Source organism: Euphorbia lathyris, chromosome 2 (genome assembly GCF_963576675.1).
Source record: "Euphorbia lathyris chromosome 2, ddEupLath1.1, whole genome shotgun sequence".
In the NCBI taxonomy this organism is placed as follows: domain Eukaryota; kingdom Viridiplantae; phylum Streptophyta; class Magnoliopsida; order Malpighiales; family Euphorbiaceae; genus Euphorbia; species Euphorbia lathyris.
The window spans coordinates 10,868,579-10,940,667 of NC_088911.1; the positions used below are offsets into that span (position 1 = coordinate 10,868,579).

The following is a 72,089-nucleotide window of genomic DNA, read 5'->3' on the forward strand; positions in this document are numbered from 1 at the left end:
GCCTAGAATCTACTGCCGGAGAAAAACAAGTAACGACGATGGGAAAGTTCTGAATCCTATCTGAATGAGTTCGATTGCTATTACGCACCGAGTTACGCAACTCAGCTAAGTCGCAACTGACAGTACCTTCAGAAGAATCAGAATTTTCCGAAGAAGAAGAAGTCCAGCTAACTACGGTTTCGGAAGAAGTGGTCAAATTAAAAAGTTCAAATGTAGACTCGGAGGATGAAGAAGAACTCCTAAACATTCAGAAAAATAGAATGAAAAGATTCACTTACATGGGAGTTAAAGCTTTGAGGATTCTGAGCTCCGAGAGAATCTGGGCAAAAAACTCGAAGGAAAATGGAAGAGGAATGCAAGTGGAGTGGAAAGAGAAAGAGAGGAAGGAAGAAGACGTTTTCTCTTTCCTCGAGCGGCGCGCCTACGACACGTGTCACCCATCGATTGGCATCGAATAGAGTGACCATCAATGCAAGTCATCATGACGGTGTGCGAAGAAGCTCAAAAGCCCTAAAGGACTTTAAAGGAACTTTAGGGGGGCTTCTGATAACATTGGGATATTATCCAAAGGATCAAAGGAGATATTCGCCTAGAATGGCCACGTATTGATCACCTGATACAGGAATGTTATGGCGTATCAAGCAAAGGAGATCCGACAGGCGGATCACCAAGACTTCGCCACAAGAGATCCGTAGTCAAACCTATGTGGCGAACCGCTATAAAGGCCATTAATGAGCTATTAATAAGCTAACGGGCATACTTAAAGGAAACCAGTAACCGCCATTAATGAAGCATTAATGGAGACTTTCTAGTTACTAAAGGTTACAACTTCATGACTATATATAGCTTGCATCTCAAGCTATCAAGGTACACGTTCACACAATCCTAGAAACCCTACTTTGTCAATTCAGTTTGCTCTTTCATACTTTATACTGACTTTGGCATCGGAGCTTCCCCTCGTCGAACCCAACGACGCCCCCACAGGGACAAAAGCTAATCGGAAATTCTCCATAAGTCATCACGCATATAAAGCTATCCAGATCTAAGTTGAACCAGTCTTGTCCATTGTGCTGTCCTAGCTGCATAAATGCGATCCCACCCTTCAACGCTACGTTCATGGTGCCCCTTCCACCATTCTAGTACATGAGGGACTGGAAAATTAGGAGATAAATTTAAGTGAATATAGCGGTGACAGTGCGTACCCAAATGAGCTATGCAGATCTCTCGTTCTGGTCTTGTAGCAGTGGAAGGGGCATACACTGGTAAAATAGTACCACAAAAACTAGAGTTATTTCCATCCAGGTATCCGAAAAACATTACAACAGCATTGTACAATGTAGCAATCACAAACATGTCATCATAAGCGAGCATCCAATGCTCCTGCGAACAAGCTCCATCATCCCAACTGATTCTATTAATTGCTGCATCAACACCGTCAATTAACACAGATTCATACCGAGAACGGTTAGCAATTACTTCATTCCTAAGGTGATGCCTGACTGATTGCCACTTCTCTTCGGTGCCAACAATGTAGGAAGAAACAACACGGAAGCCACAATTTCCATCACCGACTACGTCGCAATATGTTTCAACGTACGGCTTAATGATCCCGATTACTTTGTCAGAATGAACGAAATCATTAACTTCATACGTATTTCCATCTGCATTGAATCAAAATAAGATATTGTAAACCGCGCATAACTTATGTTAAGTGTAAATGAATTAGATATTGCAAAACTGTATTACATGAGGATAAAAAATTATGAACAGATGATGAAGAGCTTTTCCTACCACTTCTACCACGGCTCCCAGACGAACTACTAGAACGAGCACGTCCACGCCGAGTTTCGTTGTACTCCCAGGCACTAGGTATACGTTTTGTAGATTTACCCGACTTCAGTCATCCTCGAACGTTAATTTTCACATCAGGTTCGGTGTAATGTGCTTGATCAGGGTGTAGTTGATCATGTATAAGTATTGAAATGTTTCGCAGCAAGGCTGGGTCACCTTTAGATACCTGGTCGACTAAGGATTTAAAATATCTCTGATCCTCTGTCTGATCATGACACCCTTCAGTTTCATGAGTCTGACCATAATTAATCAAAAGTGTTCTCCAGAACACATGAACCCTCTCAACACTGATCATATCGCTAGACTCATAAGCTTGTTTGATCTCGCATGCACATGGTATCTGATGAGAGGTTCTCAATACACATCCACAACGCGCATTCACTTCATGGCTCAAACTTCTCATGCGAGCTAACTCAACATTGATCAGTTGCATGCAGTAGTGTGAGACTTTGCATACCAGGTGGTTAAAGGGGAATCCGGAGTAAGAGACTCCTTTACGAAGCCTGGACTGCTCAAGCATGTACCTAATAAGAACATAAACATACTATCAGTTGACTGAGATTTACAAATACATGATAAGAATACAAACATCTTCCAATAGAACCTATTGAAAATACCTGATATGAGATGCCTGGGCTTCTATCTGCTTATGAACCTTTTGCCATACCGTATCCAGCGATCCTGTGGATGTATTGAGCCATTGCTTTAGACTCGCATGTTCGCTCTCCACACGACAAGTGGTTGTGTTGCCAAAATGTAAGAAATTTTTCGTCCATGCAACAACTGCAAAGGTTGGGTGTCACATGAGGTAATGTCAGGGTAGTTATACATTGGATTGAGCATTTATCACTCCCGATTAATGGGATATACGTCCATGGATCACTTGTGGAAGACTCGACTCTAAATCCTTGCAAGGTGATAGCTTAAGACTTGAAATGCAGATTTCACTTAACCTATCTATTTGAGTTGACTCGGCCTGTACAAGAAAAACGAACGTCTCGCTATATGTGACTTGACATCATCCATAGTCATAAGATTCAGTTCAAGGATGTAGTTGATAAAGGATCGAATTATACTGTAACTAATACGGAAAGGTTAACGACAGAATCAACCTGTCTTCTTAACGGACTCTGGGGGAATGATTACAGACTTGCCAATAACATACTCAGTACATCATTCCGTTATGCAAAGATTAAATATAATTCTTGAAGAAATTAATTTAATAGTTGCATACGGCCAGAAGTAGTAAGAACCTAATGGATCACACATAAGACTTGGAACCAAAAGAGAGATGGATGTTGTTAATTGATGGAAGCCCAATTGAGCCCAGTAAGGCCCATTTATTTAAGGGGGGGCGAAATTTATATGTAATTGGTAAGGAATTATTTTAATTCCATTAATCCTAATTTGATTAGGAATATGAATTAAATTAATTAAGAGATAATTAAGTTAGGAGTTTTAATTAGATTAATATACTCCTATTATTATCCAATAAGGTTATTTATTATTATCCTAGATATATTAGATATATAGTGAGATAATAATTAGGAATTCTATTCCGAATTGAATTCCTATTAAGTAACATATTCCTATCTAACTAGGGTTTAGATACAAGAGATTATATATACCCCCTTACTACATGAATTTAAACGAAGCTCTTACCCTCCCCTCTATGTGATTTTCGAAACCTACATCTAGAGAGAGAAAGAGAATTTGACTCCCCTAGTTCGTGGACGAGAATTAATACGGCTTTCATCGTTTGATTAATTTCATTCATCTTCTTTTCTCTTTGATCTTGTGTTGATTAATTAGAGATGCAATCTATTTTGGTTGCATCTCATACGGTTGATTCTAACTTAATCTCACTGTGTTTTACTTTGTGCTTGGGAACTCGAAGAAGAGTTGTGGGCACTTCATTAACAACGGTAGATTGTTCATCATAAGGTATTTCTTCTTATCCCTCTTTATATGAAATAACGATTAACGGATCCTATGGTTAAAAGGAATTAGGCTAAAATTTTTATATTTCCGCTGCTATACCTTAGCCTAATTTCCAACAGTGGTATCAGAGCCATCGTTAAATCCGTTATTTCATATATGAAAATTTAGAAGTTTTTCAATAGGATTGAATAAATATTTATGGTTAGGTTAATTGATAAATAAGTTTTGATTAATTAATCCTAAGGATAAATAAGTTTTAATTAATTGTTAATTAAAATTGATTATGCATATGTTCCTAATTATTTCGGTTGATAATCATTATAACAGAATCTATTAGTTTTATAGTTAGGTTAATAAAATCAGTTTTATTAAATCTAATGATAAAACGGAAACCTATTGTAGTTTTTCCTATTTCTGAAAATCGTTTTTAAAATCGTTTTAAAATCTGATATATATATATATTTATAAATAATAAAAAAAAAAAATATAACGCGACAGCGGGCCGAGTCGCGCCTCGCGGCGCGACTGGCCGCTGTCGCGCGCGGCTGCTGCCTCGCGGCAGCAGCTGCGTGCGGCGCTGCCGCAAGGCAGCGGCGTCCCGCGCGCCTTAAGGGCCGCTGCCAATCGGCAGCGGCCCACTCTCGGGCCTGGCCCGATTCCCAATTGATTTTAAATGGTTTAAAATCGTTTTATATTTAAATATATATATATTTCAGAAATTGATAGTTTTCTGTTTTGATTATCGAATGAAAATTTGTTTAAAAGTTTGTTCTACCAATTTGTAAATCAAAATGTTAAATGAATTAAAATCTAAATAATTGGAACATGCATAATTAAAGTTTTGTATAGTTATATTAACCTAAAAGTTTAATATAAAAGGATACGAAACTATTAGAAGTAAAATTGGATGAAAGTTAATTTGATAAGTTAATGTGATTAACATAAATATTACATAAGATAGTTATGTAATCAACCAATTAAATTTATTTAATTGAGTCTATGCATGTTTGGAGTTATGGACATATTTGGACCATCTCTTTAGTCTTTTGGTATTTTTGAAATAGGGCCTGCGAGTCCTGCCTATCTACTATCTATTGTAATTTCTCCTCTCATCTAATTCCTTTCAATTCAGTTGAAGTTTTCTTTAGTAGTATAGAAATTAATATGTAATTTCAAGGCGCCATGGAGAAGACGGAGGACCTAAAGAGAAATATGTAATAGTTAGTATTTCCTTAGGTTTGCCCTTTTATTCCGTCTCTAGCTCGACGGAATAATTTAGATGATATGTCCATAACGCCAATGTATGTGAATGTATGTGTCTGATGTATGCTAAAGCAAATCAAGACTAAGTTAGATTATGAGACCTAAAATAAAATCCCTCATTAAAAAGTTAAGTAAATAAGCAAGTTATTAAAATCGGTTGCCCCTCCCTAATATTATAATTCAGTCGGCAGTACTGGGGGCCTTTGGGTTGTTGAGTAAACTCAAGCTCGGGGTCTTATGGTAACACCTGAATTATCGAAAATCGTTCTTTCATGAATATGGGGTAATACTTAAATTAGATTATGATAATTGGATGAGTAAACTCATGTTGTCATAAACTAATGGGCAAGATGGTTGGGATTAATATGAATAGCATATTAGTTACTAATGTGGTTAGTAACCCAATAACCTAGGAATCACATTAGAGATGTGATTGATCATATGAATCTACCTAATGAATGAGACTAGCTTGTTGAGTAAACTCAAGGCGAAATCTCAGGAGTTAGGATCCTAGCTCACTAAAGGATTTGTGAAATTCTTCGAATTAATATGGAGGGCTATTAATTTGGCAAAATAGTGGGAGCAATCTAAAATAAACTAAAAGGCCTATAATTTTAGATTGATATACTTTAAGCAAATGAATGACATATGTTTACTCTTTCTCACTTTCAGGTTTAATTAAACGCACACTCTTAAAATCATGACTAAAACCAATCTGCAAAACATTCTTACCGATAACAAGTTGAATGGTTCAAACTTCACCGACTGGTTTCGTAACCTCAAAATTATTTTGAAGTTCGATAAGATAGGGTATGTACTTGATACATCGATACCCCCTATCCCTACTGATGATGCTCCCATTGAGGAAATTGATGCTTACCGGAAGCATAAGGCTGATGATGATCATGTCAGATGCATCATAATTGCATCGATGACACCGAAATTACAAAGGCAACATGAGGAAATGGATGCCTATTCCATCATCGTACACCTAAAGGAATTGTTTGGGAAACAAACCAGGTGCGAATGCTACGAGATATCCAAGTTGCTGTATCGTAGTAGGATGTAAAAGGGCACATCTGTCATGACACAATGTGTCAAGATGATTGGCTACATTACCAAACTTTCTAGTATTGGATTTGCGATGGATAACGAATTAAGTGTAGACTTAATTCTTCAATCCCTCCCAGAAAGTTATTCACAGTTCATTATGAACTATTAGATGAATGACTTGCAAACCTCTCTTGAAGAGCTTGCAAATATGCTCAAGTCGGTTGAGCCCAATATAAAGAAAGACAAAGCCATACCGGCTCTTGTCATTGAGGGATCAAAGAAGAGGAAAGGGAATTATCCCAATCCTAAATATCCCAAGAAAGGTAAGAAAGCCGTGCCCAACAAAGCAAAGGGAAAGGAAGTGAAGAAGCCCAAAGGAGAGTGCCACTTCTGTGGTAAAGACGGGCATTGGAAGAGGAACTGTAAGGAGTACCTAGCCTCCCTCAAGAAGGGAAACGGCGGTGCTTCAACATCTGGTGTGTTTTATATTGAAATAAATACAGTTTCACTGTCTGAATCTTGGGTACTTGATACCGGATGTGGATCTCATATTTGTACAAATATGCAGGAGCCAAAACAGACTAAGGAACTAAAGAAAGGAAGCATAAACTTGCGAGTGGGAAATGGAGCAAGAGTTGCCGCCATCGCAATTGGAGATTATGTTTTATCTTTGCCCTCTAGGCTTGTAATAGAATTAAGGAATTGTTTATACGTTCCTGAAATGTCTCGTAACATTATTTCTATTAGCCGTCTTGTTGACGACGGTTTTCATATTTCAATAAAGAACAATAGTTGCAATTTTTATAAAGATTCGATCTTTTATTTTTCAGGAATATCACAAAATGGGATTTATGTGTTGGATGACAAAACTCCTGTTTTTGCAATTGATACCAAAAGACATAAGATAGATAATTCAACTTACTTGTGGCATTGTCGTCTAGGCCATATAAACAAGAGACGCATGCTAAAGCTACATTCAGATGGGCTTATAGATCCAATCGATCATGAATAATTGGAAACATGCGAATCATGTTTAAAAGGTAAAATGACAAAGACACCCTTTAGCAATAAAGGTGAGCGTGTATCAGACACTCTAGGACTTATTCATTCAGATGTATGCGGTCCTATGTCAGTCCAAGCAAGAGGTGGATTCAGATACTTCATAAGCTTCATAGATGACCATACCCGATATGGTTACGTCTACTTGATGAAGCACAAATCAGAAGCTTTTGAGAAATTCAAATGCTTCAAGAATGAAGTGGAAAATCAATTAGAAAGGAAAATAAAGACGCTTCGATCTGATCGAGGTGGCGAATATCTTTCAGATGATTTTCTGAATTATCTAACTGAATGTGGGATATGCTCAAAATGGACACCTCCCTATACACCACAACACAATGGTGTATCCGAGAGGAGAAACCGTACCCTACTAGATATGGTACGATCCATGATGAGCATGGCCTTACTTCCAAAGACGTTCTGGGGCTATGCCTTAGAAACTGCCCTCTTCACCCTAAATCGAGTACCAACTAAATCCGCTAGTTCCACACCATATTAATTGTTCGTTGGTAGGAAACCCGTGTTCTCATTCATGAGAGTATGGGGTTGTTCAGCGTTTGTCAAATGCATTGCGTCCGACAAACTAGATTCTAAATCTGATAAATGTTTCTTCATTGGATACCCTAAGGAAACTATGAGATATTACTTCTATCATCCAGATGATCAGAAAGTAATCATATCCAAGCATGCCACCTTCTTATAGAAAGAGTTTCTTGAAGAAACACAAAAGGGAAGCATGATTGAACTTGACGAAGTTCAAGAAGAAGAGACACCAACTGAAACGACAGAGGCGGTTGAGGTACCCGAAGGAGTCCCATTAGATGAGACTCTAGTGCCACCTATTCGTAGATCACAAAGAGTTCGTGAACTCCCAGTTAGATATGGTTTTCTAGTGGGAGATGATAATGAGGTTCCCGTGTTAGACGACGAACCCGAAAACTACGAAGAGGCTCTTACTAGTCCAGATTCTAAAGCATGGCTTGAGGCCATGGATTCTGAAATGGATTCCATGTATACTAACCAAGTGTGGACTTTGGTTGATCCACCCGAAGGGATAATTCCCATTGGGTGCAGGTGGATCTTCAAAAGGAAGACAGACATGGATGGAAAGGTTAGCACCTACAAAGCTAGGTTAGTAGCGAAAGGATATCGTCAGAAGCAAGGAATTGATTATGATGAAACTTTCTCTCCTGTGGCTATGTCCAAATCAATCAGAATCATGCTTGCGATTGCTGCTCATTTTGATTATGAGATTTGGCAAATGGATGTGAAAACAGCTTTCCTGAACGGAAACCTGCTTGAGGATGTATATATGATGCAGCCTGAAGGTTTTATATCGAAGGATGCAAATAAAGTTTGCAAACTTCAGAGATCCATTTATGGACTCAAGCAAGCGTCTAGAAGCTGGAATAAGCGTTTTGACGAAACCATAAAACAATTTGGTTTCGAACAAAATTGCGAAGAAGCTTGCATTTACAAGAAAGCAAGTGGGAGCTCTATAGCATTTCTCATACTATATGTGGACGATATATTATTAATGGGAAATGACATTGCTCTACTACAGTCAGTGAAAGTATGGTTATCTGGTAACTTCTCAATGAAAGACCTTGGTGAAGCAACCTATATACTTGGTATAAAGATCTACAGAGATAGATCACGTAGACTGCTTGGTCTTTCACAAGCTACATACATTGAAAAGGTGCTAAATCGGTTTAGCATGCTTGAATCGAAACGAGGTAACTTACCCATGCTACATGGAGTAAAGTTAAACAATCATCAATGTCCTAAAATCGATGATGATAAAAGACGCATGCCTGTAGTCCCGTACGCCAGCGCAATCGGTTCGATTATGTATGCTATGCTATGCACTAGACCGGACGTAGTGTTCGCGTTATCAGTAACGAGTCGTTACCAAGGTAATCCGGGAGACAAGCATTGGATTGCTGTCAAGAACATTCTTAAGTACTTGAGAAGAACTAAAGATATGTTCCTAGTGTACGGAGAAGGTGATCTGAAAATAGAAGGATTTTCAGATGCAAGTCATCTCACAGATGAGAATGATTTTAAATCCCAATCAGGATACCTGTTTATCTTGAATGGGGGCGCGGTCAGTTGGAAGAGTTCCAAGCAGGGAAGCGTAGCTTTCTCTACGACCAAGTCAGAGTACATCGCTGCTGCGGAAGCAGCAAAGGAAGCAGTTTGGATTAGAAAGTTCATTACAGAACTAGGTGTGGTGCTTGACATTGTCAATCCCATTACTCTGTACTGTGATAACAATGAAGCCATTGCGCAAGCAAAGGAACCACGGTCTCATAATGCATCCAAGCACTACCTAAAGCGATACCACATCATTAGAGAGATTGTGGCTAGAGGAGATGTGAGAATAGAAAGAGTACCTACAGAGGACAACGTTGCAGATCCGTTGACAAAGCCTTTAACCCAGAAAGTACATGATCGTCATCTAACTTCTACTGGGATAAGTTTTAGAAACAATTGGCTTTAGTCCAAGTGGGAGTATGTTGGGGTTTGGTGTCCTATAGATAATTGTTCTAGGATACAAACTTAATGTAAATGAATTTTTCTTTATATCATTTGTTTTAATGAGATATATGTTTTATAACTATATATAGGCAATCCATTTTAAGCACTAAATAAAGTCTAATAAAAGGAAATCCGTAAGTTTGTTTAAAGTGATTATAAAGTGTTCATACAAGCATGAAGTGAGACAAAACTTTATAATAAACTAATAAACTTAAAACCACCCCAAGTCAAGTGATATGTTTAGGATTGATATATCATTGTTGAGACTTGTATGTAACAATGTCTTCTGTCCGACAGAAAGCTGATCTCACAAGCTTCATATATATAGATATCTGGACAGTTATACAAATCCGATGAAACGTTGTTCATTAGGATTGGGGATCCGATTTGAGATAACAGGATGGGTAGATTCATCCTTGTCACCTGTTCATATCATTGGTATTAATAGGTATAACTAATCCTCAGACTCAAAGGAATGTTAATTGGTCATCCTGCGGTCCCACGATCCTTAACAGAGATGACTCTGGGGTGTGAACTGCAAAGGTTGGGTGTCACAGGAGGTAATGTCAGGGTAGTTATACATTGGATTGAGCATTTATCACTCCCGATTAATGGGAGATACGTCCATGGATCACTTGTGGAAGACTCGACTCTAAATCCTTGCCAAATGCGGATTTCACTTAACCTATCTATTTGAGTTGACTCGGCCTGTACAAGAAAAACGAACGTCTCGCTATATGTGACTTGACATCATCCATAGTCATAAGATTCAGTTCAAGGATGTAGTTGATAAAGGATCGAATTATACTGTAACTAATACGGAAAGGTTAACGACAGAATCAACCTGTCTTCTTAACGGACTCTGGGGGAATGATTACAGACTTGCCAATAACATACTCAGTACATCATTCCGTTATGCAAAGATTAAATATAATTCTTGAAGAAATTAATTTAATAGTTGCATACGGCCAGAAGTAGTAAGAACCTAATGGATCACACATAAGACTTGGAACCAAAAGAGAGATGGATGTTGTTAATTGATGGAAGCCCAATTGAGCCCAGTAAGGCCCATTTATTTAAGGGGGGGCGAAATTTATATGTAATTGGTAAGGAATTATTTTAATTCCATTAATCCTAATTTGATTAGGAATATGAATTAAATTAATTAAGAGATAATTAAGTTAGGAGTTTTAATTAGATTAATATACTCCTATTATTATCCAATAAGGTTATTTATTATTATCCTAGATATATTAGATATATAGTGAGATAATAATTAGGAATTCTATTCCGAATTGAATTCCTATTAAGTAACCTATTCCTATCTAACTAGGGTTTAGATACAAGAGATTATATATACCCCTTACTACATGAATTTCGACGAAGCTCTTACCCTCCCCTCTATGTGATTTTCGAAACCTACATCTAGAGAGAGAAAGAGAATTTGACCCCCCTAGTTCGTGGATGAGAATTAATACGGCTTTCATCGTTTGATTAATTTCATTCATCTTCTTTTCTCTTTGATCTTGTGTTGATTAATTAGAGGCAATCTATTTTGGTTGCATCTCATACGGTTGATTCTAACTTAATCTCACTGTGTTTTACTTTGTGCTTGGGAACTCGGAGAAGAGTTGTGGGCACTTCATTAACAACGGTAGATTGTTCATCATAAAGTATTTCTTCTTATCCCTCTTTATATGAAATAACGATTAACAGATCCTATGGTTAAAAGGAAGTAGGCTAAATTTTTTATATTTCCGATGCTATACCTTAGCCTAATTTCCAACAACAATAAACTTCTCCTTATGCACCAACCACGTCTCCTCAACGTACGAGATAAGAGTTTGATACCTGCTCATCGAATCATGCATCTTGCCCAGATTTTCCTCGTACTCCGCAATGGATAAAGATTCAATTAATGTTCTCCATTTTCCATTCTTGAATTTACCGGCAATTGATTTGTCTGCCATGATTCTGTACGCCCGATCTTCTACATCCTTGTTTATATGCCAGGTGCATAACAAATGTGCTGTATGTGGAAAAACATCCAGAATCGGTTTCAACAACCCCAACTCCCTATCACTGACGATAACAGTCGGATTGAGATCAAACCCAATCAAAACCCTCAGCCGCTGCAGGACCCAACGGTAACTTCCTTCAGTCTCATCTTTAATGATGGCATATGCGATCTTGAAATTGTTATTGCAAGGCGTCATCCCAACAATTTCAACAAATGGCATTTTGTACTTGTTGGTTTTGTACGTGGAATCAATGCCGATGTACCAGTGATAAGTCCTGAATAAATCTACTGATTCTGGATGTGCCATAAACATATGTGTAATGACGCTGGAATCACCCTCAGTTTGCGTATAATGAGTATACTTGTTCTCGAGAGCGATATGATAGAACTGACTAGCCAAGTCTCTACCTTCAAACCCATCATTCCTCATCTTATCTCTATAGTTGTAGGCGTGTTTAATTGTTGGGTGGTCTTCAGGATGCTTTTCTTTAACGGCTGCTAAAATAGCACAAGGCTTTGCTTGAACCGAACTCATATCACGAACGATTAATTTAGATGCGATACTGAGTCCGCTCATTTGCCGACTTCCTTCTGGATACACACGTAACGAATGATTGTGCTGACCAGTTAATCTAGCCTTAGCCTTTATCCCCCAACCAGTAAGGTCTGGCCGTTGATAGGCTTTAATCTCAAATTTACACCTGCACGCTTTAGTTTTCGTTTTTCGTATTAACCCTGCGTCATCTGTTTTCCCTCTGTAGCATTCACCCCGTGAACATCTCAATTGCTTTTGCTTTCCACCATTTTTATGCGAAGATATTGTAATCTCAAACCCAATTCGAATAGCTACCTGTTTTGCCCAAGTAACAGCATCTTCACACGAAGCGAAAACGGTGTCCGTTATAAAACGAGAACTGTAATCAATGCCGTCCGGTTGCCAATCTTCTAACGGTTCCTGAATATATAAAAAATGCATAATATGTATTAACAATACGCACAAAAATGTTAAAAAATGACATTCGGTTGCATAATAGGTATTAACAATACATGTAAAAATTTAAAAATATAAATTTAGGGCTTAGTCGGGTTAAAAATTACGAGTCCGAGCTTGTTTGGGCCTCGTATAGGCTAAACGGACAGGCTGCCCGGTTAAAATGCCAAAAATTGGTCAAATTATGCCTAAATGGGCAGCCTGCCCGTTCCACCGTACGTGGGAACGGGCAGGTCACGCCGCTCGTCCGACGACGGAACGAGCGACATGCGCTGCTCGTTCCGCAGGCCGAACGGGCAGTTCGTCCGTTCGGCCGTGCGGACGAGCAGCATCGGACGCCCGTTTAGGCCAATGCAATTAAAAAAAATTAAAAAATTAAAAAACAAAATTTTAATTTAAATTTATATCGTAGGATTACCTCGTGTACGAAATCATGGTCTTCGGGAATGCTCGGGTCCATTTTCGTCCAATTAGAGTTTTTAGGTTTGGGAGAGAAAGAGAGGAAAAAAAATTTTTGGTTTTTGAGTTTAAATTATGAGGGCATAATTGTCAAAATAGTGCGGTGGTTGGAAAAAATATTGCGGTATATAGCAATACCCTTCTTTTATTATCGTATCATCAATAAACCCATGTCACTCTCAATCATCATCTTTCAAATTTGTTTGGACCTTCCTTATCCCCTCAACATTGCATCATTTTGTCGCTCTTCAATTCTTTTAATCGGTGCATCAAGCGCTCTTTAACTTACATGACCAAACTACCCTAATCGATTTTCTCTCCTTTTATAAAATTTAATATAATTGTATATTTAAAATAAAATAAAATTATACCAATCATTTTTAGATGCTTTTTCATTGATATATAAATAGCACTGCATTGTCAACTCCAAACAATACTACTACTTGCTCTTACACAATCAAACTAAAATGCAGGCCAAGCCATTCCTCAACATTCCGGCGAAATTTCCAATATCTCCGGCACAACTACCGCCGCTGCACCATATTCAATCACCGGCGAAGCTAAAACCGCCGAAAGCTATATCGATTTCCGCTCCCGATATCTCCCCTCTTATACCCTTAGAAAACACAGACGATCAAACCGCTGCGTTTTGGGACTATCAATTCCTATTTGTTTCCCAGCGTTCCGAAACCGTCGAACCAATCACACTTCGAGTCGTGGACGGCGCAGTCCCGCCGGACTTTCCTTCCGGCACGTATTATCTAACCGGACCGGGTCTTTTCACGGACGATCATGGCTCCACCGTCCATCCATTGGACGGTCATGGATACCTCAGGGCTTTCAGCGTTGACGGAGATAACGGGGACGTTAAGTTCATGGCTAAGTACGTGAAAACCGAGGCTCAGGTGGAGGAGCACGATACAGAAACTGACACGTGGCGGTTTACGTATCGGGGACCGTTTTCGGTGCTGAAAGGGGGTAAGAAACTTGGGAATACGAAAGTGATGAAAAACGTTGCTAATACTAGCGTTTTGAGGTGGGGAGGAAAGTTACTCTGTATGTGGGAAGGAGGGATACCGTATGAGATTGAATCTGAGACGTTGGATACGATTGGGAGGTATGATATGATGGACGGACGTGATTTAGTGGTAAATGATGAAAACAAGAATGGTGGTGATATATGGGATTTTGCTGCAAGTTTATTGAAGCCTATGTTATATGGTAAGTAACATATTATTAAAATTTGGAAAATACAAATGTTTACTTTGTTTTAGAAAAATAAATAAATAAATATATTTTTGATAAAGGCATATATATCTCCATCAAAAAAGAAAAATACAACATAAAAATAAATAAATCCCATAAAAAACTAGGGTACAACCATTGGCGGAGCTAGAAATCCCGACACTAAATTTAACCTTGCAGCTTGACAGTAATTTTCTAAAATCCAGACCGTCAGAACTAGACAAATTGTTAATTTCTTAAGAAATTATAACATTTTTATCTTTTTATTTTAAGTTTTAAATTTCTTATAATTTTTATAAAATTTTATGTTTTTTGAGTCTAAAGTAAATAAGTTGTTTTAGGAGAAAATAATCGCAGTCAGGATCTGTACAACTCAAATCAAGTTAGCTGCTTTAAAATATTAAAATTATACTACAAAGCATTAATATAAATCAATATTAGGAACGACACTACCTTAATCAAGAGTAGTGTCAGTGTCCGAGAGGAGCTAAACCTCCCAAGCTTGAGCTGGCTCTACCACTGGCTAGAGCCGAGATAAAATCCTCAAAAGAAAATAAATTTTCAATTCACAAAAGCCGATACATTTCAGTCTATTTTTTATAATTTATCCGATTTCTCGGTTCGAGACTCATCAGACACTTTTAGGTAGATTCTTTTCGAATTAAAGTTTTTTTACATATGCTAGGATCCGAACTCGAAATCTAATTTAAGCCACAATTAATTTCCCATTTTTAAAAACACAATAAATTGTACAGATTCAGCAATTTGTCAATATGTAGGCAGAATCATACCAACACCACTCTATGGTATCAAACTTGTCATCATTTTGTTTATTAGTGACCTAATTAATTAATATAATATTTGTCGCATTTCGGAACATAGAGATCACCCAACCACTAATTCAAATATTTAGACATGTTTATTTAATTATTGCTAATTACTGTTTTATAGTGAAACATGAGTATATTTAATTAATTATTTATATATAATTTTACATCTTAGAAATATATATGCACTTTTAATCATAATTATGAACTTTAAACTCTAAATTATATATGATGTGTCATTATATTATTAATCCAGTGCAGGAGAGCATCTCCAATAGAGGTGCCTAAAAGAGTGCCAAAACTTACTAAAATATAGTATTTTATTGTCTCTTTCATCCACATCATTTTTGACAACTTTTCCTTAAAAAATGCTCCAATAGAGGTTGTTTGAAAAGTTGCCACTATAATCCTACAAATTATTATTTTATTATAAATAAAATGTTCCAGATTTTATTATTTCTATGAAAGTATATTAAAAAATAATTAAACAAGCTTGCCAAGAGGTTGCCAAAAATTTGGCAACTTTCCTTGGCACCCACAATCACTTCAATAGTGTACACCCTTTAAAAATTGCCAAACCCGATGCCACATCAGCTGACACTCTTTTGGGCACCCTCTATTGGAGATGCTCTGAAGGTTATAATAATCGTGTGCGTGTTATGTTATTTATCGAGTTAGTATCAATACTTACCCAATTCAAAAAGTTGATATTTAAAATCTAATGTAATAATGATGAGATTATGTTATAATTACAGAGGTATTTAAAATGTCACCAAAGAGATTGCTATCCCATTACAAGCTGGATCATCAAAGGAGCCGGCTTCTTACTATGTCCTGCAATGCTGAAGACATGCTTTTACCTCGCAGTCACTTTACATTTTACGGTAATTAATTAAATATTGAATTGTGACCAATGTTTTTGGGTTAATTTTGAATAAATGTACAGATACCGATCTGTAGTTTTTTTTATTACAAACCGAACCATGTGATTTATAAAATTTTCATTTTTTTTTGTTGATTTTGTGAAATTTGGCCAATAACGATCTTAAAGTGAAAATTTTCAAGAATTAAATGTTTTTTTAAACAAATTTAATTCTTCAACTTTTTAAGTTTGAGAAAACTAATGTTTGAAAAATAAAAAATATAGTTTCATATTAAATATGATACTAAATAACTTTAATTTTTGAAAATTTTCATTTTGAGATTGTTTTCGGTCAAATTTTATAAAGTTAATAAAAAATGAAAATTTTGCAAACCACATATTCGGTTTGTAACCAAAAAAAAATATATATATACTGATTTATAAAAACGTGAAACCACAGTATTTATTTAAAATTAACCCAATATTTTTTTACTGCTTATTTTTACTGTTTGTTTGTTTATTTAATTAATTATTTATTAATTTTCAGAATATGACAAAGATTTCAAGTTGGTGCAGACACAAGAATTCAATATTCCAGATCATCTTATGATCCATGACTGGGCGTTTACAGATACTCACTATATTATATTTTCCAATCGCATCAAACTTGATATCATGGGTAATTATTTTGTAATTCAAATACCATATTTCACCATTTTCAAATTCACCATCATCAATTTTTTTTTATTTTTTTTTTACTTTTTCCTGTGTCCAATTGATGAATATTTTATTTTATTTTATAAATATAAAAATTTGAAAAAAAAATGAATATTAATGAGATTTTCGTTGATCCCGGATCAACTAGTCCCACATCAATCATAAAATGACACCTCTAAATAGTACTAACTGTCAGATATTAATATGAAGTGGACCTTTAACTATCCGCTTGAACTTTTAATTCAATCGGTTCCATGATATGACATGGTATCAGAGCCTTTTGAATCAATTTTCGAGTCCTTACAATCTCATTAAACAGTGAAATTAAAAACACATGACGAAATATATCTGTGTTGTACACATATTTACGTGTAAGGGTGTCAGATATTAATAAAATAAAAAATACTAATGGCTTTAATATTTACTAACTAGAAGAGAATTTCTGACATTTTTCTTCATCCACTATTAATGTTCTAAAAATGATTACTTTTTTATTTTTATTTAAAAAAAACATCTTGAATTCTTTACTTTCCCCCCCCCAATTTTCTTGATTAAATATTTGATATTTTAATTTGACATATTGATTTTTTATCAATTATAATTGCTTCTATTAAGTCTTTAATTTTCAATAAAATTATCTATGAACATAAAAATTAATTAAAAGGTATATTTTATTTGTATTTAAAATTAAACTTTAACCGTTTGAAAGTAATTTTTTATGCGTATGCTTAAAATGATTATATAAAAATGGTATCAATTACATTTTGAGTTTTAGAAGTACAATATACTGTTTATATGAATTTTATGTTGATTACTAATTTTTTTTTACTAGGTATAAGCTTAATATATGTGGTTATAATTGATTTTAATGTACGACAAAAAAATATATTTTGTATTTTTTACATATTCATCTTTAAATGTGAATGTAAAAAGATAAAATGGGTAAAAATTAACAGATTGAAGTCATGGTTGGTTTAGCTGTTGTTGTTACGATATTTTTCAATTTTAACTAAACGTTTTATATTTATTATTCCAGGATCAATTGGAGCAGTTTGTGGGATATCTCCAATGATATCGGCCTTATCGGTGAACCCAAGCAAGGCAACATCTCCGATATATTTGTTACCTCGGTTTCCCGATAAGTCCCCTAGCTGCCGAGATTGGAGAGTACCGATAGAAGTTCCGTCACAAATGTGGCTTCTCCATGTAGGCAATGCCTTTGAGAGTGTAGATGACAATGGAAAATTGGATATTCAAGTTCATGCTTGTGCTTGCTCCTATCAATGGTTCAACTTTCAAAAAATGTTTGGTAATTAATTCCTCAAGTTTTAAACTTTTTATGGTTATAAATTGTATTCGTTCATTAAACATATAGTTTGAGGTTAAAATAGATAATTATGTCACATGAGTCGTGTTAGATGAATTATCTTTAAAAACCATGTTGATGTATTAGAAATTGACACCCTAAATTGATAATAGTGTTACAAAAACGATTAGCAAATTGAAAGCCAAAGCATAAAACAAATAGAGAGAACACCAAAATTTAACGAGGTTCGATCAATATTGCTTACGTCTTCGGACACTACTCAATAATATTTCACTAGGGAAATATTACAATACATGAAGGAAGAAAAAAACAATTAAGCTTTAGAATGGAAAGAAGCAAGTTGTGAGATGCTTTAAACCTAAAGCTTAAACCCAATTAAACTTTACTAAATGAAACTTTTCCAACATGGGATAGCAAACAATATATACATCTTCTTTTCTTCTTTTTCCCTTTAGACTAAGGTGTTGTTTGAGAAAACTGAAAATTAAGTACTGAAAAAATAAATACTGAACATATTGAATTATGCAACTTTTATAAACATATTAGTTGATCATGTTTGATAAAAAAAACTTAAAATGTTAAGTTAACTATTTTGACCTATTAAAATAAGTGATTTTTAACTTAGTTAACTAATTTAAGTGATGGAGAAACAACTGTTATCAAACACACTTAAATTAAATAAGTGTTTAATATTTTAATTTAAATGATTAAGTGGTTTATCAAGCAATGTCTAATTAAAAGAAACATTTTTCTATAAATAGAATATGTTTGGACTTGGATTGAGTATTTTTAAATATAAATCCAGTGTGAGTGCACCTTGATCGAATTATTTTATTACTTTATTTATAAGTTTCATTAAGTAATGTAATGTTTTTACAAAGTAATTACTATTATTTTGTGTATTTTTAATTAGTACGAAATTAATTAAAACTGAATATACCAAATGGTGATAAACATAATGTATAAACGAAGTAGGATATGTGCGATCATACCAGCACTAATATACCATATCTTATCAAAACTCCGAAGTTAAATGTGTTTGGACAAGAATAATACTAAGATGAGTGATCTCTTGAGAAGTCCTCATATTGCACCCTAAACGTTAAAAAAAAAAGATGTAGGATTAAAACAAAATAAAAATAGAAAGCATCAAAAATAAAAATTATAACAAATTCAAAAATCATTTAAAACTATCTACAAATTTAAGAGACAATTTGTAGTGGAATTGGACCTCTCTATGCTTAGTTGAATATATATCGATAAAATATGTTGAAATAATTTCAACCAATAAGTACAAAATGAAGAAATTAAATTTATATTCTCTAAAAAAGAATTGAAATTTATTTTATTCTATATTTTTCTTTAATAGAATAAGTCTATTTATTTATTTTTCAAAAAATAAATAAAAAGCATTTTTTTATGTAATTTAAATATAAAAATGAAATGGACAGGGTATGATTGGCAAAGTGGGAGACTAGATCCTTCTATTATGAACATGAAAGAAGGAGAAGACAAGTTGTTGCCTCACTTAGTTGAGGTAATTATATTTATCTTATTGAATTTCTATTTTCTTTTTTTATGAAAAATGCAATTTAAATTTTGGATTTTTATGCCATGTCAATGAAGTATTTTATTATGGGAGATAGTAATAAAATACTCAATAAAATCTGATATCTCGAATACGTTATCTTTCTCTTTTACTTTTATAAAAGAGTCCCGTATACTCATCTTTATGATCCATATAATATATTATTTTAATTAATTAATGATTATTTTTTGTGAAAAGGATAGGAAAGAAGATAAAAGTCCTGTTTAGTAAAGAGCGTTTTGGGATAAAAAGTAGATCTGGCAATTGTCGTGTTCGAGTCGTGTTCGTGTCGTGTCATTTCGGGTTCGTGTCAAAAAGAGTAAACCCAAACCCAACCCAAAAACTTTCGTGTCAAAGTCGTGTTAACTTATTCGGGTTAGTGTCGATTTCGTGTCGTGTTTTCGTGTTACATGTAATGCATATATATTAATAATAACTCTTAAAAATATAAGAAGATATGGTACTGTTTTTAAACATTTTATATCATTTTTAGATTAGTATGTTAACAATAATTATCAAAAAGTTCGATAATATCATGTTAGAGGGTCATGTAATGTGTTTATACCAATTTAAGAAATTCAAATCAATATTTGCAATTAATAATTATAATTTTATTATCTTTATTAATAAAATGACATAAAAAACACGAGAGAATATAACAATAATTTTCAATATCCGTATCATTTCGTGTCGTTTTCGGGTTCACATATCAACACTAACCCAACCCAAAAATTAGCGTGTCAATTTCGTGTCAACCCAAAAATGACCTATTACCTATTAAGCTCAACACTAACACTAAAAATCTGTGTCGTGTTCGTGTCGTGTAATCGGGTCGTGTGTCATTTTGCCACCTCTAATAAAAAGAGCAGTTTTGACCAACTTTAGAGGTTTGACCACTGAAACCGCTAATTGGAGTGTTTGGTGGAGAGAGTTTTGGGATGAAAACGCTAATTTAGAAAAAGCTCTTAAAAGGAGCTTTTTCAATTAGCGTTTTGCAATATTAAAATTAATGGACTTCTTTAACCCTAATAGATAGACTCCCTCTTCTCCTGCGCCAAAATTAATGCCTTTATTCGTCTTTTTGCACAAACCGCTATTATCAATCAGCTAATTTTTACCAAACAGGTCTACACAAACAGCTAATCAAATCAGCTAGTCAAATCAGCTAACAACTAACAGCTAATGTAATCAGCTAACAGCTAACAGCTAATTCCCAAACAGGGCCAAGAGATTCGGAACAACATATTTTCTTCTATAGAATACTTTATTCAGCGGTTTGTATTAAATTCGAGAATTCATTCTTTTAACTTCTAGTCTGATCCAAGTTTGATATGAATATAGCATAAGCTAAAATGAGTTTGGATAAGTTAATTAAGCGTTAAATTCGCTTATGTTTGGCCCAAGTACGATCCATGCAGTTCATTATGTTTGAGTCAGAACCCTCTTCTTTTTTATTTTACGAATTATGAGAATAAGTTTTTCCTACTTCTAATTGATATGGTATATTAGTCTTTTACACTAAATAAACCTATTCATAAGCCCTCACATTCGGTTGTCCCACTTTTAAACCCACATATAATCAAGGCTAGCTATGGGAGTGTGTAAGAAGTGCGGCTGCACACATTCTCCAAGTTATAGAAGCACTATAAAATTTCTTATGATACTAAAAGAGCCAAAAATATTATTGAGATATTTTATCAATTACACATGCAAAAATGAGTTTTCAAAGTTAATATATTTAAATCATATTTACGATCAACCATGTCACTTAAGATTAAATGGATTAAATGAATTAGTTTTATTATCTATTGAATCCAATTTATTTGAAGATTTTGGTTATAAGAATTTAATCAGTAATTTTACTTTAAAAATATAAGAATAACTATTTTTACTTTATCTTTTTTTTTTTGTAATTAAATGGTTTAATATCTTTCAAGCCTTTTTAAGTTGTCTCAATACTGTAACTGACCTCTCGAATTTAGACTTGTGACAACTAACCCTTCAACTTGCTTATTTGAAACAAATAACCCTTAAATAGATATTTCGGGAGTTTTTTTACCCTTTAGTTAATGTATCAGTAGATTAGTTAGATATAACAACCGATATTTTAAAATCTTTTATTTCTGGTGTAATATTATGTTGAATGGTTTTTTGGGTTTAGGAGTTATTTGTTCTAAATAAGCAACTCGAGGAATTATTTATTCCAATTTGACAATTTGAGGGGTTATTTGTTCCAAATAAACAAGTTCAGAAGATTAGAAGATTAGTTGTCACAAGTCTAAATTCGAAAGATCAATCATATTATTGGAACAACTTGAGGAGACTGGTAAGATACTAAGCCTAATTAAATTCTAAAATATTATGTTTTTCGCTTTATTAAGCAGAGATTCCACTTAAGTTTTGTATCGGTACTTGAAATCTCAAGATTGACCCTAAATATAATTGGTCGGATTTTGACATGAAAAATGATATTAGACCGAGATTAATATCTAAATCGTATCATTATGTCAGAAATTAACAAATTTATCTATTGCAGATATCTATCAAATTAGATGGTGATGGGAGCTGCCAAAAATGCATTGTAGAGCCGCTAAATCAATGGACAAAACCAGCAGATTTCCCGATTATTAATCCAGAATTTTCCGGCGATGAAAATACATACGTTTACGCAGCAACTTCTACTGGGAATCGCCGGACATTGCCACATTTTCCGTTTGATACGGTGGTGAAAATGAATTTATCAAACATGTCTACACAGACATGGTCGGTCGGTGCTCGGAGATTTATTGGTGAGCCTATTTTTGTTTCCAAACATGGCCAAGAAGATGATGGTTATCTTCTCGTTGTTGAGGTGAGAAATCAAATTTTATAAATTTTGGGTAAATAATTTTAGCTAAATTAAGAAAAAAAACTCTATAATTTTATAGGTTTATTGAGGACGCAATTTTGTGGTTTAAAAACTTAAAAATGGAATTCTAAAATTGATGAAGTTTGGAGTTAAAGAATTTGTGAATCAAATTTCAAGTCAAACAATAACTGTGATTTAATTAATTTGTAAAGTCAGACTTTATATATGGGTAATTTGCAAAGTCGATTAATTGCTTTAAATCGTGCTATTTTTGGTAAAATAGTTAGTACAATTATTTTTGACAGAATGATTGAATTTAGAAACTTTTTGATTTGGGTAAATTATACTCATGACCCTTTAGTTTTGTCATTACTTCCAGTGGCGAATTCAGGATTTGAGAGGGGGGGGGGGGGGGCAAATTCTACGTAAAAAAATTTAGACAAAAAATGTAAAATTGTTCAATTTTTTATGACAAAAAATACAAAATTGTTCAATTTTTGGTGATGAAAAATACAAAATCGTTCAATTATCATGCATTATTTTCATGATTTTTTTTTGATAAAAAACGTAAATTATAATGTTTCTGACTCGTAATCATCCATTTCCGGGATTCTCGGGTTGTTACGCATCAAATATCCCTAACGTTTTGGGTCAGGTGCAATTTTATCCCTAACGTTGATAAATTGGATCAATTTCAGACACTATTATAAAATACAGTCATTTTTTTCTTTATTTTGCACCAATTTTACCTCTAATGTTGATAAATTGGATCAATTTCAGACACTATTATTCATGACCGAGAAGACAGTTTGATGAATTATTTCTCAAATTGACCCAATTTATGAACGTTAAGGGTAAAATTTTAGACTAAATTTTTTTATTTTTTATTTTAATGGGGGGGGGGGGGGGGGGGGGGGATGTCCCCTTTGACCCCCTACATCCGCTCCTGATTACTTCATTATGGCTTCCGAACTTCAATCTGGACATTATGGTCTAAAGACTTTGTACTTTAGTAACGTAATGAACTCTTTTACCATTAATCAAGATGATCCCTCCAATAGCAGGCCACTCTTACTATAGAACTGATGAAAATAATATTTTAAACAACTTTGAATTCTTGATTTTTTTAGTTTTAAGATTATATAAGTATCATTTAGTTAGGATAGAGAACATGATTGTTTAAACAGAAAAATTCTGAAAATTGTAATTTGAAAAATAAAAATAAAAATCATATTTTTTCAAAACTTAATTTTCAGTTTTATTAAACAACACATTACTTTTCGAAGTAAAAATAAAAACGAACTATAAAAATGAGAACCAAACAGACACTCAAACCGCAAAATATTTCCATATTGTAGATAATGTAAGGTTTGGTCTTTTATTTATATACATTGAGTCTCTCTTATTTTTTTTGTTGTACATTAAACTCTAGTCTTTTATTTGGATACATTGAACTTCTCTTATTTTTTTTTACCGTATTAAGTCATTGTTTGTTAAATTGATTAGTTGTAAATGTCTAATACAGTTAAAAAGTGTTATTAATTTATATATATTTAAAATTATATTTTTTTTATAGCTGGAAATAAAGTTTTTACAATTTGATTAATTATATGAAAATGATAAAAAAAAAAAAATGAATTTGGTTGGTTTTCTTGCAGTATGCAGTGGCAATACAGAGATGCTACCTTGTGATATTGAATCCAAAGAGGATAGGAGAAGCTGATGCAGTTTTAGCAAGATTAGAGGTCCCTAAGAACTTCAATTTTCCACTTGGTTTTCATGGTTTTTGGGCCTCAGATGATTTACATATATCGGAGCGGAGAGGTGGGGTTTGAACACTCACTGATTGTCGAAAAACGTCAATAATATTTAAAAAATATTGATTTCTCACCTATAAATCACAAGAAAGTACTCATGTCAATGAATTTTGGATGGCAAAAAGCATCATTAGACTCCTGATCTTTCATTTTTTGGTTCATTAAGCTCTTGATGACCAAATTAGTAAATTGTGAATATGTAATTCTATTAAAAATGCGTTACTAACTTCATTTGTATTTAAAATTATTAAAAAATATATTTTTTACAATTTGAATTAAGGTTTTTACAGTTTTCCTATATCCATATTACACATCCAAAAATGCTGTCGAACAATGAAAAAAATACAAATTTCGAATTCAGGTATAATGAATAATAGTCTGTTAACTGAATTTTATGTTCAAAATTACTTTTTTTTGTCATGAATGGCTTAAATGAGATAAAAAATAAATGACCATTGACTTAATGTATCCAAATAAAAGGTCAATGACTTAATGAACCAAAAAATGAGATGCTTTTTGCCATTTTGGATCTGTCATTATATTGGAGAGATTATAGATGGCTGGAAATAATCGAAGTTGTACATTAATAGATTAGACATTCTTCGATGTCAAAGGTTGTGTAATACAAAGTCATTAGGGGTGTTTGTCTACATACTTTTCACCTCATGTTTGTCTTTTCACTCTAAATATTAGAATTTTAAGTATTTGGTTAATCACCAATTTTTTCCAATAGTAAACAGCAAACTGTAACAATAAACAACAACAACAAACCAAACAGACTCTTAGACATAGCTAATTCTGATTCATTTCAGTATGCAAATTATTATTATGATAATTTGAAGTTGATAGAGCCCGGTTACCAAATTTGTGTTGGGAACAAAATCAAGTACAAGTATATATGAGGATCCTAAAGTAGATAAATGGAAACCGTAAGAGAAATGAATAACCTTGTTTGTTTTAGGGGGCAAATTTCATACGTGATATTGTCCATTTCACACTTTGTTGTACAATTTTTATTTTGTCACACTAAAATACATAACCTTATAGGTGACCTCACATTATAGTGTACAACAAATAAAAATAACCGGTCATTGCGCCATCTCAGCATTTTTCATCATATCCATTTAAAAAAATGGGATCCACTCCTTATACAATTACTAAAATTCTCTTTTCCTTTATGTAATTACAAATATACCCTCATCTCTTCCAAATAGAAAAAGAGTGTTGTTAAACATAGCCTCAATTTCCCACCTCTAGCCCCGTGAAAGGACGAAAATACCCTTTGAGGTGGGAAATGGGAAAAAAATACCTCTCCCGGCACGCGGGCGTGAGGTAATCACGCCCGCGTGCCTAAATCCCAAAAAATTTTTGTTAATGATTGTGGTTAACTCGAATTAACCGTTTAGAAATAAAAATTACGGCATTTTAACTCGGATTACCCTTTAACAAATAAAATTTAACAACATAAACATTAAAATAAAAATTAATAAACATAAAAGAGTACATATAATATCAAAAGTGTTAAAATGTAATAAAAGAGTACATATAATTATGGCATTTAGTTCGCCCGACGCCACGCGTCCATAAACTCATCCATCTCCCTCTTAATGAGTGGAGCATCCTCGTTAGATCGGTGGGTAGCCGCTAGTTGGGTGACACACCACAACCAGCTAACCCACTGCAAAAAAATAAATAAATATTAAAAAATAAACACATATAAACTAATACTAAATAATAATATTAAATAATAGTAAACTTACAAATTCGCTGTTGGCGCGAGCATACTGGACCGATCCATCCTGTGGTGCATGAAGGAGACGAGGATGCGAATATTGCGTATACCAGTCCATGTAAGCAGCAGCATAGGCTGTGTGATCGTATCCAACTGGCCGTCATCTCCTCCGATCAATGCCCCGAGCCGATGGAAATCTCCGCCAGGTATCCTCAACTGTGACAGAGGAATGCGTGAGCCTGTACGATAAAGACCCCCATGATCGTACTGCTTTATCAGGTCTAATACGCTCAGCTAGGATAGGCTGAGTATATCCGACCTGTCGCAACGCTCGATCCAGCATATACGGCTCGACAATGTCTCTACATCGTATCCAACCGGCGTAGGACACTCGAAGCCGATCATCATCGGGGATAGGACCATAAGGCAACCACGTCACCTGCAAAAAAAATAATACTCAATAATAAATAATAATATACTATAAATAATACTAAAATTAATACTAAAATTTTATAAAATACATCTGCTGCCATCATACGGTCCAGCTACCCACGTATGGTATCTAGTCGGGCGGTCGTCTTGCCTGGTACCCCGACCTCCCATCTGCATGCACGGGCCTAGTCAGCTGGGATCTTGTGAGCTAGTCTATGCGACCGGACCACCGAAAAATACTCGTATATCCATGCCTGTAGTAGGGTCAAACATCCGCATATACCAGAACACTCTCCTCTGCTCGCTATCCCTAGCTGCCGATACAACGTGGCAAGTGTAGCTGACCCTCATGAAAGTCTAGCTGCCCCTCTGACACCACTGTAAACCTCAGCAAGATGGGCCAGCCTAATCCGATCTCCACTATTTGTCAACAAATAAAGTGGATTCGAGCATAAGCCACATCCACGTTGTGGCCCGAGTAGCGGCATCCCTACCCTCGATGACAAGCTTGTGTACAACATCAACAAATACACCTCCACCACTCTAGAGATGTCGGGTCGACGACAGAAGCTGCTCCCGATCCACCCCGAACATCATCATGCACATGGCATGCAGCCGGTCAGTAGTGGGAGACTCGGACACCATCGCACCGTCGATCGGGATACGAAGAATCTGCCATACATCATGCAGTTGGATAGTCATCTCCCCGAACGGCATGTGGAAGGAGTTCGTATCGGGCTGTCACTGCTCCACGAACGCAATCAACAGCGGAGTGTCGAGGTTCTTAAACATGATAGATGGAAGGTGAGACAACACAGTCTTCTCGATCATATCCTTCAACTGTAAAATGACACATATACAATTACTGAATATTTTTAAGGTTTATAGTTAAAAATACAAATTACAATAAATGTTGACAAACTAAATTATTCTTACCTCGGGTGACGCACCAGAAAACCACACCCATAAATTCTGACATGTTGTTGATCTGTTGTAGCATGCCAGAAACGACCGAAGCTCTCCTCCCAACATCCGTGAGGCAACATGTCCTAGAAAACTAGGAATCACGGAACCATCAACGGGGCAATCATCCACCGGTCTACTAACAATCCAGCTCTCGTCCTCACTAGCTTTGGGACGTTTGCTGGTCCCTGAAATATTAAATTACACTAAAGTTATTAAATTATACTAAAATTATACTAAATTATATACAATTAGAATTGTATTTACACTATACGTCTAATTAGGTCACTGAAACCTAATTAGCATACACTTTTATACATGTCATATATATACGATTGATCAATGGAAAACCCTAATCGAAGGATATTATTTTCGGTCACTCTCTCTCTTTCTCTCTCTAGTTCTTCACAAGCTAACCTTATTCCAACATGGTATCAGAGTAAGACACGGTTTAAACATGTCTGGCTCTGCTTCCGCATCTATATCTAGTGATTCCCTTCCCTAATCGGGGTTTGTTCCTCCTGAAAAGCATACGGCTTCGGTTTTCACCATCGGAACCACTCCTCCTGCGACGGTCCGTTGGGCGGCTGCTGCTCCTGGTTCGGTGTCGTCGTCGTTTCTACCGACAACTGAAGACAATAGCAATTTTGTGACGCCGTCACCTGCCTCTGCTACTCGATTAGCAGCGCCAACGTCGAGCTTCAACACGGAATACACCGTGAATACGGCGTCCACCTCCTCTCTTCAACCGTCGTCTGGCTAGCGGTTTGAATCTCCTTTTACAGCTCCGAAACCGTCGACTGTAACATCCACATACTTATTCGATAAGCATGATGGCGGGCTGTTTCCATGAGCTCGGCAACAAAATCCACCGCGTTCAACCGAACAGCCACAACATCCACTGTTATTTCCTCCTCCAAGTAATTTTTCACAACCTCCTGACCGACCCGGCTTTGGACCTCCCCCGTCTTACCACAATTCTCAATTACCTTCCACTTTTTATCCTCATTCATCTGATTCTTTTTTGTCTAATCCGCCTCCAATCAATCCCTCTAATTAATACCGTGAGCAAGGTGCTCCATCCAACTTTACGGGTTATTCAAACCCTAACACCAATAGTGTCACTCAATCTCGTTCTCCCCCAAGTCACACTTAAACCCACATGAAACTAACCCCGCATAACTACAAAGCATGAAGGATGGCCATTGTGTCTACTCTAAAATTTCACCATTATTTTGATCACATCACAAGTAATACCCCACCACCACCCAAATTTCTTTTCCGGGGAGGTTTTCTCACCGATAGTGATACTGTTTTCATTAATCATGCATACTCTGCCTGGGATGACCTAGAAAATGTTGTTATGTCATTACTGTTACATTCTATCACTGAAGAAGTTTATTCTATTATTACCTGCTTTCACTATTCTCATGACATTTGGATTGCCCTTGAAAAAGCATATGGTATAATTACTGATAGTAAACAGTTTCAATTAGGCACTGAATTATATGAGTTTGAACAGAATGATTTATCTATTGGTGAATATATGCAAAAACTAAAAACTATTCTGGATGATCTGGCTGCATCTGGTAATCCATACCCCATGCATTTGTTGTCTGTCCTGCTTTACAAGAATGTGAGTGAAGCATTTAAATCCAGCATTCAGAAACTCATAACTTAGAAAGGCATCCACATTGATTACTATGAACTATTGAGAACCCTAATGAATGTTGAAGGGATGATTCAATCCACTAAGAAATCCAGTTTCATGCTTCCTGCGCATCACTCGGGTTCGCATGAAGCAAACGTGTCCACTATTTCTCCTCCATCAGCAACAAGAACAAAAACAAAAAAACGGAGAGGTGGTAAATGCTTTAATTGTGGTGATCTTGATCACTGGGCAGATAAATGCAAAAGGCCCAAGGGGTTTGCAACACAGAATCCAAGATCCGGAGCCCAAGCACATGTCGCATGGCACAACCCCGCGGATCCGTTCAGTGGTCCGCCACAGCCGTGGTATCCAGACACAGGAGCTACTAATCACATGACGGCTCATCCCAATCAACTTCAGCACATGAATCCCTATCCAGAAAACGATACTGTCCATTTTGGCAATGGGCAAGGTTTGAAAATCTCTCATCTTGGACAAACTCATGTCAATAATTAAAAAATTTCTGATGCATTGTTAGTACCTAAGCTCACAAAATCTCTACTACCTGTTCAGAAACGACGACGACACCGAACCAGGAGCAGCAGCCGCCCCACGGACCGTCGCAGGAGTGGTTCCGGTGGTGAAAACCGAAGCCGTATGCTGTTCAGGAGGAACAGACCCCGATTAGGTAAGGGAATCACTGGATATAGATGCGAAAGCAGAGCCAGACATGTTTAAACCGTGTCCTACTCTGATACCATGTTGGAATAAGGTTAGCATGTGAAGAACTAGAGAGAGAGAGTGTGAGAAAGAGAGAGAGTGGCCGAAAATAATATCCCTTGATTAGGGTTTTCCAATTAATCGTATATATATGACAGGTATAGAAGTGTATGCTAATTAGGTTTCAGTGACCTAATTAGACATATAGTGTAAATACAATTCTAATTGTGTATAACTAATTATCTTAGAGATAATAGGAATATTATCTCTAACCCTAATTAGACTCATGGACTAAGTGAATCTCTAATTAGTGTAGAGATAATAATACTATTATCTCTAACACTGCCTGGTCCAATCTTCAAAGTTGGTCTGAATAATACGCGCAATACAAAAGTTGAAACTTGAACAAAACTAAAAAATAATCAAATGAATGATTTGACATCCTTAATAACATAAACCTATCTCATTACGGCAACTAATCACTCTAGCTAAAAACGAACTGATGAATAATCAATAAGTTAACTAATTGAAAAATGTTTGCAGTTTTTTTTTAAATTAGCCCTTTTGAACAAGATTGACCAAATATTATAGTGAATGATAGTGCTATCCTTTTCACAATATTATCATTATCGAGTTGGTGACAGCTTTAACTCATCAATAGTCTAACAAATAATAAAAAGCATTCCTTGCAAATAGACACCAAACAGTATCCAATTTGGTTCATAACTGGATAAAGAAGCGAGTTGATTACATGTCATGTCTAGTACTTCCAGCACTTATTTGTTAGTGCTTTGGTGATTAAATGAGTAACAATTCCAATGGGACAAAACAGCAGACAAAATGAGACTGAATGTCTTGTCTCTATTTCGTTTTCTAATCCATCTTTGTAAACTTGCCTGGATCAAAATAAACATGGAACTAAGTGTTATAACAGGTAGCCAAATGAGAGAAGACGAAGGGAAACTGTATCTGTACCTGGCAGCAAAGAGATCAACGGCTAGCAAGTGAATCCATGCCGAGGCTAATGTCATTTCACTGGAAAACATCTTAGCTATACCAGGCAACTACATCAGCAATGTTGAATCAGAACTTTTTATAACCTTGTCAAAGTAAATAGATTACAAAACTGGCGAAAAATATGTCTTAGCTACCTCTGGTAACAAGTATTTACTTGCAAACATAAGACGTATTGTGTCCGGTGTCCAGGAGAGGTATAATAGATACGCATAAAGAAGTCCAAGCACAACATATGGCGTGCTACTTTCCATTGATTTTCTAGTCTGCACAATAGTGTTGAGATAAACAACAGGACAATCAAATAACTTAGTTAGGATATCATTACTAGTACTAGTTATTTATTCAAAATAATCTCATACAAAGCCTTCCATGTCCGGACCAATTTGATACTTGAAGTAGTTAAATTCACAAAATGAAATATCTCGTAGAGGTTCTGAATTCCAAATAAATCTACAAGACATACCAAATCAGATTTAGGAGCCACAACCATAAGGGTGTAAAATGGGAGAACAGCTGCAGTTCCCATAGTGAATACAGAGCTTGCTATTTGCGGATTACTCAACCCTGTAGCGCAGAATAACTAACAGTAATATTGCAAAGACCCAAGAAAACAAATATAATTACTGAAAAGTTAGATCGAAAGAAAGGAATTACATGATGCATATACTGGTTTTCGATAGGCAATAAATGTTGCAAGTTTTGGGCGAATGGTAAGTCTAGAACCTCCCAGAAAACTCCAGCTATCACCCTTTGCAACTGGTTCAGTTTTCAGAGAAAAACATTGATTTTGACCACCCTTGTCCACTGGACGCCTAGATCTTATAATCCGCTTGGAGCATTCAATCTGTGAGAAATTCCCAAAAGTAAAATCATATAAGAAATTCAATTTATCCAGATTAACTACAAATTCATTATAAAATAGAGGAATAGGGCACGGAATTACCTTGATGCAGAAATGAGAATGGGAAAAGCAAGAGGAGAGGGCCATATCGAACATAAAATGGGCTCTTCATTCGGTTGAGTGAAGTAATTTAAAGTAAAACAAGTTGCCAAAAAGCGGTGAGAAAATGGGGGAAAACTAATGGAAATAGAAAAAGAGAGTCTCCAAATGGCGCACTCAACTCAAAATAATACGAATAAAAGCTCAGCCGTGAAACCACCCAATAATCAAGCCAAAAAGAAAAAGGGAAAAAAAACAGCAAAGATAAGCCAGATCTGACCCAGAATTAGAATTGAAGTTCTTTAAGAGAAAGAGAGAAAACCTACAGGAAAATATGTAAGAGAAAGAGGAGAGATCGTTAGAAACCTGGAGGAGTCCTCCGGGGAGAAGAAAGCCACAGGCGATGCCACGACGGAGAAGAGAACGAAATGACGCTGAGACGGATTTATAGAGGAGGAAGATTGAGTGAATGGGTAGTTGTGTGTCACAATTTGTGATGTGAACGTTTTCTTATTTCTTTTTAAGCCTAATACACAAATAACCCTCCGAACTTGTTCAAATATTGCAACTTCCTCCCTCAACTTTCAATTGTAACAACTTACCCTTTAAACTTGTTCAATTGTAAAAGATAACCCCAAATTAGAATTTTTTTTACCCCGTATTTGAAGCAACAGTAAAAGCATTTTTCCGGATTTGTATCACGTCAAAGATCTGATTATCACACACCACGAGCGTTGTAGATTTTGCATTTCACGTGTTTCTTCAATTGCAGTCCATGTCAGCAATTTATGGTTATATTTTACAATTGGACAAGTTTAAGGGGTAAATTTTTACAATTAGACAAGTTCGAGGGGTAAGTTGTTACAATTGAAAGTTGGAGGAGGCAGTTGCAACATAGTTCAGGGGTTATTTATGTATTAAGCCTTCTTTTTAAGAAAAGGGAAGATAATGGAATATTTTGTCTAGGCATAAAGTCTTCATACTCATTATACCAAATCAATTGGGTCCTCCTTATTTTAAAATGGCCTAATACACAAATAACCTCCTGAACTTGTCCAAATGTTATAACTGCCCCCCTTAACTTTCAATTGTGACAACTTACCCCTTAAACTTGTCCAATTGTAAAACATAACCCCAAATTGAGAATTTTTTTACCCCGTATTTGAAGCAACCATAAAAAAGTTTCCCCGGATTCGTATCACGCCAAAAATCTGATTATCATACTCACGAGCGTTGCAGATTTTGTATTTCACGTTGATAACCCGCGAAGCCCAAAACGGGTTATATTCATTTCGCAAGCCCAGCCCATATTAAAGCCCCATGGGGTAAGATTGGACGGGACCCGAATGAAGGAAGCGGGCGCAGCGAGTAAACCGCCCCGAATTCCTAAACGGAGCGTCAAGACTCCCACTCAGAACCACGTTCGTTGCCATGAAAGCCACGAAAGGGACATGGCCTAAAAAGGGGTAACCGCCCTCAGAACGTGGCCCACTAAGGAGTAACCGCCCTCGGCGGTTACCCAAAAAACACCTATAAAAGGTCTTAAGGATAAGGGGGGAGGTACGTTCACAGTTTTTCCCACAAAGCTATTGCTAAATTATAGACTCATTTTTACAAAAACTGACTTGATCGTCGGAGAGTTTTCCCGGAGATCCTGTCTCCGGTTTTGTTTTGCAGGTAACTCCGGCAAAGAATATCAAAGCGGATCCAGCAAGTTATCATTGGTGCGGTGAGCGTGGACCTTTTTTACCAACACTTGGTTAAAGGTACACGAAGAACATGTCAGAACCATCACGAACGACCGGTGTTACGACCAGATCCACTAGCATGAACTCACGAGGTTCACGGATTGCAAATTCGCAGCCTGCAGGTACTCAGCCTGTGGTGCCTAGCTCGTCAGGCCCCTCGGGACAATTGGGTCCCTTATTGGAAGTGCAGGTGCAAAATGAAATGGAGATGTCCAATAGCGATTTCGTGCAGATGGCAGGACAGGTCTTGGCTTCGAATATGAGCCAGGCGGCTGGCGATCGAATGATTAATTTATTAACCGCCCTCGCCGAACGCGATACCGCCATGGCGCCTGCCCCTCAGGAACCTGTGGTTATCTCAACACAATCACCGACTATTCCTGTCATACCTATCCTTTCGCAGCCATCTTAGGTGCCAAATCAAGTGGGCCAGAGTAGTCGCACGAATCCACACAGTCACCCGAGCAACTACTCGTACCCAGATCTCATTACGACGACACATCCAACCTGGCAGCCATCCCAACCGTTGCCAGGAATGCAAGGCACTCTTCCGCTACAACAACTGGACCCTTTTCCTCACAGACGTTCGGAATTGATGACGCCTAACACAACTATGTCTGGGCGTGAGCACACATGGAACTTTGATCCTATAACGGGACGGCGATTGGTCCACCAACAGGCACCCGTCTCAACACCGATGGGCGAGTGGATGCCATCCAGAATTCACCAGCAGCGGATGGAAGAGGTCCGGTGAGTACCCGATATTGACTTAGAAGATCAATTACGGAGCATGATGGAGCGAATGGGGTACTCACCTCGGCCGAGAGCAGAGGTCCAGAGCGATTCACCTTTTGCCCCTTCGTTGCGGGAATTCATTCCAGATCACAGAATCAAAGCACCTGCCATACCAAAATACTATGGGGATCCAAATTCTGACCCTGAGGCTCATGTCAGGAACTATAGAGAGTTAATGGATGTTGCAGGGGCAAGCGAAAGCATAATTTGCAGGTTATTCTCGACAACTTTGGGCGGTGCGGCATCTGATTGGTTTCGATCTTTACCGGCAGAATCTATTCACAATTGGCAACAATATAGTCGGGATTTCTGTGCGAAGTTCGTGGGCTGTAAAGCGGCAGATGTGACAGATAGGCAGCTGAAGGAGATCAAACAGAGAAACTATAATTCCCTAAGGGAATTTGTTGTCGCCTTTAACGATATCCTGGTGCGATTGCAGAACCCAGATATCGTGAGTATTCGCAACATCATGGCGGATGGAACCACAGATTGGAGCATGCGGGAAGAAATCATCCGTAACAAACCACGCACTGTAACCGAGCTCATGAAGATAGCAAAGGAATTCATGGAAGTGGATGATGTCAACAGGGAACATAGGGCCCAAACTCGGCGAGAAAGAGATGCCGCTAGAACCACTTCGGACAGTCGGCGTCAGACCCAGTCCAAAAGTAATTTTGTTCGAAGAGGCGATCGTCCCTTTCAAGGTGGAGGATATCACACACCACTAAACACGACTCGCCAAGAGGTGTTACTTTGGATCGAAAAGAGCCCCTTGAAGAAGGATGTGCGGTACCCCGAGGTGAAAGGCCGAACCAGTTTGGAGCGCTATCCCAGTAAGTATTGCAGGTTCCACAGGTTGAATGGCCATGACACAGATGATTGCTACGAACTGAAGAAGGAAATAGAAAAACTGATCGAGAGAGGCAAGCTGAGTCAATTTGTAAGAAAAGAAACAGCTGATGAGAAAACAACGCTCCCGCATGAGGGAGAAATACGGCCAGAAAAGAAGCAGAAGAAAGGGGTGATAAACGTGATAGCAGGCGGAATCTACGAGCCTCCAACAAAAAGAACTCGCCGTGAACGGCGAAAGAGCAACACACATAGGGGGGATGCCCTTAATTACTCATTTGCGAGAATCACGGAGCCACATGCGGATGCCCTGGTGATCACGATGGCCGTTGAAGGATGGGACGTCAAGCGGGTCCTTATCGACACAGGCAGTTCTTGCAACGTCATTACCCTGACAGCATTCAACAAGTTGGGAATCAACGACGAGCGGGTGGAACACACCTTCATGGATGTAACTGGTTTTGGGGGTCAATCCTCCCAAACAAGTGGGCAGGTGGTGTTGGAGGCAGAAATGGGCGATAAGAATCTAAAATGGCGAGGTGATTTAGAATTCGCAATTGTTGATCTCCCACTGGCCTACAACATAATTCTGGGACGGCCATTCCTGTCGGAGACGGAGTCGCTCATCTCAATGAAGCATTTAACGTTACATTTGCCAACAGGCCTATACATTATCACTTGAACCAAAACCGGAAGAGGAGGATAAAGTCGAAAAGAAGCTGCCGGCGGAAGCATTGGGAAAAACGGAACTATTCGCCATCTCGAATGACAAGAACGTGCGAATAGCAGCTGGACTCTCAGAAGAAACAAAGAAAGCCATTACCGAGGTATTGATCCAATGTGAGTCGGCATTTGCCGCCCCAAATGAAGTGCTAAAAGGAATAAGCCCAGACGTAGCAACCCATCGGTTGAATGTAGACAAAGGGGCAACCCCAGTGCGGCAAAAGAAAAGGGGACATGCTCCTGAGCGGCAAAAGGCGATTGAAAAAGCAGTGGCGGACTTGCTAAGGTCGGATGCGATTCGAGAAGTCACCTATCCGGAATGGCTAGCCAATGTGGTGCTAGTCAAAAAGCCGAATGGAACGTACAGAATGTGCGTCGACTTCAAAGACTTGAACAAGGCATGTCCGAAAGATATGTATCCACTTCCTAACATTGATATATTGGTAGATGGAACTGCAGGATATGAAGCTTTATCATTCACCGACGTGAAATCCAGTTACCATCAGATACCCATGGAGAAGGCGGATGAAATCAAAACATCATTCATAACTCACCAGGCGACTTATTGCTTCAAGGTGATGCCCTTTGGATTGAAAAACGCGGGAGCAACATACCAGAGGATGATGAACAAGATATTTTCAGACAAATCCGGTGGGAACTTCTCGATCTATGTTGATGACATGATCATCAAAAGCAAGAAAATGCAAGACCACCCGCGGGATATCAAAGAAATCCTAGAAGTGTTGATCAAATATGGCCTCAAATTGAACCCAGAGAAATGCACATTCGGAGCAAGAGCGGGAAAGTTCCTGGGTTTCATTGTTAGCGGCAAAGGGGTTGAGGCGAATCCTGAGAAGGTTAAAGCAGTAATGGAGATGAAGACGCCAAGGAACATAAGGGAAGTACAGAGACTGAACGGGCGGTTGGTGGCATTAGGGCGATTCATATCATGCTCAGCTAGGCGATGTCTACCTTTCTACAATGCCATCAAAAAATCCAAGTCCTTTGAATGGACGCCGGATTGTCAAGAAGCATTTGAGGGGATAAAGCGATTACTATATTATCCGCCCTTAATGAGCAGGCCGGAAGACGGAGAAGATTTGTTTCTTTATGTATCCATCACCAGCACGGCGATATGCACTGTGATGGTGCGAGAAGAAGAAGGGCAACAATATCCAGTATACTACGTGAGCAAAGTCTTGAAGGACGCAGAACTCCGGTATTCGAAGTTGGACAAAATGGCCCTCGCGGTGATAACCACGGCGGCTAGATTGAAACCATATTTTCAGGCGCATACTGTCATTGTGAGAACTGGCATCCCAATGCGAAAGGTACTGCAGAAACCTGACGCATCCGATCGGTTGATGGAATGGTCAATTCGCCTGGGCGAATTCGATATCCGTTATGAAGGAAGACCAGCGCTAAAGAGCCAAGTGCTCGCCGACTTCGTGAACGAATTCACCTGGGATGATGATGAATGTCCAAAGGCACAAAAAGAAGAGTGGAGCATGTACACAGATGGGGCCTTATCTGTAGACGGAGCTGGGCTAGGAATCGTCATCAAAGGTCCGGAGGTTATCCGCCTGTACTATGCAGCAAAATTAACTTTCAAAACTACCAATAATGCCGCAGAATACGAGGCTATGATATGTGGATTGAGGTTGCTCAATGAACTCACCCCAGAAAGAGTGGTAATCTACAGCGATTCCAAACTCATGATAAACCAGATCATAAAAAATTATCTGGTGAAACAGGAGGAGCTACTAAAATACCATCAGGTGGTCAGCCGATTGACACAAGAGTTAACCCATAAGGGAGTCGTTTGGGAGATGGTGCATGTTCCACGAGGCCAAAATGCAAAAGCTGACGAATTGGCAAAAGCAGCGGCAAGTAGAGAACCATGGAGTCAAAAAGCATGCAGCTTGGAAATAAAATCGGCACCAGCATTCGAGGTTGATCAGATTATGATCATCGAGGAACTGGAAGACGATGAAGATTGGCGGATGCCAATCCGTCAATATCTGGAGCAGGGAGATTTGCCGGTTGATAAGAGCTTAGCCAGAAAAATAATTAGGCAGTCGGCACGATACTCAATGCGGGATGGAACTTTGTATCGGAAATCGTACACATGTCCATGGTTGAAATGCGTTAGTCGCAATGAAGGAGACTATGTGATGCGAGAACTACACGAAGGAATTTGTGGCGCGCACGAAGCTTCGGCGGCATTGGCAAGAAAGGTCAAACTGATGGGATACTACTGGCCCAAGGTGGTGGAAGATTCCCAGAAGATGGTTGCGGAATGTCACAACTGTCAAATCCATGCAAATGAAAAGCATGTTCCCGGAGCTGAACAAATCACTATAATGACGGCGTGGCCATTCGCAACATGGGGAATTGATATAGTGGGTCCATTCCCAGAAACAACAAAGAAAAGGAAGTATTTGATAGTCGCAGTGGACCACTTCAGCAAATGGGTAGAAGCGGAGGTAGTAACCGCACAAACACCTGAGCGAATGATCGAGTTCTTACGAGAGAACATTATCATGCGATTTGGGATCCCGTAGAAGCTTATAACCGACAATGGCACCCAGTTCAACTGTGCCAAGTTCAAAGCATACTGCGAAAGCATGGGAATCAAGAATCATTTTTCTTCTGTAAACCATCCCCAATCAAATGGTATGACGGAGGTTACCAACAGGGCCATGGTTCAAGGCATCAAGAAGCGGCTAGGTGACAAAAAAATAGGTTGGGCGGATGAGATACCCCATATGTGCATCCCATATGTTGTGGGCATACAGAACCTCTGTAAAGGCAGCAACAGGCGAAACACCTTTCTCGCTAGTTTATGGAGCCGAAGCAGTCCTACCTGTTGAAATCAAGTCGCCCACAGATCGGACAATTTATTATTGCGACACACAAAATCCTATCAACATCAGAGATGCTTTGGATTCTGTGGAGGAACGAAGAGAAAAAGCTTACATGCGAATGGCAATGTACCGCAATAGAATCAAGAAATACCATGACAGAAGAGTGCGAAAAGTAATGATCAACGAAAACGACTTGGTCTTGAAAAAAGCAGATAAAATACAGTCTAGAGATGGCAAAGGCAAGCTAGGCGTCAACTGGATCGGGCCATACAAAGTATCCAAGAAGATGGGACCGGCCACTTTCGAAATAGAAGAAATGAGTGGAAAGAAGCTCCCGCGCACCTGGAATCTAGAGAATCTACGCCTATATAGAAAGGCCGAGTAGTTCGAGGAAATGATGAGTACTCTTTTTCCTTTTATGAGTTTTTCCCACTGGGTTTTCTGATAAAAGGTTTTAATGAGGCTTCGATCCCGCACAATTGGTGTACATATGTAATAAACTTTTTCTCGTCATCAATAAAAGTTATTACATTCACTCAGTATGTTACAACAAAATGCGGATTCTTTACAAAAACACATAAATGTGTTGCCTCTTAAAGAAAGGCGGATGCATGATTACGCATCACTCGCAAAAAACCTTAGGGTTAAAATCAAAAACACATAAATGTGTTGCCTGTTAAAGAAAGGCGGATGCTTGATTACGTATCACTCGCAAAAAACCTTAGGGTTAAAATCAAAAACACATAAATGTGTTGCCTGTTAAAGAAAGGCGGATGCATGATTACGCATCACTCGCAAAACCTTATGATCAAAACTTATGATTATTTTCGAAAGAAGAATTATAAGTTAAGGCATAAAATTAAGCGAATAAACGAGTACTCAAAATTGCAAAAAGGGTCTGGCCACCCTAGCTATGAAGAAACACAAATATGGAGTCGGCAAAAGGACAAAGGGCACATATAAAGGGCAAAAAAGTGACAATCACACACATATGAAAAGCAACAACCGAAAGAAAATATATATATCAGAGCGGTTTGTTACATGGTTTTTACATACAAAAGTCCAAATATAAGTTAAGTTATGCTACAGCTTCCTCTCCTTCGCCCCTAATGCCCTCCTAGACTGCGGCGACTCCCTCATCTCCTCCGGTAGGAGGATCTACTTCAAGCGAATCCTCAACCCTTGAATCGGTAACCGCTTCAGTAACCTCTTCGGTGAGAGGTACCTCTTGCACAGGTTGAGAAACGGCTTGGGGTGCCTCTCCTTCCGCGGGCTGAATAGGGATCTCGCAGCTAATCGGAGGATCCTGAAGACTCTTCCAATCTAAGAAGAGTACCTCATCCATATCAGCATCCTCGACTTCCAGCTTATCCCACTCCCCAGTTAAATCCTTTTCAGGGATGGGAACTTTGGGGCGGTTAAGTACTAGACCCTGATGCCCGTGCTCATAAGCCGCATGAATCCGCTCCCCATACCAGTAGATGCGGGCGCCATCTTCAGCCAAAATCTCCTCAACCCTCTTCTTTTGGGCCTCCTTGAAAGCAGCTAGGTCGTCGAGGGCTTTTTGCAGTTCATCGGACTTGGCCTGAAGGGATTTAAGGGCCTTCTCCTTCTCGCCCACGGCCTTCTGACAGGTGCCCTCTAGGACCTTCACCTTCCCTTGGACATCATCATAAAGCGACTTCTGAGTCGCCAATTCCGTACCAAGACTTTCCAACTCCTTGGCTCGCTCTGCATCCCTTCGGAGAATGCCCTTAGCGAAATTGATAATCTGCATATAACACGTCTCACAAATAAAAATGGGCGAATAGAAATATGCGGTTACAATGAACACAAGATATTTGAAAGCGAAGGACAAAGCAATAATATACCTCTACAGAACGCTTCTCGATCCCTTCCACAGCAGTAGGGAGCGGTACTTGCTCGCGCACACGGGAGGCAGAGGGAAGTCGCCCGAGGACATTGCATATGGAAGATACAATATCCTTGCAAGAGAAGTTCACGGCCAGGCCGAAAGTCCTAGTCCACCATCCGCTAATATCGGGGATTGGCTGCAAAAGCATAAAGAAAAATATCAAGAGAACGACAGATAGCTCATGAGGAAAAAGTAGCAATACGAGAGGGAGTAGATCAAGATACCTCGTGAATGGGGGTACTGCTCTTTCCTTTAGACGAGGCGGATACAGGTGCGCCGCCAACAGTAAGGGACACAGAAGTGTTCTTCTTTTTAGAACGAGAAGACTCTGTATCCGCACTTATCTTCCTCTTCCTGGTTAAAGGGAGATCCTCGGAGGCAGAAGCGGGACCTTGTGAAGCGGAAGCCCTAACCGGGGAAGCCGCCCCAATAGAAGGAATCGTCCTTCCAGAAGGATCCGCCCCTACAACGGAAGCGGTTTCCGTCATCCGCTTCTTTCTTCTCGCCAGGGCTTTAGCCTCCCGATCTGCAGCGATTTGAGATAAAGGATCACCCCTGCAAAGGGTTAAAAGAAACCATCAACTTGGAAATAAAAAGTACCTTGCACAAAAACGCGATAAGGAATATAGACAACGCAATCCCCCTCGCGGTACGCAATCGCTACTCGGCTCCTTAGCATATGAAAGGCCTGATCGTATGTCCATACAAAAGGAGGAGTGCTCTTCAGGAACTTGATAACGGCGGATTCTTCCTTGCTGGGATACCCGAAGTTCAAACTCTTTACGTTGGGTCGGCTCCAGCAACGAAGGAAGTTCAGGTTTTCCTCATTAAACTTGATAAAAAAGTAAGCTCGATCCCACTCGCGGATCTTGTTCAGCTTCTCGTCAAAACCATAGTATCCGCTCTGGCGGATGAAAGTGAAATACCCCGCCGAGCTTTTGAAATGGTGGAGCTTGGAGAAGATTTTGGGCGAAAAGGGAACCTCCAAACAATCCGCCAAGAATTTGTCCAGAGTCAAATCGGCCCAGCCGTTAGGATGCAATTGCCCGGGCGCGATTCCGTAACCGCCTAGGATGGAAGCAATCTCATCCGCCAGCGGATAAGTGAAGCCGCAGATAATCTGGGCCACGAAAATAGTGAAGTACCCCTTTGGGTAATCGCCCGGTCCCCTATCCTCCCCAGGAATGATAGTCTCGAGACCTCGGAGCCAGGGATAATGCTCCCGCAAATCATCAATTGTCTCTTGATAAACCAGACTTCCCGACCTGTCCTTCTTTGGTAATAAACGAGGAGTTGGGACAGGTGGCGGAATCAACTTTTTGGGGTCAAAACCTAAACCCTCGTCGGTTGTATTCGCCAGATGAAGGAAGTCGACGGGATGAGAATTAGACCCAGGAGAGCTGGTTGAAGCTTCCTCAACCATCTCTTCGACCTCGTTAGAGACCTCGCGGACATAATCGTCGTCAAACGGCGCGAAGTCGAGGTCTGACATGATCGATAAAAGGAAAACAGAAGCAAAAAGCCGAACAAGGAACAAATGTGAAAAGAAAAACTTACATGAAAAAGACAACACAGTGAAGTGACGGGATTAAGAGGTCAACGCCGGAAAAGGAGTAACGGAATTAAAAGGTCGACGCCGGAGAAAACGAAAGAGGGGAAATGCACAAATTCAAAACTTTGAAATAATCGGACAAAGACGAAGCGTCCCCTATAAAAAGACCCTAAAAGGGCTCTTGCTAGACCAAGGGGGAGGCATGTGATAACCCGCGAAGCCCAAAACGGGTTATATTCATTTCGCAAGCCCAGCCCATATTAAAGCCCCATGGGCTAAGATTGGATGGGACCCGATTGAAGGAAGCGGGCGCAGCGAGTAAACCGCCCCGAATTCCTAAACGGAGCGTCAAGACTCCCACTCAGAACCACGTTCGTTGCCATGAAAGCCACGAAAGGGACATGGCCTAAAAAGGGGTAACCGCCCTCAGAACGTGGCCCACTAAGGAGTAACCGCCCTCGGCGGTTACCCAAAAAACACCTATAAAAGGCCTTAAGAATAAGGGGGGAGGTACGTTCACAGTTTTTCCCACAAAGCTATTCCTAAATTATAGACTCATTTTTACAAAAACTGACTTGATCGTCGGAGAGTTTTCCCGGAGATCCTGTCTCCGGTTTTGTTTTGCAGGTAACTCCGGCAAAGAATATCAAAGCGGATCCAGCAAGTTATCACACGTGTTTCTTCAATTGCAGTCCATATCAGCAATTTGAGGTTGTGTTTTACAATTGGACAAGTTTAAGGGGTAAGTTGTTACAATTGGACAAGTTTGAGGGGTAAGTTGTTACAATTGAAAGTTGGAGGGGATAGTTGCAACATTTGGACAAGTTCAGGGGGTTATTTGTGTATTAGGCCTTTTAAAATCAATAAATCAATCCATATTCTTTACTAGAGCCACCAATTGAACACTTGTTGATAGAGAAAGATTTATATCAAATTCGACCAGGGGCTCCTCATCTTGTAATCTAGTATCTTGTATCTCCTCATTCATCCCTCTAAAATCATCATCTTTCAATTGAACTAGAAAGATACCTTCGCTTTGCTTCGGGGGAAAAAATAACTAAGAAAATAATTAAATAATATGGTAGCAAATAAAAATAATTTAGATCTTTCAAACTATATATTCTCGTATAGAAAGAATATAATAAGTAGTTTTTTTTTTAAATAATTGTTAATTTCTAATAGAAATTCAAGTTTGAAAATACACAATCAAAAAGGTTTTTACATAGTCTTTAGAGGAAACAAAAAAATTATTGATTCAAGGGTACGAAAGTGCAGTTTTGCATACAAAACAGAAATAGTTAAAGTAAAGAAGTGCACAAATGATATTCGCATAGGATAAGCAGAGCTCGAGTGGGATGGATGGAGTTGGATGCAACCAAATGTTTTCGTCTGCTATATCTGTATAAGAAAATAATAAAAAAAAGTTATAATTTTGAAGTAAAATTTAATGGCATTTGTTGAACAATTGAAAGGAGGATAAACTAACCGAGGAAAGGTTAAATTGGGTTTTTTAATGTTACTTTGACGATGATGAGGCGGAGCTGAAAGGAATAAGTTTGTTAGAATATTAAAAAATGAAGTTATATTATGAAAAAGTTATCATATCATACTTACTTAGAGCGTCTTTTTTTGGTCGGAGGATCACTGTTCGAGTTATCAGAGGATGGCTGACTATTTTTGAAATCTAGAATTCTTCGTGTAGTTGGTGTGATTGAATATGAGGATATTGGTGATGTTAAATGAGTTGAAGGTGCTGATATCGGGCTTGGAATTTCCTTTTTGGGAGTTAACAGAGTATCCTTGAATATGTAGATAACTTTAAAAGTTATATTAGATGGATCTTGAACTATATTACTAACTTGAACTTGAAATATTTTTTCACTCCCATAAACTTTGGTCATAGCAGGAGGGGTTTCATGCTTGTCTTTGAATCCAGTTGCTAAGATACTTGCTGGTATTCCAATCAAATCTGCAGCCATATGACCAAAAATAACAAAGGTTGCTATTTCTGTTGTATCTTCAACAACTAACCTGACCCTGTACCTGCATTTAGGAAAAACAAATTTTGTTTTTTAATTTTAGATAAGTATGTAGGAAAAAATAAACTTTTTTTAAATTTTTCGAGACAACACAAACCATGTCAATGGAAATTCATCAATGAATCTGCAATTTTTACACCAAAGTTTATCTTCAAAATTTTGAATACTACTTTTGCATCTTGGGCAAGCTCGATACCACCAACCTTCACTTGGATCAATTTCTTTGATTGTTGCTTTGCAGGTAAATTTAATTTCCTAAAATAAGTTGATGCAATCAAACTAATATTAATGTTTATTGAGTAACTATGATTATACAGTTCTTTACGTGGGAAGGGAAATTGTCAAACCTTGTCAGTATGAATATCAACTTGTAGCAGTTCTGAAATAGTTTTTCTATTTGTCTCCTTTTCTTCTTCTATGTTGATGACTTGAAGAGACTTTTCTTTGTTTTTCTGAATTGATGGATAAGGTCTCTTGTAACATCTCACTTTGTGCATTTCATTTCATATAGACTTATGCATTACATGACATTGTTAGGAACATTAGAAAATAATATTGCATTTTACATGTCATTGAATATATGATAATTTATGTAGATACTAATATTAGGATAAGTGAAAGTATATGAAATAGATATTTAAGTGTGTCTTAAAAGTATAGGGACTAAATTGAATAATCTTAAAAGTATAAGGACTAAAGTGTAATTTGCTACATTTATAATTTAAATAAAATTATATCTAATTTTATATCTAATAAAATAATAATAATAATAATAATAATAATAATAAGGATAATCATAGTGGATGAAACTTATATAATTGTAATAATAGGAGATATATATGGGCAAAAGGGAAAATCTACCCAAGATCAATTAGATATGTTTGGAGAAGGGTTAGATGGGTTGTTCTAATCTCAAACTTTCCAGAACTTTAGAGAGAGAAACTCCTTTTAGAGTGAGAAAGTGAAGAAAAAGAGAAGAAGAAGTAGGAGAAGAAGAGAAAGGTATGTTTATACACCATCTTGCACAAATTATTTCATAATTTTGGAAGCTGATTTTGAGGGAGTTGAAAAGGTAAAGTTTTGAGTTTAGATCTTAGGTAACTCCCAAAATTTACTGCATGCAATTTGGTTAAGTATTTTAGGAGATAAGGTATAATCTATTAGACTAGCTCTAAGTTGAATCCTATACTTGAAGCTGTTTTTGTGATACATTTTTGAAGACTTTAAAGACTTAATTTGGAGAGGTGTTACAAATAAGAAATATTCATATATGTGTTAGTTAGTGTTCTGGAAAGTTTGGTTATTATTGTATTTGTATGTTAGGATATAACTAGGAAAGAAATTGATATGTGTTGTGTTGCCTATATGTTGACACAGGGTCAGATTATAAATTCGATTATAAATTGTATAGAGATTATAAAATTCTGAATTTTGGATATAGTATACTTTTGTTTGTCTAGTTTAAGTAGGAAAAAGAATCATACCATTTGGAGTTATATCTTTTGAGTTATGAGTGATTTCGTGGAACTGGTACAGGCAAATTATGATTAAAGTAAGACCCAAAGAGAAATTTTGTAATAAATTATGTATAATTGGACATTCTATAAAACTTTAGTATGGTATTCATATGTGAGTCTACGATAAAATAAAATTAGAATTAGTTCATTTAGATAAGTGAAAGAGGAGTTATAAGGCTTTTAAGGTTAATAGGTCATACTAGTATAGGTACAAACATCATTTGGTGGAAACAAGTGTAATGAAATGGAAAATAAAAAGTAATAAGTAAATAATTTTTAGGTTTAAAGAGTGTGTAAATTATATTGAATCATATGCTAAATTATATTATAGGTGCTCGTAATATTGAAGATATTCCGGAGAAGGGTACAAGCCGTCATCGAGAAAATTAGCGGCTTAGAAGTGAGTATAAACATGATGTGAAGTTAATTCTTAATTGTGTTTGTGATTTGAGAATTGTGGTGTTTGATTGGATACATATTGATGTCTTGAATAGATATGAATTGATACTTGTTGAACATTATTTGTGATAGTTGGATTTAAACGAATATGTGTATATGTTAAATGTGATACGTGTTGAACATTATTTGTGATAGTTGGATTTAAAAGAATATGTGTATATGTTAAATGTGATACGTGTTGAATATTATTTGTGATAGTTGGATTGGAATGAGGAGTATGTGTATATGTTAAATGTGATTTCATTGATATAGAACATATGTACACGATTGCATGAAACATAAATGGATGGCGTTGTGACATACCAGTTTAGTCACTGTTATGACTACTTGAATTTATATGGACTACATGGACCTATACGGTCAATATATGGATTACATGGACCTATACGGTCAATATATGGACTACATGGACCTATACGGTCAATATTTGGACTACTTGGACCTATACGGTCAATATTTGGACTACTTGGACCTAAAGGGTCAATACGTGGACTACTTGATTACATGGACCGAAACAAGATTATGTTATACCTGTTACCTGTTATTTGATCCCGGATAGTGACTGGCTGGTGGTGTCAACATTAATAAAACGGTTCATTCATTTGCATTTGTATGACTTGGGTGTGAGACTTGTTTACGTGATTGTGTGTGATTGGTATTCATTGAATGTTTATATTCACTGAGTTGCGACTCATATAAATCGCTAAATTTTCCAGCTAGTTGAAGTGAAGGTTAGACTGGGACTTTAGACGTTTAAAGAACTGTAGATTCCATGGATGAAAGGTCGGTCTGCTGGGTTCCATCTCACAATCTCTCCTCTCATTATAAGCATGTAGAATAAGTAAACTTTTGGACTATATAAGTTTGTAGACTGTATGTATAAAGATATATATATGTATATATATATTAACGTGTATATGTTTGATATACCTATGAGTATAAGTTGATAATATATGCTTTTATCTAATGAATAGCTTTAGTTTAGAAAAAAAAATTATACGTCTAGGGTGTTACATTTAGTGGTATCAGAGCAGGAATATGACCTTAGGGACATACATAAGCATACAGTGCATGACATACATATCAGTTGTTTATAATATGATATTACAATCATATAGGTTAGAAGAAGTTGGAGAGCAAAATAGAAATGAAAATGAAATGAGGAGAGAGGAACCAGTCAGACCACCTTCTGTAAGAGCACCAATTAATAATCCACTAGCATCAGCATCACCTGCACATTCTCATGCATCAAATGTACACTACCAAGCTCATCCTCATAGGCAGATACAAGAACCACTGGTTCCAAGAGAAAGGCGGTTCGATAAACTGAAAAAGCAGGGTGCTGAAGAATTTACTGGTACCACAGATCCTACACAAGCAGAGAGATGGTTGAAGAGATTGGAAAGGGTTTTCAATTTGATGAAGTGCACTCCTGAAGAAAAGTTTGATTATGGTGTGTTTTTACTCCAGGGAGATGCATATGATTGGTGGGAAACTATTCCTAATAGCACAGTTCAGCCCCCTGTGTTGACATGGGATGACTTTGTTCGTGAGTTTCGTAATAATTATATGCCAGAGGTGTATGTAGATGACAAAAGGAGGGAATTTATGAATCTGAAATAGGAAAGAATGACAGTGGCTGAATATGAAGTCAAATTTAATCAACTGTCAACTTATGTTCCTTCCTTAGTGGCTACGGAAAAAGACAAATGCAAAAAGTTTGAGGAAGGTTTGAAATATGAAATTTGAAGTAAAATTACAGCTTCTGATCTTGAAACTTATCAGAAACTAAAAGCTGCAGCTATTAGAGGTGAGAGGTTGGAAAAAGAAAGAATTGATTTCCAAGCTAAAAGGGGTTATAGTCATTCTAATGCTGAGCAGAGTAACAAGTTTGTCAAACGTCAAGCTAATTCATCTCCTTCACGGTCAAAAGCTAGAAGTGGATATTTTGCTAACAGGGGGGAAGAATGAGTGCTCCATCTTATTCAAGACAGAGTCAACGGCAAAGCTCAGTATTGAAATCAGCTTGTAATACATGTGGAAGATATCATGAGGGAGAATGTAGGAAATTGACTGGCGGATGTTTCTTTTGTGGTTCCTTAGATCATTTGTTCCGAGATTGTCCAAAAAGGGGAGTATCTGACAGACAAGGTTCAGAGGCTATAATACAGAATACAAGGGCGAGTGGGGTTGTTATGCCAGCAGGTAGAGGTAGAGGCAGAGGAGCAACAACGAATACTGCTAGAGGCATTGGTAGATCTGAAGCTCAGAGTTCTAGACCGCAAACTCAAGTTCGAGCATTTGCTTTTAATAGACAAGAAGCCATTGATGCACCACAAGTTGTTACAGGTAAACTTTCAATCTGCAATCTAGAAGCTTATGCATTAATTGATCCAGGATCCTCTCATTCATTTATATCATCAAATTTGGCATCACATTTGCATATAGATTGTGAATCCTTGGGGTTTGATTTAAATGTGGGGACTCCATTAGGAGAGTTTGTGATAGTAAATCGGGTGTATCGGAATTGTTTGATTCAAATTGGCTCGACAGAATTGAGTGCAGACTTGATATTGCTGAATATTAGAGAATTTGATGTGATACTGGGTATGGATTGGTTGTCAAGGCATCATGCAACTGTTAAATGTTTCACTAAAGAGGTTATTTTTGAGCCACCGGATCAACCAAAAGTTATCCTTCAAGGGGATCGTCAGCTTGTACCAACTTGTTTAATCTCTGCCATCAGTGCTTTCCGTTTAATGAAGGGTGGATGCCAAGCATATTTGGCGCATGTCATTGACACTAAAGCAACAGATGTAGCACTTGAGAATATTCCGGTGGTAAATGAATTTCCAGATGTATTTCCATCAGGCTTGCCTGGTATACCTCCTAGTCGAGAAGCAGAGTTTGCAATCGATTTGATTCCAGGAACTGCACCAATTTCTATCTCACCTTATAGAATGGCGCCAGTTGAATTAAAGGAGTTGAAAACACAATTACAAGAACTACTTGATAAGGGGTTTATCCGACCTAGTATGTCCTCGTGGGGTTCTCCAGTTTTGTTTGTCAAGAAAAAAGATGGCACAATGCGATTATGTATTGACTACAGACAGTTGAATCGGGTCACTGTGAAGAATAAATATCCTTTACCACGAATAGATGAATTATTTGATCAATTGCAGGGAGCACGAGTATTCTCAAAAATTGACGTGAGATCGGGGTATCATCAACTCAAAATTTCAGAATCAGATGTTCCAAAGACGGCTTTCCGAACTCGATATGGGCATTATGAATTTCTTATGATGCCGTTTGGTTTGACAAATGCACCGGCAGCTTTTATGGCATTAATGAATAAGGTATTTCAAAAGTACCTTGACAAGTTTGTTATTGTTTTCATTGATGACATACTTATGTATTCAAAGAGCAAAGAGGAGCACGAACATCATTTAAAAATTGTGTTGCAGATATTGAGGGAAAAGCAGTTGTATGCAAAATTTAGCAAATGTGAATACTGGATGGATCATGTTTTATTTCTAGGACATGTGATTTCAGGTCAGGGTATACAGGTAGATCCTAAGAAGATTGAAGCAGTAGTTAATTGGGAAGCACCGAAGTCTGTAGCAGAAGTAAGAAGTTTTCTGGGGTTAGCTGGATACTATAGATGTTTTGTTGATGGGTTTTCTCTTATTGCTGCTCCATTGACTAAACTATTACGAAAGAACATTTCATTTCAGTGGACAGATGCTTGTCAGAAAAGTTTTGAGGAGTTAAAAAGACGATTGACTTCTGCTCCAATTTTGACGATTCCTTTTGGCTCGGGAGGATTTGTGGTATATAGTGATGCGTCTCATCAAGGTTTAGGGTGTGTTCTGATGCAACATGGTAAGGTAATTGCATATGCATCGAGACAATTAAAACCGTATGAATTATCTTATCTAGTGCATGATTTAGAACTTGCTGATGTGGTGTTTGCTTTAAAGATTTGGCGATATTATTTGTATGGAGAAACATTTCAAACTTTTACTGATCACAAAAGTTTGAAATATTTGATGAGTCAAAAAGAATTAAATATGAGACAACAAAGATGGTTGGAATTATTAAAGGATTATGATTGCACAATAGAGTATCATCCTGGAAAAGCGAATATGGTAGCAGATGCTTTAAGCAGAAAACCTGGTAGTGTTTTGGCTCATGTTCAAGTATCTACATTTCCTTATTTGGTGCAACTACGTGCTATGAATGTTGAGTTAGATTTGATTGAGAATGGAGTTCTGTTGGCCAACTTTAAGGTGAGACCAGTGTTACACGATAGAATCAAAGAAGCTCAAATTCGGGATCCACAGTTCAAGGAAATAATGGGAAGTGTAGAACAAGGGAAAAGTACTAACTTTGCAGTTGAAAATGGTACTTTGATGATAGAACAAAGAATTTGTGTGCCAAATGTAGATAATCTACGTAAGGAAATTCTAGAAGAGGCTCATACTGCTCCATACGCCATGCATCCTGGAATGACAAAGATGTACAATACCTTGCGGTCTCATTTTTGGTGGCCTAGAATGAAAAAAGATGTGGCAGAATATGTTTCTAAATGTCTAACATGTCAGCAGATCAAAATAGAACATCAGGCTCCAATTGGAAAACTACAGCCATTATCTATACCAGTCTGGAAATGGGAAAGGGTAACTATGGATTTTGTTTATGGACTACCAAAGACTCCAAGCAAGAATGATGCTGTTTGGGTAATTGTGGATCGGTTAACAAAGTCAGCTCACTTTTTACCTATACGGTGGGGTTGTTCACTTGAAAATTTGGCTAAGAAGTACGTGAATGAGATTGTCAGATTACATGGGGTGCCAATATCTATTGTATCAGATAGAGACCCACGATTCACATCTCGCTTTTGGACGAGTTTACAACATGCTTTGGGTACAAGGTTAAATTTTAGCACTGCATTTCATCCTCAAACTGATGGGCAATCAGAAAGAACAATTCAGACATTAGAAGATATGCTTCGAGCTTGTGTTCTAGAGTTCAAAGGTGCATGGGATGAGTATATTGCCTTGATAGAATTTGCTTATAATAATCATTATCATAGCAGTATAGGAATGGCACCGTATGAGGCATTATATGGAAGAAAATGTAGAAGTCCTATTTATTGGGACGAAGAAGGCATGCGTGTTTTAGAAGGTCCTGAGATTGTGCAAGATGCAATGGAGAAAGTGAAGGTAATCAGAAGCAGACTTAAAGCAGCCCAAGACAGACAGAAAAGTTATGCAGATCAGCATAGAAGAGAGATGGAATTTGATGTAGGAGAGAAAGTATTTCTTCGAGTATCACCTTGGAAAGGCGTGATAAGATTTGGAAAGAAAGGAAAATTAAGTCCAAGGTACATCGGACCGTATGAAATTCTTGAAAAAGTTGGTCCTCTTGCTTACAGATTAGCATTACCTCCGGAGTTAGCTCAAATTCATGATGTTTTTCATGTAAGTATGCTAAGAAGATACCGATCAGATCCTACACATATAATAAATGATCAAGGAGTTGAAGTTACTGATAATCTCAGTTATGTAGAAGAGCCAGTGGCAGTCATTGGGTATAAAACAAAACAGTTACGAAATAAAGAGATACCATTGGTTAAGATTCTGTGGAGAAGTCATTCAGTAGAAGAAGCTACATGGGAAACAGAGGAAAGGATGAGGAAAGAATATCAGTACTTGTTTCACGAATCAGGTAATGAATTTCGTGGACGAAACGAAATTCTTTAAAGAGGGGGAGAAATGTAACATCTCACTTTGTGCATTTCATTTCATATAGACTTATGCATTACATGACATTGTTAGGGACATTAGAAAATAATATTGCATTTTACATGTCATTGAATATATGATAATTTATGTAGATGCTAATATTAGGATAAGTGAAAGTATATGAAATAGATATTTAAGTGTGTCTTAAAAGTATAGGGACTAAATTGAATAATCTTAAAAGTATAAGGACTAAAGTGTAATTTGCTAAATTTATAATTTAAATAAAAATTATATCTAATTTTATATCTAATAACATAATAATAATAATAATAATAATAATAATAATAATAATAATAATAATAAGGATAATAATAATAAGGATAATCATAGTGGATGAAACTTATATAATTGTAATAATAGGAGATATATATGGGCAAAAGGGGAAATCTACCCAAGATCAATTAGATATGTTTGGAGAAGGGTTAGATGGGTTGTTCTAATTTCAAACTTTCCAGAACTTTAGAGAGAAAAACTCCTTTTAGAGTGAGAAAGTGAAGAAAAAGAGAAGAAGAAGAAGAAGTAGGAGAAGAAGAAGAGAAAGGTATGTTTATACACCATCTTGCACAAATTATTTCATAATTTTGGAAGCTGATTTTGAGGGAGTTAAAGAAGGGAAAGTTTTGAGTTTAGATCTTAGGTAACTCTCAAAATTTACTGCATGCAATTTGGTTAAGTATTTTAGGAGATAAGGTATAATCTATTAGACTAGCTCTAAGTTGAATCCTATACTTGAAGCTGTTTTTGTGATACATTTTTGAAGACTTTAAAGACTTAATTTGGAGAGGTGTTACAAATAAGAAATGTTCATATATGTGTTAGTTAGTGTTCTGGAAAGTTTGGTTATTATTGTATTTGTATGTTAGGATATAACTAGGAAATAAGTTGATATGTGTTGTGTTGCCTATATGTTGACACAGGGTCAGATTATAAATTCGATTATAAATTGTACAGAGATTATAAAATTCTGAATTTTGGATATAGTATACTCTTGTTTGTCTAGTTTAAGTAGGAAAAAGAATCATACCATTTGGAGTTATATCTTTTGAGTTATGAGTGATTTCGTGGAACTGATACAGGCAAATTATGATTAAAGTAAGACCCAAAGAGAAATTTTGTAATAAATTATGTATAATTGGACATTCTATAAAACTTTAGTATGGTATGCATATATGAGTCTAGGATAAAATAAAATTAGAATTAGTTCATTTAGATAAGTGAAAGAGGAGTTATAAGGCTTTTAAGGTTAATAGGTCATACTAGTATAGGTACAAATATCATTTGGTGGAAACAAGTGTAATGAAATGGAAAATAAAAAGTAATAAGTAAATAATTTTTGGGTTTAAAGAGTGTGTAAATTATATTGAATCATATGCTAAATTATATTATAGGTGCTCGTAATATTGAAGATATTCCGGAGGAGGGTACAAGCCGTCATCGAGAAAATTAGCGGCTTAGAAGTGAGTATAAACATGATGTGAAGTTAATTCTTAATTGTGTTTGTGATTTGAGAATTGTGGTGTTTGATTGGATACATATTGATGTGAATTGTTGTAATTAACTTGAATAGATATGAATTGATACTTGTTGAACATTATTTGTGATAGTTGGATTTAAACGAATATGTGTATATGTTAAATGTGATACGTGTTGAACATTATTTGTGATAGTTGGATTTAAACGAATATGTGTATATGTTAAATGTGATACGTGTTGAATATTATTTGTGATAGTTGGATTGGAATGAGGAGTATGTGTATATGTTAAATGTGATTTCATTGATATAGAACATATGTACACGATTGCATGAAACATAAATGGATGGCGTTGTGACATACCAGTTCAGTCACTGTTATGACTACTTGAATTTATATGGACTACATGGACCTATACGGTCAATATTTGGACTACTTGGACCTATACGGTCAATATTTGGACTACTTGGACCTAAAGGGTCAATACGTGGACTACTTGATTACATGGACTGAAACAAGATTATGTTATACCTGTTACCTGTTATTTGATCCCGGGTAGTGACTGGCTGGTGGTGTCACAACATTAATAAAACGGTTCATTCATTTGCATTTGTATGACTTGGGTCTGAGACATGTTTACGTGATTGTGTGTGATTGGTATTCATTGAATGTTTATATTCACTGAGTTGCGACTCATATAAATCGCTAAATTTTCCAGCTAGTTGAAGTGAAGGTTAGACTGGGACTTTAGACGCTTAAAGAACTGTAGATTCCATAGATAAAAGATCGGTCTGCTGGGTTCCGTCTCACAATCTCTCCTCTCATTATAAGCATGTAGAATAAGTAAACTTTTGGACTATATAAGTTTGCAGACTGTATGTATAAAGATATATATATATATATATATATATATATATATATGTATATATATATTAACGTGTATATGTTTGATATACCTACGAGTATAAGTTGATAATATATGCTTTTATCTAATGAATAGCTTTAGTTTAGAAAAAAAAAATTATACGTCTAGGGTGTTACATCTCTGGACGCTGAAAATGAATAAAAGAAATGCAAATTATGTCTCTAAGTGTGGTAGGTATGTATTTAAAAACATAGGTTGATGGAAATACTTTTCTAAGAAGGTAGAAATCTCTGGAATATTTGGATTGATGAAGAATTTAGTTGCAGCTGTGCTGTTGATACGTGTACCGTCTAGTGTAGTGGTTTCCTAAGGACGAAATATATATATTATGAGTGCGGACTCTATATCTATGGATGTGATCTTTATAAATTGCTCTTAACTCTACTAGACGCTACGACTACTTAGGGGCAAGTGTACCCCGTCGTATCAAGTAATAATCCGGTTAAGACCGGGTATCGAATCCACGGGATTTATAATTACAAGTATTAGACGACTCGGTTTCGTATGTTATTTAAGCGATGATTACTTTGGGGTAAAGTAGGACACAACTACACACTATCCCTAACTATTGGCGACACAGATTTATGTAGCTAAAACCCTATGAAGTAGGATGAATAGCGATAAGTTATAACCATGATAAATAATGACTCTAAATGTATACGGATAATAATTTACTCTTGTAAAGACGACTAAGTGTAGTAGGACCGACCCGTGAAGCACTTAGACTACGTGATTCCTAGTCAAGGCGTGTATAATGCGGGGGAATTAGAAACTAGGGCCCGTAAGTTCCGTGGCTTGTCAATTCCTACGGTTTCTGGTTTGTCACTTCCGGTAAGGCAACACCTATATAACTCCCTAAGGATAGCCCGAATGGCGTCGGAAATCGCGTTCTCCTACACAATAATCAATTACAAATATCAAAACAAGTAGCAAACACTAACACGTAAAGGGAAATAGAGATTATAAATCATGAAATTATAAATATGAAATGTATGTAAATGGAATACAACCAAACCTAGTACATAGGAAGAGTACAAGCTAATTAGCACGCAAAAGGGGAGAATCCGCCCTTGAAACTAGCTAACCGGACTCAAAGCCGTCTCCTAGGTCGTGGAGGTGGAACTCTCGAGCTTGGTGACGAATGGTGGAGCGGAACTTCGATGGAATGCCGGAACAACCGAACAAGCTCTCGAGGTGGAGGGTTTAGCTACAAAAACTGAATCTATATTACAACAATAATCAAAACAAGTATATTTTGCTCTCTAGTGTGTAAAATTGGTGTCCCAAATGAAGTTCAAGAGCTTCCTATTTATAGACATCAAGCAAGGGCAATGTTGTAACTTCACAAAGTACAAGTATGGAGCAACATTATTTGGTGCAGAAATCCCATGATACGCCCCGCGTGAGGTGGTCTACGCCCCGCGTAAGTGCCCATTCCGTCAGAAATCTCCTGCATGTGGACCAATTCCGTGTCTTGTTGTCTCAAGCACGCCATGCGTGGCTGAAGTACGCCCCGCGTGTTTGAGTCTCTGGAGTTTTATTGCTTGAATTGGAGCTTTTACGCCGTGCGTAGCTGAAGTACGCCCCGCGTAAAAGAGTCTCTGAGTTTTTATCATTGAGGAATTGCCTGGTACGGCTCGCGTGTATGGTTATGCGCCCCGCGTACGAAGAGTTGACTCAGGGAGACAGTGCAGTCTGACTTTCAGGATTAGGCCAATTATTTCCGACATGTGTCATACGCCCCGCGTAGGTTGGCATACGCCCCGCGTAGGTTGGCATACGCCCCGCGTATGCTGAGTCAATTCCACATGGCGCCTGCGGATAAGGCAATTATTGCTGACAACATGTTTCACGCCCCGCGTAAAGGATGATACGCCCCGCGTATTTGAGTAGATTTTTGCTCCTTGCTCGTACCTGAAATACAAATCTTGCGAGCCGAGTTAGCTTGATGTTTTTATTTCCTAAACTAATCAAAAGCACGGAAAATTAACTGAGAGTACGAGATTTATTTTTATTTCTTTATTTTATCAAAACATTTTATTTTTGTAATTAAACTTATTTATTTTATCCAAAATCAACCCGTAAATCACGCTAAAAGATAGGGGTAAAATACCCCTATCAGCTGTTCAGTGTGAAATCATCTACAAATCATTTTATAAGTTAATGTTCAAGAAACATTGTAGGTATATAATGTCACTAAAAAACTGGAAAAAGTACCATTAAAAGATTTTGGAATCATAGATACGAAAGCAACAGCAATTGGTTTATCTTGTGCAATGGAGACAATATAATCTTCAGGAAAAGTGGTTGCTGATTTGGACCATAAAGTAACAGTCATTTCTTCACCACTGATTATAAGAAAAAATGATTGCTAAATTAGAAAGCAAAACGCAATGGACACACACACACACACACACACACACACATATATATATATATGGATTAGTTTAATAGTTTATTCAAAAGAAGAGAGCAAAAATAGTGTGCTATACAATTACCCAGAGTTCTTCAGGAGAATTTCACGCTTGTTCTTTATTTGATCAATTGTTCGAATTTGGTGAATCGACCCAATTTTCATAAGTAAACCGAATGTATCTATGACATTTATTTTTAAATTAGTGTGACTAGTAATAATGATAACATCAAAGTAGGTAATTAAAATTCTATATTAGAAGGCAAATATATGTTAATGTGATTATGTGAAATTACCACAAACATAGTCGAAAAGGCCTAGACGTTCTTTGATTTCATTGAAGCTGAGGAAATTGAACTTGTCATATGGAATTTGCGAATCAGGTTCCTCTAACATCTTGATATATGTGTTGTAAGGGAGTCTTAAGCGAAAAAGGGTGGGTTATTATTCGGTAATTTTGTTGTGCTGGTATAACCATAAATCCAGATATATGATATAGACCCCCTTCTAAAAGAAGCTCACAAAATTTCGTAGAAATATCATTGGAAATTGTTGCATGAATTGTGTCGCCCTACAAAAGTGAAAAAATAATATAAGAAAAGGCCAAGTAGTAAGTAAATATATATATATATATGTACACACACACACAAATATAGAGAGAGTTACGATACATGTTCATCGATGAGTAGTAAATCGAAGCTGAAAATGTGGTCGACGTTTCTTGTACTAACAAAGTCTCAGCATCTCGCGACACGAACTTTTATTCGAATATTCTTGCTTTCCTTATTGATTCTTGAAACAGATGTGTAAGACATGACTTAACCCTGGAAAAAAAAGTTAAAAAAGCTATAAGATTATAACTTGAAATAAATATTTATATGTAGTTAATTCATGATAGGTATTTGAATTATAGAAAGTAAAAAATGGTGAAAGTAAAAAATATAATAAATTTGAAAATTTATTTTAAGATGATAGTAAATGATCAAATATTTCCGAGTAAACAACATTTTTTGTAATATGCATAGAAGGATCATCATGATAGTTGAATAAAGCGTTACACAATTCTGATGGGTGTGGAACTACAATTCGTATATTTACACTATTAGTTACTCGTGACAAAGCAACATATAATTGACCATGTGTGAAAACAGGTTCATTTAAAAATAGACCTACTCGTTTAAGGGTTTGACCTTGGCTTTTATTAATAGTCATACAATAACAAATTTTTAAAGGAAACTGTCTTCGTTGTAGAGTAAATGGGAATTTTTTATCAGTGTAATTCAATGTTATTCGAGGTATAAAAACCTTATTGCCAATAAAAGAACCGGTTAGAATCTGAGCTTCAATGACTCTATTTCCTAATTGAATAACAACTAATCTAGTGCCATTGCAAAGACCAATTGCTGGGTTGAGATTGCGTAACAACATAACAGGGGTATTAATTTTTAAAGCAAGTTCATGGTGGGGATACCCATTTGGATTAATAGAGTTCAAAAATTCGATTGGGTACAAAGTTTCAAATTCTTCAAGGTTAGGAGTTGTTTTACATATTGAATCACAACTGTAGTATGTACGCTTATTTCCTGGAACTAACTGTAGCATACGATCATTGATTATACTTGCGTATTCATTTCTTGGTGTTACAATTGCCCTTTCTTGTAGACAAAGGAAATCCGTATAATTATGTGTAAATCTCGGATAAGTTTCATCTATAATAGTTAAGATTGGATCTTCATTTGGCAGCAGTGTAATGTTTTTTGGTAATGTAATCCAGTTTTTTTCGGTGTCAACTGAGATATTTTTTTATGTTTTAATTTTACCATCACCAAGTGCTAAGAGCCAGTCTGCAAAAGAAGTGTATTCCTCATGCAAAAAGTTATTTTGAGTTTCATTTAATCTCATGTTTGTTTTTAATGTGTAGATGTTGAAAAACTTCCATAAATAAGAATTTGTTATTGATGCATCTAAAATATCTTCTTTTGACCCATTTGGTACGACGGGCAAAATTTGTCTAAAATCACCACCTAAAATAAAAGGTTTTCCTCCAAAAGGAAGGTCATCGTTTTCAGAATCGCTGTTATGTAAAATATCTTTTAAGGTTCTGTCAACAGATTCAAAACAAAAACGATGGTTCATTGGAGCTTCATCCCAAATAATGAGTGAACTTATTTTAATAAGTTCAGCAAGTTTGGATCCTTTTTTAATGTTGCACGTAGAAAAAGATGATGTCTCTAATGGTATTTTGAAACGGGAATGAGCTGTTTGTCCACCTGATAATAACAGTGCAGAAATTCCAGAAGATGCCACGACCAAAACTATTTTAGACTCTGAACGCAACTTTGCAATAATTGTTTCATATAAATAAGTTTTCCCTGTACCGCCGTGACCATATAAAAAAAGACTTTGGATTCTTTATTAGTAACAGTGGCAATGACAGCATCATAAAAAACCTTTTGTTCAGGATTTAGAGTGTTGACCATTTTCTCGTGGTTTATATTCAATTGGACTATATCATACGATAGTTCCTCTTGAATTAAGCGGTTATGTAATGGGGATTCATCAGATGAAAAAGGTAGTGGTAAGTTGTAATCAGACAATGAATATCCATTACGATTGAACAACTTCTCTAATTTTTGTAATACATGATTTTTAATATGTGTTGTCGCTAGGAAAGATGTTGGAAGGTTTAATGTTTGACGGAGTTGATGTTCAATGTCTTCCGATAAATTATTGATAAAAGAATTGAGTGGTTTATTTGGGTCTGTGACATTACAAAAGATAATAATTATGACAAACAAATGTCGTAATTGTTGTGCAGAGCTTGTGAATGTGCATTCTTTTAATGCATCATGCCATTCTTGATCGTTTCCAACTAAACCATATGCATCACATGCTGATTGGAAGGTTGGATGGAGCACACCGTTAATGGTTTTTACTTCATCGAAATTGCGAGGCCCTTTAATAAAATTTAGGAGCATTCTCAAATAGTAAAGTTCACCTGAGTTTGGATGTACATATGCAATTCTTCCAAGGGACATGCCTTTTTTTTCGTGACAACCAAATTTTATTTTTTGAATCCCAAATCCATTTTGTTGGAAATTGTGCATATGTAAGTTCTCAAGCATGCGAATGTAGGTTATTTGTAACCATCCATTCAGTTAGCATTGTTTTATGTGCTTCAGATGAATGAAGTATAGTACTCAATCTATTATGTTCATGGTATAGTACTACATTTTTATCGGGTAGATGTATAGTTAGTCGTTCGATTGATGGTTCTCTATGATGAATAGGAAACTCAAATAGACGCCAACATGCTTCTGATGGAGAAATATAACGACAATCTAAATAATTTTTTATCTTATCTTTTAAAATTATATCATTATTAAGGTTAGGGGTGTTAATGAGCTAGGGTGGCTCACGAACTATTCGAGCTCGGCTCGGTCAAAGCTCGGTCAAAGCTCGACTCGACAGGGCTCGACTCGAGCTCGCGACCGGCTCGAGACATTAACGAGCTAATACCAAGCTTAGAGAGGTTCGGCTCGAAAGCTCGTGAGCCGGCTCGAATATTTTAATTAATATATTTTATTAATATTTAATTTATAATATGTTATATATTTTATTAATAATAAATATGAAAAATTGTAATAAATAACCTTTTTGGGCCCAAATACATAATACCCAACCCAACCCAACCCAACCCAAAAACCCACTTGCTAAGATAACCCTAGGTGACCTCCTCATTCATCTCATTTTAACGTTTCAATTTATCTTCTACAAGCTTCCGCCGACCCAAAAAAATCCCACTGCCAAAGTGAAATCCAGGTCGGCCGACCAACACCACGAACTCGATTCCGGCAATCCCAACACCAATACTATGACAAGTTTTTTCTTCTTCTACTCACAGTTAACTTTTTGTATATCTTTTATATCAATTGTGTATTTCTCCTTTTGCCATAAACATGGGCTGTTGCTGTGATGGGTTTTGGAATTGAATAATTGACTTCTTTTGATTCTGGAGTTGATTTGTCGGTTTACCATATCTTGTGTTTAAGCAACTTTGATTGTGATTTTACTTTTGTATGCTTCTTGCAATTGGTCCTTAATGATTGTAAATGGAGTTAAAAAAGAAATTTTCTACCATTGATATAAAAGGAGATAATTTCTCAGATGATAATGTTTGAGGAGAAGAGATGATAATGTTTGTAAGCTCACCAAGCTGAATATGCATAATTGGTCCATATTTAATGGCTAAATCTCTCAGTTTCTCATAGGGTAAACACCCAATTAAATGGTGCATACTTCCTATTTTAGTGATTAAACAGTTTAGTCCTTATACAAAGGGTTAGATTGGTTAATAGAACAAAAGTTAAAAATTAAATGATATTTTTATACAAAAATATGAGGACTAAACTATATTTAAATACAAATGTAAGGATTAATAAGTTATTACGTTTTTCTAATGCAAAGACCAAGACTCCAAAAGCAAACAAGTTTTTCCATGTGAATGTGATACTTACCTAATCCAATTGCTATTTTTTAATGTGCCATGGACCTGGTGGTAGCTTTGGAGTCGGGTTATTGATTCTTATCGGTGTAAATTGAAATCAAAGACGGTAGAAATGTTGATTTGCACATCGGATTGGTTGAAGGCCAATTATGGAGTGAATACACACAAAGTAAGTATATTAAAATATTTTGTTGTTTTTGTATTTCTTTAATGCATTATATCATTTTCACATACTCACATAGTCATATTTGCAGGTTGATGATTTGACGGATAAACCAACAGAAATCATTCTTCCTATCCCTTAGATGGTGTTCTTGGAAGGGTTGCTTCGGATTTATTTATCTATTAAATTTGTTGTGAACTTAAAACTATTTAGTTCTATGTTTTATTTGAATTTAATGTAAACTATATATTTCTTTAATTTTATGAGTTTATGACTTCTTTTGAATTTGTAATTGAATGTAGTGTATTATTTGTTTTATAAAGTTCAAATTTAGATTTAAACTATTACAGGTTAAAATTAACTCAGAAAATGTGAAAAAAAACACTTTTGAATACAGATCAGTCGAGCTCAAGAGCTTTTTTCGAGCCGGGCATGTGTGAAGCTTGACTTGAGCCTAAAAATTTCAGGCTCGCGAGCTTTTCGAGCTCGAGCCGAGCCTGAAATTTCAAGGCTCGTCGAGTTTCGAGCCGAGCCGAGCTCGAGTAAAAATTTAATCGAGCCGAGCCGAGCCTGACAGGGTTCGGTCTCGGCTCGGCTCGTTAACACCCATAGTTAAGGTTATGTTCTCCATCTACATAGTTTTCTTGTACAACAACACGAACTCTATCAGTTCCTTTACTAATATATTTGAAAAGGTATTTTACCATAGTAGAATAACAACATGATTCAATATTTAAATGTGCTTGATACCTTACAATCAAATCGCGATTATGGGGGACAACATAGCGATTGTCTAGACGTATGCCATTTTTTTCAACAAAAACACCATTGTCTCTTCTCTTGTAAGAAATAAAACCATGGTCATCGATTGATGTTGAGTCTTCAAATTTTTTTGGGTAGAACTTAGAGCATCTATTATTTTTCATGCAAGGACATTTTGGGTTTAATATGCCACATGGTCCATGTATCATGAATCTTGAAACAAACTTATACCCAACTGGATCTAATTTAGGACATGGCAGTTCAGCACTAATAAAAGAATCAATTTCTGGTGTTGTTAGATTTTTATTTTCTCTTTGTAGCCACAGTAGACAATGTATATGAGGTAAGCCTCTTTTTTGGAATTCAACTGTATATAAGAGTGCTGATGGCTTTCCAAAAATTTGTTTATTTTTTATATCGTCAATTAGGCTATTAATTTTCATTCTAAATACACGTGCAACTATATCTGGTCTATTTTCAGGTTTTTGGGTTTGTGATAAACGAAGTGTTTCACATATTTCAGGCCATAGTGGATTACATGTGAAAGTTATAAACAAATTTAGGTTACCATAGAATTTACAGATGGTCATAGCGTCTTGATAATGTTCTAACATATATCTAGGACTACCGGTATAACTGGAAGGTAATATTATTTTTTTACCAATGTTAGAACCATCATGGTCACCTTGGAAAAACGCATCACGAATACCTGAATATATTTCAGACCTAAGGATTGTTTGGTTGCGACGAATGAAATCCAAGCATTCTTGTTCTACACATGTGTAAGCGTCGACAATAAATTGTTAGAATAAACGACCAGCTCTAAAGAATGATGTACGTTCCCCATGGCGAGCATACAAATGGTAGGCATAATATTCTCTCATGGTTACAGTTTTTCGTTTTATTTGTTTATGAACAGAGAAATTGAATATTTAATATCCTCGGTATATCCATCTTCTCCATAAGGAAATAGGATTGGATATTGCATAGCCATCAAGCTAGGATGCAAAATGTTTACACGTTTTAATATGTTGTTCTGTGTTTCTACAACTATGTCTCTAGTTAAGCCATAATGTTCAAAATCTCCAACAATTAAATTTGTTATTTCATTTGATTGAGGTACTTCGTATTGCCTACTATCTGATTGACGTCTTCCAATTAAACGTAGCTTCAAAGGAATGAGTTCATTTTCATTAAATCTATCTCGAATCATCCTAAATGTTTTGGCTAGTTGATTGTGTTCGTCAAACATTTTTGATAAGTTGTTAACAACATCTTCATCATACGCCTTTTCGTTTGTTCCAACATTGAAATGGGAAAATCTATTTGATATCTCATTTTGTGTGTCGTATACATATAATTGGGCAAACTTAGGTGTGTTATTTGGACGAGGCAATAAAGACCCAATTAAATGGTGATTTTGACCTAAAATCCTAAATACATATGGACCAGGTGTTTTATTTATAGTATTATCAATTTTAGCTCCAATTGAAGTAAATGAAAACATGGAATTATAACCTCGAATATTTTCCATAAATTTTACGGATTTAGAAGTAGAGTTGTGGCTTAAAAGGGAATCGAGATAGGGTGGAGGATTTTTGAAAGGAGGTAGTTTGATTAGACCTTTCTTACAACATTTATTAAATTCAGGATTTGGTCGCGTAGATATGATTTTCACAGCTTCTTCCCTCCAAAAAGAAGCACCACAAAAAGGGCATAAGCATGATGGTATTCCCATATTGGATATTTCAACATCTGGGTAAAAAAAAGAACTTAAAGGCATATAGGCAGAGGTAACTTTAGATATGTGTATAGAATACGGACTTTTAATGTAGTCGGTTGTCGTGTACAAAGTATATATGGTTGGATCGATAGAAATGGGTATGTCAACCAATAAGTCTTCTGGTCGGTTAACACGATCTATTGAAGAAGTGAATGGAAGATGTTGATCGGATGATGTCAAGTTTTCAAAAGGGAAATCGATGTTCATATGGGATAAACAAAGTCTTTTAGGAGGTCTATTTGAATTATTTAAAAAGGAGGTTAAGTAGGTATTGTCAGTGTTTTCTGCCAAAGAATTTAGAAAAGTTAATAGTCATGTAAATGCTAAATGCTAGTAATGTCTATATACTATAAAAAAAATAAAGAAATAAGTTACCGAAGCAAATTTCAATGGGAATATTTGTAAGTTCATCTTCACCAATTGGAGATATTGATGTTGATGCCATTAAATATTTTTTTTTATGTAATATTGTTTGCTGGAAACAAAAAAAAAAGTTAAATTGGTTTTTAGGAGAACAAATAAAATATTCATAAAAACAATACAATACAAAAGGCAAAATGGTGAGAGATGTAATATAATTATTTAAGTTGGAAATAATTGTATTAGATATAACTTTAAATTTAATAATATTTAAACCTATGGAACGTTTGTCTACAACTTCGGAACTAAAATTGGAATCAAAATGTCATGGAATCAAAATCGGAATTACTAATTATTTATTTATTTTGTTTGGTTGAATGTTATGAATCAAAATCGGAATGACTAATTATTTATTTATTTATTTATTTTGTTTGGTTGAATGTTATGAATCAAAATTGGAATGACTAATTACTTATTTATTTATTTTGTTTGGTTTAATCTGAAATCGAAATCCGATCATTTTTAAAAGTGTTTGGTTTAAATTTCGGAAATGAAATAAGTAAATCAGTTTTTTTTTTGAAATTTTAATAGATAAATAAAATATGAAACCATTAAGCATAACTTTAAAAAAATTGTAAATTGTATATTTACTATAGTTTGACCATTGACCCAAGCATAAGAATTAAAGAGTTAACAAAAAAAATAGAGGACTATATAATTATTTTTAAAAATATAGGGACTAAATAGCATATTATGTAAAAACAAAGGGACCTTATAATTATTTAACCTATTATATATATGGGTAGTTATTATTATTTTTTATGGAAGTTATTTGGATTACTTTCTGGCAAAACGTGGTTAGTTATTTTTTATTTTTTAAATTTTTTTTTGAAATATTTTCTTTCTTATTAAATTTTGAAGGAATGGGAATGAGATTTGATTCAAGGGAAAAAAAGATAGAATGGTTGATTTTCATAGTGGGATGAATGCGATACTCATTCCTATATCAAAGTTGTAAAATAAAATATTAGTAAATGTAATTAACTATTGTCATTCATACTTCCTACTATAAATATGTCTAACCAAACACACTCTTAGAGATTATGGATGTTCTAAACCTATAAATTTATTTATATTTATTATGATATAGTTTTCACAATAAGTTTGTGCAAAATAAAAAATAAAAATAAATAGACATGGTAATTATATCGAATTACCAATATCATTTTAGGATATTAAAGTAGATAATAATAATAATGCTAAATTGCCTGCAGATTTTCCATTTAGGAGTCTATTATTTTTTTAATACATATTTCAAAGGAAATAACACTTATCAATTTCTTATTTTTTATTAAGAAGTATATAAAAAAACCCAAATATTTTCAATTTTTTGTAAGCACGTTCTGTTTTAATGTTAGTTTCGTTTGATATAATTAGAATTAATTTTTTTTTGTTAGAAGTGTTCTGTAGTATTTAATATGGTTAGTGAATTTTATGTAAGAAACTTATTTTCAACTACATAAAATATTATTTTCTACTCTTTTGGGTAATTGAATTAAATGTTTTTTATAGAAAAAAAAACTGAATTAAATATTTAAGGATCTAAGACCCTTTCATAGTATTCTATGTTTAAATATGGATAAGTTTGAGTTTAATTAAGATTTAAAAAGGAATAATGTGATTACATATCCACTAAATATTATATTTTTTCTTATAAACTACTTGTATTTATTGAAATTAATTTGACCTACTTAATTAATAGTTGATTGATAAACAATTAAGCATGAAATAACATGATACTTCTACTATTTAACATACATCAACAATTAAACGACAACCAATAGTTATAATATATAGCAAATCTAAAAAGGACATCAAAATTTCTTAAGTCTGAAAAAATTAAGACTATAAAAACTTAGCTTGTCTTTCAGAAAATAAAATACAAATTTAGACTGAATTTCTACAACACATCCAAAGTAAAAATGTTAACTATGGCTAAGCATGGAATAAAATTAACTTATTCACAAATTTGTATTACATAGGTTAAAGAAAATTGGTTAAAGACATACCTTGGTAGTAGACTGGAATGTTTATAATAAAAGCTGTGAGAAAGGAAAATATAAATAGATGCATTCAGTATTCTAAAAATAGTATAAAAATAGTTAAATCTATTAAAAGTGTGACAATTGAAAATATTAAATATATGTAGTGCAATATAAAAAATAGCACTCATTTAATAGTTGAATGTTTTTTTTTTTTTTGCATGATACATGAAAACTAACTTAAAGGGAAAGTATCAAGTAATAAGATGGAAAGAAAAAGAATTAAAATTAATATGGGTAGGTAAAGTTGTAGAGAAAAGAAATACCAAATAGTATGAGAGGAGCATCAATGTGAGCAATAAATTAAGTTGGGGTCCCTCTTCATAGTGACAGGGTTTCCAAAGCCTCTTTTAAAGACATTTTGAACAAATCTAACGGTTTGTGTGCTAGCTGGAAAGCTAATTCTCTTTCCCTTGCAGGTCGCCTTACTTTAATCCAGTCTATCAACTGCGCTGCTCCAAATCACATCATGCAAGCCTGTAAGCTCCCTGAGCCGGTCCTCAACGACCTTGATAAAATTAATCGGCGTTTTCTGTGGGGAGAGTCTGGGGATGGGAGGAAGGTTCACCTGGTCCCTTGGAAGGAAGCCTGCCAGCCTAAGAGCAGGGGGGTCTTGGTATAAGGCAAGCTAAGGACAATAATAAAGTCCTGTTAATGAAGCTTCTTTGGAGAATGTGGCAATCCCCCTCCTCCCTTTGGGTTCGTCTTTTGTGCGGAAAGTATAGGAAAGACAGAATCTTTGGTGGCCCGAAGGAGAGGGTTGTCAGCTGTTCCTTCCTTTGGAAAGGGCTTAGTGTTGTTTTTGCTGAGTTCTGTACGGGGATTGGCTTGCAGGTGGGTAATGGGAGATCCATTAGTTTCTGGTATGACACCTGGATTGGTGACAAACCGTTGATTGAGGTGTGCATCGCCCCTCCGCCGAGTGATCTCCTCTCCTGGAAAGTTGCGGATGTGGTGGACTCGGAGGGAGACTGGATCTGGTCTAAGTTCGACTCCTTCTTTAGCCTGGAGACCGTCCTTAATATTAGAGGTGTGAAGATTAGTAATCAGGAGGAGGATAAGGACAGACACTGCTGGGCCTTGACTAATAATGGTACTTATTCTTGTAAATCGGCCTATGAAGCTTTTACCCCTAATAGGGCTGATCCTCCCTTGGAAATTTGGAAGTCCATTTGGGCCCTCAGAGTCCCTTACCGCATTAGGAGTTTCCTATGGCTGGGAGTCAAAGACAGGCTCCTCACGAATGCAGATAGACACAGAAGGCACTTGGCTATATCTGGTGCCTGTAGCAGATGCAGCGGCCATGTGGAAACCTTGTGCCATGCTTTGAGGGATTGCCCGAATAGTAGAAAGGTTTGGGAAGGAGTCCTTCCTCACCACATCCTTCCTTCCTTTATGGTTTTCTCTGATATTGACTGGTTCTCTGAAGGCGTTAATGGGAATTTGTTGGCCAGTATGGAGCACGGGGCTATTCTCTTCGCTATTATTTGTCACCAAATTTGGAAATGGAGGAATGAAGAGTTATTTGCTGAGAAGACTGTCCTTATTCCTGACCTGCGGTTTTACTTCTCGAAAAAACTCTCTATTATTACAAAGAGTTTTGAAGGAGAGCCCCTGGTTCGCCCTTCCCCGGATAAAGAGGTCCAGTTAGTTGGTTGGAGTAAGCCTAGAGAAGGGGTTGTCAAGTTGAATACGGATGGCTCCTGCCTTAGTAATGGCAGAATTGCTGCTAGTGGAGTTCTTCGGGATGCTGGTGGCGCCTGGCTGGCTGGGTTTACCCATAACTTGGGTACGGGCTCCTCCTTTTTCTGCGGAGCTCTGGGGGATTTTGTCGGGTATTAAACTCGCCATTCGCATGGGTGTTAAAAGGCTTTCGGTGGAGTCTGACAATTTGGAGGCTATCAACAGGATTTCGGATAGCCAGGCTGTTTGTCTTAAGAGTCAGAATCTCATTAAAGCCATCTTGAGGCTTCGTCCTGCCTTCGATTCTCTTGCCTTCTCCCATATTTATAGGGAGCAAAACCGCGTGGCGGATCGCTTGGCAGCTGCTGGGCATGGGGGGATGTTAGGTGTTTCTACCCTTTCCGTTCCTCCTTCTTTTCTGTTACCTTCTCTTCTTGAGGATAGGATTGGGGTCAGTCTTCCTAGACTGATCCCGGGTTAGGTTTGTCTTTGTTTGTTTTTTTCCCTTCCCTTCTTACCAAAAAAAAAATTAAGTTGGATAGTGTATTTATAGTGTATATATATATTATTATATAATATTTTTCTAACTATTGGGTCCCTTGAGTTGCAAAGTATAATATAATTTTCTAACTATTAGATCCCTTGAGTTACAAAGTTATTGTATTTGACAGAGAAAGAAATAAAGGGTAATTTTCAACTTAATTTTGACAACCCCTAAAAAGATACAATTTCATCTTAACCTTAATAAAGCAGAAATTGAATGTTTCACTATAGTGCGAAGGAATGTTGACAATTGTTTTTTAGATTCATTAATATTAATTAATAACATTTTTAAGAAAATCAATTGTTATGTTCTTAAGTTAAATTATAAAATTATAAAAAAAAAAACCTTACAATGATGAAATGTCATGTCATGTATATTAAGTGATTGAATGTATAGATCATTGAATAAGTTGTAAGAGTATTAATTCTCTTTATTATCAAAAAAAAGCATATTAATTCTTTTTATTATTGAGAGCCTTATTGGTTAACCGTATACATCCATGGTCACTGAACTTCATTCTTCTCGATATAGCCACTGAACTTTACACTTTTTAATACCGGCGGCCACCTAACGCCTCACAACGACCATTGACGGCTAAAAATAAAAAACCAAAGTGTTAATGATAGTCTAAGGAATTTTATTTTTTGAAAATTTTCGTTTCGAGATCATTGAGGTGTTGTTTGTTTAGGAGAGAGAAAGTGAATTTTTAGAGAAAGAAAGCTCGAAAGATGTGATTTTAAAAAATAAAAAATGTGGTTTCATTGTAAATATCGTTCCGAACAACTTTAATTCTTGAATATTTTTATTTTAAGGTCGTTAACGATCATTTTAAAAAGTTAGTTAAAATAGAGTGGTCATCGGTGTTAAAAAGTGTACAGTTCAGTACCTATATCGGGAATAAATAAAGTTGAGTGGCCATAGATGTAATTTATCCAGAAGTTTGGATTTCATATGAATATAAATTTGTGTGCTTATTATCAGTATTATTATTTTCGTTTTTTATTTTTTGAAAAAAAATTATTTTATTGTTTTTGTAATAATCTGTGTGCAATCATTAAATGCTCTGTTATTTTTGTCCGTAAAAAACAGAACATGCCAATTAATTATGTTTGACACAAATGTGAAAAAAAATATTATCATTTATGCCCATTCCTTATCTATATAGTCAATCTGCAAAACTGTTATTTTCCTCGAAAATGAAACCATGTCTGAATAATTAAATGCAAAAATATAAAAGTTGACTGACACGATTCTTTTGCTTTTATTTTCTATACAAATCTCAACTGTTATTTATTGGTTTCAGACTTTTTTTTTTTTTGTTTGATAAAAAATAACTATCACCTAAACTTTTAGTTTGGTTACAAATAGTATAAATCCTATCAACTATTTTTTGTTTTATTATTATTATGTACCCTCTTCCACGAATTGTTTTCAAGGTAAATTACATCCTTGTTACTGAATTTTATCTATTTTCACATTATAGCCACTCAAGTTCATTTCTTCTCGGTATGACTATTGAACTTTAAACTTTTTAACATTGGTGGCCACTCAATTTTAACTAACTTTTCAAAATGACTGTTAACGATCGTAAACGACCTCAAAATGAAAATATTTAAGAATTAAAGTTGTTCAGAACGACATTTACTATGAAACCACATTTTTTATTTTCGAAAATCATATTTTTTGGAGCTTTCTCTCTTTGAAAATTAACTTTCTTTCTCCTAACCAAACAACATCTAAATGACCTCAAAATGAAATTTTTTTAAGAATTAAAGTTGCTTAGAATATTATGAACGCTTTGGATTTTTTATTTTTAGCCGTCAATGGTCGTTTGAGGCGTTAAGTGACCACCGGTGTTAAAAGGTGTAAAGTTCAATGGCTATACCGGGAAGAAATGAAGTTCAATGGTCATAATATGAAAATGGGTAAAGTTCAGTGGCCATGGGTGTAATTTACCCATTGTTTTTATATTTATTTACCTTATTAAATATATTATTATTTAATTAATTCTAATTTGTTCGTATTCGGATTCGGATTCTATTATTTGAACCAAATACTTCTAAAAGCAGTTCAATTCCGATTCCGAACTAAACCAAACAGAAGAAATAAATATGCATTCTGATTCTGATTCCGCAGCATTCCGATTCCGATTACAATTCCAAACGCCCCCTAATATCTTTCAAAGTATTAATCTAAGTTCCACATATAAAATAGCACTAAGATAGACTTAACGTTCTAAAAAGGATATCAATTTAAGCCTGAAGAAATGATTGGGCACGTCATTCTTATTATCCCGCCAAATTCTGATTTCTCCTTCCACTCCACGTACAATTGACAAAACTTAACGTAGTAATTTCAATGACGTGTCTCATTCCATTATTGAGGCCTAAATTTATACTATTTTTTAAACGTTGAACTTATATGGTGCTATTTTATACGTGGAGCTGTCGTTGTGCTTCCCAAAAAACCATAGACATATTTTGGTACCTTATCCTTAAATAAAAGCATGACAAATGTGCCGCATTCCGTTATCGAGGCCTAAAATTATACTATTTTTTAAACGTTAAACCTGTATTGGTGCTATTTTATACCCAAAAACCATAGACATACTTTAGTTGCCGAGATCGTTTCCGAACTCCTTTTAGGTTTAAGTGAGAAAATGATCCACATGTTAGTTACATTGGCTAATCCGGGAGAGTTCATATAGCATTTGCAATTTGCAATTGGTTGCTGAAGAAAATGAATACTTTTTGACAGAGGAGCAACTGTGCATAAGAGATATATGAGTGTCTTATCGTTCTGGAATTATTATTATTATTAGAGTCTGATTTAATTAAAGGCCTAAGATAGAAAAAGTAAAAAATAAAATAATTAATTAGATAAAAGATGGGGTTTGATTTTGGGGAGATGGGAGTGGCAAAAAAAAGAAGTCAGACAAAGTATGAAAAGTGGACAAAAGAGAAGTGGCCAAATAAGAGGGAATGGGACGGATTGAAATGTGGTCAAATAGCAATTGAATGTATCAATGTAGTGGGAAAGAACCTTGAAAATTGTTTCTTAAATTCATTAAAAAAATGTTTCATTAAAACATTGTTATCTATACTATATATAAAGACGGAAGCAGAGAGAAATAAGAAGAAATGTTTTAGAGGTCTTTTTGATGAGTTGTCAACGTAGTAAAAATCAGATTAAAAATATTTAATTAATTAAAAATAAATATTTAATTAATTTAAAATAACA

The 72,089-nt window shown here is 36.2% G+C and overlaps 1 protein-coding gene, 1 long non-coding RNA gene and 1 pseudogene across 3 annotated transcripts; 1 reads left to right on the forward strand and 2 right to left on the reverse strand.

The window, feature by feature from the left end:
- The first annotated feature begins 13,635 nt into the window (after nt 1-13,635).
- LOC136220409 (carotenoid cleavage dioxygenase 7, chloroplastic) lies at nt 13,636-24,631 on the forward strand. The gene is made up of 7 exons (XM_066008229.1): nt 13,636-14,399; nt 16,006-16,134; nt 16,660-16,791; nt 17,866-18,138; nt 19,608-19,693; nt 22,281-22,595; nt 24,251-24,631. Exons 1-7 carry the CDS (start codon nt 13,646-13,648, stop codon nt 24,425-24,427), a joined length of 1,866 nt encoding a protein of 621 aa, XP_065864301.1. The 5' UTR covers nt 13,636-13,645; the 3' UTR covers nt 24,428-24,631.
- A 1,204-nt stretch (nt 24,632-25,835) lies between these two features.
- Nucleotides 25,836-27,846, reverse strand: LOC136220387 (uncharacterized). 2 transcript variants are annotated; one of them, XR_010684509.1, is made up of 4 exons: nt 27,510-27,846; nt 26,695-27,413; nt 26,170-26,580; nt 25,836-26,087 (listed from the first exon to the last, which is right to left on the reverse strand). It is a non-coding gene; the product is annotated as an uncharacterized lncRNA (long non-coding RNA). The 2 variants fall into 2 exon arrangements; XR_010684508.1 differs by having other exon boundaries at nt 26,663-27,413.
- Nucleotides 27,847-30,490: 2,644 nt separating this feature from the next.
- LOC136216608 (protein ABA DEFICIENT 4, chloroplastic-like) lies at nt 30,491-32,342 on the reverse strand (annotated as a pseudogene).
- Between the last annotated feature and the right edge of the window lie 39,747 nt (nt 32,343-72,089).

Coding starts and splice junctions, on each gene's coding strand:
- LOC136220409 (XM_066008229.1), top strand. CDS start 13,646: ATGCAGGCCAAGCCATTCCTCAACATTCCGGCGAAATTTCCAATATCT. Junction 14,400..16,005: donor ATTGAAGCCTATGTTATATG/GTAAGTAACATA, acceptor TTATAATTACAG/AGGTATTTAAAATGTCACCA. Junction 19,694..22,280: donor TGTTGCCTCACTTAGTTGAG/GTAATTATATTT, acceptor TATCTATTGCAG/ATATCTATCAAATTAGATGG.